Source organism: Athene cunicularia (genome assembly GCF_003259725.1).
Source record: "Athene cunicularia isolate RWA chromosome 4 unlocalized genomic scaffold, athCun1 chr4_part2, whole genome shotgun sequence".
In the NCBI taxonomy this organism is placed as follows: Eukaryota; Metazoa; Chordata; class Aves; order Strigiformes; family Strigidae; genus Athene; species Athene cunicularia.
In genome coordinates this window covers 17,770,271-17,842,359 of record NW_020799099.1, presented here as the reverse complement: position 1 = coordinate 17,842,359, position 72,089 = coordinate 17,770,271, and the positions used below count along the sequence as shown (strand labels likewise).

At 37.8% G+C, this 72,089-nt stretch overlaps 1 protein-coding gene across 3 annotated transcripts; it reads right to left on the bottom strand.

Moving 5' to 3' along the window:
- Positions 1 to 29,984: 29,984 nt before the first annotated feature.
- On the bottom strand, positions 29,985 to 68,308 carry TACR3 (tachykinin receptor 3). Of its 3 annotated transcripts, none has more exons than XM_026847856.1 (6): positions 68,249 to 68,308; positions 67,560 to 68,016; positions 51,169 to 51,357; positions 49,606 to 49,756; positions 33,280 to 33,476; positions 29,985 to 30,345 (listed from the first exon to the last, which is right to left on the bottom strand). In XM_026847856.1, the coding sequence occupies exons 2-6, from the start codon at positions 67,997 to 67,999 to the stop codon at positions 30,030 to 30,032; spliced, it is 1,293 nt and encodes a 430-aa protein (XP_026703657.1). In that variant the 5' UTR covers positions 68,000 to 68,016; positions 68,249 to 68,308; the 3' UTR covers positions 29,985 to 30,029. The 3 variants fall into 3 exon arrangements, with proteins under 3 accessions (XP_026703657.1, XP_026703658.1, XP_026703656.1); XM_026847857.1 differs by having other exon boundaries at positions 68,228 to 68,304; XM_026847855.1 differs by lacking the exon at positions 68,249 to 68,308 and having other exon boundaries at positions 67,560 to 68,095.
- Between the last annotated feature and the right edge of the window lie 3,781 nt (positions 68,309 to 72,089).

Here is a 72,089-nt window from a genome sequence, read left to right as displayed (position 1 = left end):
TCTAATGCAGGTTTTCATTGATTTTTCATGTGGAAAGAGACACCAAGTGCATTTGTTGCATATATAACTAAGCACAAAGGTGTATATTGGCATGGGAAAGCTTGAAGGCTGGATATGCGGAATGGTTTAATTCTGTGATACATAGCACTTCAGTGTCCTTATTGAGTAATATTAAGGTATGCATTAACACATGACTTGGCAGAAGTATCTGTGACTCAGCAAGGAGGAGTTTTCCTAGCTTCACTGCAGGAGCAAATCCAGACACATCCTTCTAAGATTCCTTACTTGTGCAATTTCTTTCCTTTTATAGCATGTCTGACTGAAGCTTTCCTGTAATCATTATTGTCACCTATGAAGTAAGATAGGTGTTTTGCAAGAGTGAATTGACTGAGTAGTTGAATAGTTGGAATTGGCTTCTGTATCTTCTGGAGATCTGACCTACTGTCTTCTTGCAGATAGATTAATTGTCTTTAATTGGTCTTTCTATTCAGACTTGATTCCTGCTCTCCTACACATACACACCTTGAGTTCAGTTGAAAGGAAGAAATTTCTCATTACACTTATCACTTTTCTTGAGTCCTTTGGTTCACATTAAACAAAAGTGCATACTGACAAAGTATCGAAGAGATAATACATTGCAGTAGTTTCATTCTTTGACAATCTTGGTGTAATTATCTAAAGAGGTTAAAATAGGTACAGCTTATAGCACTAATGGAAAACACCAGACTGATGGCCTTTAGAAAAGTGCCAGAGAAAAGCAGTTGCCTTCTGTACACAGCAACCCTTCCTGTCTCCCATAGACTGTTTGCTTCATCTAGTTGAACTAGTCCTGACCATCTTTCCTTCTCTCATATGTCTAGCTAGGTTTGATAAGTGACACACAAACCCTCTCAGAAAAGTGTATACTGCTCTTTCTCTCTTAGGTATTAAAGATAGGCAACAAACCTTAACTATGTTTTCCCCATTTAAGTTCCCACAGGAAGAAATGACATTGTTTTCAATGTGGATTTAATGCAAGTTGCTGGACATATGCCACTTTATGTAGCCCAGGTACAATGTAAGCTTTGTGTATGTCTTTTCATGATACTCAAGTGTTAGTGTGGCACGGTCTTCAGTAATGCAGGTAGTGGTAGCTGCTTTAAAGAAGTGAGCAAATGATCACCATCAGTGAGTACCAGGTGAGATAATTTCTGGGATCTTCTGAATAAGCCTTTGGGCACTACATTTCTTCATTTCACTATCTAGCTTATAATGAAGAGAAGTTCAGCCTCTTTTTATCAAGTATCTGAAGAGATGCATTCTACTGACTAGATGAAAAGAAAATATCGCTAGCAAAATTGTGAATACGTACTGATGAGAAGGCACTGTTTAGCTAGAGTTCTTACTCTGTGTATCTCTAATAGACATTGAGACAGTATAAAAGTTTCTTGGAAGACAGTCAATGATCTTCCATTAAAGTAATGCCACAAAGTCACTGGTCTTTGTTAGCACTCAAAAGAAAAAGTGGCTCAAGCAGTGTCTTCAGTTAAGCCAGTAAAACTGGAAGATGATTTTGGCTTGTTGTTTACCAAAGCCAGATCATAAGGCAAACCCCAGACCAAATATTTCATCCTGTGTATCCAGCCAAAAGTGTAGACCACTAGACTGATTCCTCTGGATAAGGAAAGACTTCTCTTTAATTTCAGAATGCAAATTACTTTGTCAGAGCTGTTTAACCTGAAAGTCAAAATGTTTGTGACATAAGTTCTTCCCCTGGCTACTAGAGTACTGTGTTATCATAGGAGCCTCATTATTACATGCAAGTGGAAATGTGACATGGACATTGTTCCCATTTTTTTTTTAAAAATCTTTATACTGTACTGTTTTACTTCACACTCTGCCTGATACAGTAGTACCTCTGTATTGCTCACTGTAGTCCAACAGTTGATTTATTTCAAGTTTATCACAACAGAATGATAGTCCTGGACACTGATATTTTAATTACTGCTTTTTACAATAGTGCATGTTTACTGTAGTCTGTCTATGAATTAATGAGATTAGGTCTCAAACAAATTTTCCAGTTGCTGCAAGTTATGTTAAACTGATGGTAAATTAAATATCTATAAAAATAAGTTTTCCAGAGGTGATGATCACTAAACAGCAGGACTCACTTTGAAGTTCAGTGCCTGATGTTGATTTCTGAATGATATTTTAGCAACTGTCAATGACAACTTGAAATCTATCACTTTTACAATTAAAGATATCTCAGTGAGTAAAACACTCAGATCTACTAATGTTTGGTTCACCTGTTGCAAAATAATGAACTGCTTGATGGCAAATCATCTGTGGCATGTTTGATTACGAAAAACCTCATCACTGAACAGTTTATTTCTCAATTTGCAGTGGCATCATTCTTGACTTTGTAGAAAATAACTAATTACATGGGTATGCATTTTTGTAGGAATAAAAATTAAAGATTTTTTTAGAAACAGAAATAAATAAATTGTATAATATGTTTGGAAGACATCCTGACTTATGTTATATTCCACAAGAGTTCTTAAACATTTAAGGACAACAGATACCTTCATTTCCCCCAACAGATAAAAGCCAGAATTCCATGTCATGAGACTTTACACTGACAATGTGGCAAAACTGAATGCACCACAAACTGTACAGGATGGGGAGGGGATGTCAGTGTTTGACTCACTATCGTAGGAACACTATGCAAGTTATTGCAATGGTTTTTGTCACCTATTCCCATCCATTTTAGAGACTGTGCTACGAGTATGCCCTAGCAGAGGGTCATGTCCCAGAAGAGCGCTGCATAGAATTCTTCATGCTCCATTACTCTTTTCCTTTCTTTAACTTGGTAGAGATAAGCAAACTTAAATACAGTGATTTACTGTTGGACAAAGAAACTAAAGAGAGTAAGGATCTTTACAAATATGAGGAGAAAAGTGAAATTAAGCATCAAGAAGAAAATGGAAAGCTAGTTGTTCATTAATGAAGGAGAAAATAACTCATTGTTTAAAAACAGAATTTCTGATTTTATGAAGGCCTATTGCTGTAAATGAATATCTACATAAATATGAGGTGTAATGGAAGAGAGAAACTGCAAGAGCCAAGAAAGATCTGTGCTTTCCTCAGAAGTGTCATATAACAGAACAAAGAAATAACTGTCTTTTTTTTCCTGTGCAAACTTCACCTTGACTTACAACTGCATGTTTAATTTTAGATATGTCATAACTGGAGCTAGAAAGTGATGCTAGAAGGAGGAAGGAAAAAAACCCAACAGTACTAAATTTAGAAAATCTAAAAACCTGCTAGAAAATATGAGGAGGAGGTAAATACTTATTGGTTTAGTCACTGAAGGGTCTTATGTAAATGCAACAGAATGGGTTGAAGAAAAGGCAGCTTTTTGACTAATAGAAATGATCTGATGAACAGATTCACTGGGCATGGAAAATTTTCAAGGCAAATGCAGGAAACTTGATTCTAATTTTTAAAAAGATGGTATGAAAAATATAAAACAAATTGTAAGAAATAACTGTTTTCTGGAAAAGCTATCAGATGGGAGATTCAGTGGCTCTATAATACATATTCATAAATCAATGGGTCTTCATCATAATATTAGTTCTGCTTTTTCTTTGATATAGTGTGTATGAAAAGTCCTTATTGCCTTTTGATTTTGTTTATAGCTTATGTGTCAAAAAAAGAAAATAGTGAACCAATCCAACAAGGTTGGATAGAACTGAATCTGAGATTATTAAGGACTTACTTATTTTTCCAACTGTTTATTACCCAATTCAGACAGATTTCTATGGTAGAAAACAACCAGTGGTCATCTGTAATGCATTGCAGAAAAACTACAGTACTTATCATTGCTAGGGAGCCTGCTAATGTGGTCTTTCCCATGGAGTATGACAATATTAATTTGGCAGGGTGACAAAGGTAGTGCAGAGGGTGAACAAGAAGCTAAGAGTGGTATATGGCACTCCACCTCACCTACAGGCTTTGTATTTCCTTTTGCTCTGTGAATCAGTTAGATATTTTGGTCTTTCATCTTGTATACTTAAACTTACAGATGTCTATGAAAGTAATGTATACTTCAGAAGAATTCTGAATCCTGATGTTCTCTGTACTACTTTAAATCAAATGCTATGGCAAAGTAATTTACTTGCTACAACAAAACTTTTAATGGGTGCCACTGAATTTTCTGGTTCAAAGCCTATGACACTCTTACATTTGCCTGAGGTAGGTCATTTTAATTAAAAAACATTAAAGATTTAATATGTTGCACCAGCTCCTAAGGGGAAAGGGATCAACTTTTATAAATTGTTCTTGACTTTTGTCCTCAACTTACTGAGGCCAGAATTTTTTGATTGCAAAAGATGTTCTAGTTAGGTATCTGGCTACTTGGATGTGTCTCAGAGTGCCTAGCTGTGTGCCCAAATGCCTACACAGGCACATGCATTTAGCTAGTAGATGAGTTGAAACTTTCTTTAAAAATGTGGAAAAGTCTAAGTCTGGTTCCTTGGGGATACTTTGTGCTTCTCTAAGCTGGTGTGTGATTTGATCCTTATGTTTCTTCATGTTATTTTAGTTGCGTTGTAAGGTGCTCTGGTACGTAATATTGTCTAATGATGATTTTGCCTTTTGCTTAGTTGTGAAATGGTGCTTGGCCTAATGGTGAACACTAGCAATCACAAGGGAATAGCTGAGACTGAGTGATTTCTCCAATGCTCATTAGATAGAGAAGTATGTCCCAGACATACAGGTGTTAACTAATAACTCTTTGTATGTAAGGGAAGTGAGAGATTGCTGTACTACTTGTTCTTTTCATGGTGGTGTGTGTGCATTTTGTAAGATACATGCCCAAGAATAATTTTCAGTTATACTTTTGTTAGAGAGCTTTTTTCTTTTGTGCATGTGATTCAACCATTTTGATACCCGGGTTTCTGAGAGAATGTGCATTTTACTGTTCAGCTTTCCTAAGTTTTGCATTTAGGTTAAGATAGCTTTCTGCCTTGTCTTATATGATATAGTAGTTTCCATTACATATACCTGTAAGTATAAAGTGGTGGTAATTTTTGGTGAGCTGTTCAAACATTTTTAGGTACAGACATGGATATGGGACATCTTATTTTACTCTTTTCTATCTGTGGTCTTGTGAGAGAAAGCTGGGATGATATCCTGATTAAAATAAAACTAAAATGTGGATTAAGAATTTATTCTTAGACCGTATTGGGTAAATTTGTTTGATGGAAATATCCATCTGTTAAGTTACTCATAAGCATTGTCTGTTCTAAGGGGTAGAACTGTTCAGACTTCCTGAAAACTATGTAAGTTATCAGCTATATAGTTTGCCTTATAAAAATACTGTGAAGTACAGAGGGATGTGGAAAATTAAATAAATGTATGACATGAACAGAAATGTGAGTGGGTAAGAGAGGAATGTTTTTTCCATCTGTGGTGGTTAACCTTGGCTGGATGCCAGGTGCCCACTAAGCTGCTCTAACTCCCCTCCTCAGCAGGATGGAGGGCAGAAAATGAGATGGAGTATCATGGGTCAAGATAAAGGCAGTTTAATAAAGCAAAAGCAATGGCTGTACATGGAAACAAAGTAAAACAAAACATTTGTTCTTTACTTCCCATCATTTGGTCATGTTCAGCCACTTCCTGGGAAATAGGGCTCCAGTATGCATAGTGACTGCTCTGGAAGACAAATGTAGTAATGAATGCCCCACTTCTTCCTCCTTTCTCTTTGCTTTTATTGCTGAGCAGACATATGGTATGGAATATCCCTTCAGTCAGTTTGGGTCAGCTGTCCTGTCTATGTCACCAGCCAAGATCTTGCCCACGACCATCTTGCTGATGAGGGGGCAAATGTTGGATGGACAGCCTTGATGCTGTGCCAGCACTGCTAGACAGTAGCCAAAACACTGATGTGTTATCAGCATCTTTCTAGGTACCAACACAAAGCATAGCACTATGAGGGCTACTATGGGGAAAATTAGCTCCATCTCAGCCAGACCCAATGCAATCTCCACCTCTTATTCTATAAGATTTGTCATACTCAAGTCTCACATAATTTAATACATATATAAATATCTTCTAACTATCCCATTGTGTTTAATTCTCATTACTGAAATCCCTTCTTAACATCACTTACAACTTAAACTACATACTTAAATCTGTATGTTGGATATAAAGATGGTTTATACATTCTCATTAACCACTGTCACCGTCCTTTAACAGATAGATATTACTCTCCCTTTCCATGGGCTTCCTCCACTCCTCCAGATGTTCATAAGAACAGGCTATGATTTGTCAAGATGGCTGCTCAGGACAGGAGAAGCAGTAAGTTTGATTGCTGGGCACCAACACCAGTTTGGTTTGGGTCCTCGTTGTACTCATCTGGTTCCTGGTGAAACTCATTCTTTGTTGGTTCAGGTCATTCCTTCTACATTACTTCCTACAACATACAACTCACATTACAGATTATTTTTCCCCCAAGGTTAAATCTTAAGGCACAGTGGGTCTCCCCATCCTTCCATGTTACCCACCAAGTACACCCAGGGCCTTGAGCAAAGACACTCCCAAGAATGTGTTTGCCTTTTCGCATTGGAGGAGCAATCCACACCACCTTCCCCAGCCATTTCCCTATGTGCACTACACGGACCTTATCTCTTCCCACAGTATGTAGGGGTTTTGTTTGGGCAAGACCAGGATGGTTAGCAGATCCTCTGGTGTTAACCAGCCAAGTGACTTCTGCTAAATTTGTATCCCAGTGTTTCTGTGCCCCATTGCCCAATGCTCCCAACATAGTCTTTAACAGTCCATCCTTCCCAGAGCCTTATGCATGGTAGGGGATGCGATTATACTCCTTCAATGCCGTGTTTCTTTACCCAGGAGTTTATGAGGTTATTTTGGAAATGACTCCCATGGTCTGATTCAATTCTTTCTGGGGTAACATGTCACCACAGCATTTGCCTTTCAAGGCCTAAGGTGGTGTTTCGGGCAGTGGCATGGTTTACAGGGTATATTTCTGGCCAACCAGTAATTGCTTCCACCGTGGTGAGTATATAGCGCTTGCCTTGGCATGTTTGTGGCAGTGGTCCAGTATAGAGAATTTGTCAGGTCTTGCCGTATTGAAAACTCAGCCACTGCTCTCTATTCCAGGGAGATGTTACTCTGTTTTGCTTGATTGCAGTATGTTTCACGTGTGTGAATGTGAGTCACCTGTGTGGTGGTCTCTGTGGTCAGGTCCACCCCTTGATCACAAGCCCATCTGTATGTTTTATCTCCCTGGATGTCCCATTATTCTGTGGGCCCACTGAGCTACAAATAGCTCATCCTTACTCTCCCAGTCCAGGTCCATCTGAGCTACTTATATTTTGACAGTCTTGTCTTCCTGTTCATTGTTTCAATGTTTTTCAGTGGCATGGCCTTGGACATGTGAGCATCTTACAGGACATACCTACCTGGGCAGTGATTTCCTACCACAATGCAGCAACCCAGATATGTTTACCCCGGTGATGGGGTTGGCCTTTTTCAACTGTTGTAGCCACCCCCATAGGACATTAGCCACCGTCTAGGAGTCAGTATAGAGATAGAGTACTGGCCACTTTTCTCATTGAGCAGTCTCTATGGCTAATTGGGTGGCTTTCACTTCTGCAAAGTGACTTGGCTCACCTTTTCTTTCAGTGGCTTCAACGACTTGTCATGTGGGACTCCACACAGCACCTTTCCGCTTCCAGTGGTTTCCTACCACATGATAGGATGCATCAGTAAACAAAGCATAATGCCTTTCATCTTCTGATAACTCACTAGTGGTGCTTCTTGGGCATGAGCCATCTCCTTAGGCAATGCTCCAAAATCTCTGCCTTCTAGTCAGTCTGTGATGTCTTCAGGATTCCTGGGCTGTTGGGTTTCCTCAGTTGGGCTTGTGTGATCAATGCTACCCACTTACTCCATGTTGCACTGGTTGCATTATGTGTAGAGGGGAAGTTTCCCTTAAATATCCAATATAACATGGGCAATCGTGGTTCCAAGAGGAGGTATGCTTCTGTACCAACAACTTCTGAAATGATTCAACTTCCCTCATAGGCTGCTAATATCTTTTTTTCAGTCAGAGTGTAACAGGCTTCTGATCCTCAGTACTCCTGGCTCCAAACCCCTAATGGTTGACCTTGGGTTTCTTTCTCCTGATGTTTTCTGCCAGAGTGAGGCCATGCTCTCCAGCTGCAGTGTAGAGTGCATTTTGCACAGCTGGTCCTGTCTGGACAGGCCCAAGAGCTGCTGCATGAGCTATTTCCTGTTTGATGTGCTCAAAGGCTTGTTGTTGCTCAAGGCCCTGCTCAGAATAGTTCTTTTGGGGTACTTGATAGAGAAGGCTCCCAAGCTCACTATAACCTGGAATATGAATTCTCCAGAATCCCACAAGGCCTAGGAAAGCTTGTGTTTTATCCTTGTTTGCTGGTGGAGACAGTTGCTACCTTGTTGACCGCATCCATAGGCTCACAATGGTGTCTATCTTGCCATTTTATTCCCAAGAACGGAATCTCTTGTGTAGGTCCCTTGACTTTGCTTTCTTTATGGAAAAACCAGCTTTCAGAATAATCTGAATTAGTATTTTTCCCTTCTCAAACACTACTTCTGCCTTGTTGCCCCACACAATGATGTCATTGATGTATTGTAGATGTTCAGGGGCATCACTCTTTTCCAGTGCAGTTTGGATTAGTCCATGACAAATGGTAGGGCTGTGCTTCCACCCCTGGGGCAGTTGATTCCAGGTGTATTGGACACCCCTCTATGTGAAAGCAAACTGTGTCCTGCACTATGCTGCCAAATGAATTGAAAAAAACACATTGGCAATGTCGGTTGTAGCATAACATTTGGCTGTCTTTGACTCCAGTTCATATTGGAGCTCTAACATGTCTGCTACAGCAGCACTCAGCAGTGACGTCACTTCTCTAGGCCATGGTAGTCTACTGTTAACCTCCACCCTTTGTCAGACTTTTTCACTGGCCACATGGGACTATTAAAAGGTGAGTGAGTCTTGCTGATCACTCCTGGGCTCTTCAGCTGACGAATCAGCTCATGGATAGGAGCCAGGGATTCTCGGTGTGATATTGCCGCTGGTACTCTGTCCTGGTAGCACTTGGTACCTGCTGTTCTTCAACTCTCAGCAGTCCTGCAAAGAAGGGATCTTCTGAGAGGCCAGGCAGGATAGATAGCTGTTTGATCTTCTCTGTGTTTCACCAAAAGCCCACCTGTACCCTTCTGAGTCCTTGAAGGACCCTCTCCTGAGGTAGTCTATGCCAGGGATACAAGGAGCCTCTGGGCTGGTGACAATTAAATGCTTTTTCCACTTGTCTCCTAATAAGCTTACCTCAGCCTCCAATACAGACAGTTCTTGGAATCTCGCTGTAACTTCAGAGATACAGCTGGGTTCTGTGTCCCTGTACCCTGATGGCACCAGTGTACACTGTGCACCAGTGTCTACCAAAGCTTTATAAGTCTGTGGGTCTGTTGTGCCAGACCATCTTATCCACACAGTGCAGTGTACCTGGTCATCCTTTTCTTCCTCCTGGCCAAAGGCAGGGACCCTCTATTCCTGTTCCTGAGTATTCACTGACCCTTTCAGTGCTAGTCCAGAAGTCACTTCACCAGGATGAAGGGAGGTGATCTCAGTTCTTCTGTATCTGGGAGATCACTGCCTTCTTGTGTCTCTACAGCAACTAAGCTGATAGCCTTCTTGGGTGCCCCCTTCTTAACAGATGTCTTCCCTCTCAGTTTGTGTACATGGGCTTCCAGTTTAAAGGTGGGCTCACCATCCCACTTGCTTATGTCCTTCCCCTGCTCATGCAGGAGGAACCAGAGTATGCTACGCAGCATATGCCTGGGGTTCCATTTCCCTCTGACTGTGGCAGGAGAGGAATGATTTATTGGAGTGCCCCTGTCAGCCAAGGTGGTGGTCCGTAGGGATGAGGAGGTACAGATTTTCTTCAAAATTTTGGATCCAAGAAGACACTCTCTCCACAGTTGTATCCATATCCAGGCAATACATCACTGCCAAACTGCTGAAATATGACACTGGGGCACTTTGAATCACCTTCCTACACATGGTCTGTGTGCACAGGACATCCTCTGCATCTTTGGAGACCTCATAATTGTCTAGATCACTGTAGATGACTTCCAGCACTGCTAATTGTCTCAGGTACTGGATGCCTTCATCTGTGGTAGTCCATTTTCCTGGGGAGTTCACAAGACCTTCCTTGAATGGATATCTTGCCCTTACACTTGAGATGAGCCATCTCCAGAGAGGGCAAATTGCTGCCTCTTTTCCAACACCTCTCTCAATTGCACTGCTTCTAGAAAGGGATACCAGCTGTTGGGCTTCCTTACCTTCCAGTCGCTGACTGTTGGCCCCATTATCACAGCATCAGAGCAGCCAGACAGCAATCTGCTTACCTGGCTGGTGACTGTAATCTTTCTGCATGCCTCAAAGTGCTGACAAGGTAGTTTCCGCTTCCTGTCTGAATTCTCTCACTCCTTCCTTCAGTTTCTTTGTTGAATGACTGTCTTCTTGATCAAACCTTTCCTCTTCTACCTCCTCCCTTACTAATCCATGATATGAACCCTTTGTTTTCCTTGTCCACTGTTTCTTTTTTCCCTACTGGGGCAATTACTGTTGTTTGGGTCACTGCCTCAACAACAGTCCTCTAAGAGTACTGAAGTGGGGCTTGATAGGCACAGGCCAGGCCCCAGCACAGTACTAGAAGCTGCTGGCTTTCACTGGGATAGGTAAGACATCCTTCTATCAGGTGATGCATTGGTTTACCAGGGTTGCTTGTCAGTTCAGGTGTAAAGTCCCATGTTATGGGAGGTGATAACCACTCTGGGAACCTGCACAAATCCTTCTACACACCCTGCCACCTGGGGACCGGCCACCTTAGGGCACATTTCAGTATTGGCTCACACAAAAGTTGTCTTCTCTTACACCAGTATAACACCAGATTCCACAAACCCCATAATATGCCGGCAGTGTTAATTATTAGTATTAAACAGCTCATGTAAGGGTGAACAAGGACCTTGGGAACCTGCATAGTAAGACCATCTACATCAGTCCTGGGTAGCAAGATAGGTCCCCGCACAGCAAGGACATCAATGCCAGGGCGGGCAAAGCACATTGCCATGTTTTGTACTAGCACGTTCCCAACTTCCCTCCTCCTGCCCACAAAATAGCTCAGATTTTAATATTTAGTACCATGTTATGCTAAAAATAATGTGATTTTTTTTTTTTTTTAGTTTAGTCAATCCCCTTCCAGTTCTTACTAGTGCAGGCTTTCCTGCACAGAGGCTTTCCAGATACTCATAGCTTTCATGTGTGAAAGAAAAGTTTTTTAAGCTATTCCAATTCTCTCTCAACTAATGAACTTCACAGGTCTATGCATCCATAATACATAAAGTGCCACTTGAGAAATAATTTTAATCAGGGGAAGCTTCAAGCAGTTAAAGAGGTTAAAAAGCTTAATTTATGTGATCAGTTGAAATCTAAGATGTCACAAGAATTTCAGATTAATTTTTTTCTTTCATTTTTTTTATTAGAGAAGGTCATGAGTTTTATGGCGAAAATATTTTTAGAAAACATTAATTTCTTTTAAACTTTCAAATTTAAAAATTTTGAAAAGAAGTTTTAAAATGTGTAAAACAGGTATTTATGTTAGAAAAATATAAGATTTTTTGGCTCAAAATTACTTTTGTTTTAGAAATATTGATATGTGATAAGAAATACTAAAAGTGTTCAAAGGTATCAAGAGAGGCTTTTCTTTTTGACTAAGCACCATTACAGTATTTTTGGGAAGGAAGGGATTTTCAACTTGCCATGATTTTTGATTGACAGTTTAGCTCAATGGGGGCTGGAATAAAAATCCCAAAGGTTTTTGAGTAGTGTAGTACTTCCCACCTACTTACACTTGTCTTCTCATCTTCTCATATTCTTTGTTCGAAATAAAAGGTTTCTCTACCATTGAAATTACTGATTTTCTTAATGGTCCCAAGTGTTGCTTTGAAAATAATAATCTTGTGTTTCAGAAGCTTATCCTTTCTTTCCCAGAAAAGCTAACAACATTAATCTTAGTGGATAATCTGAACACTGGGTTTCAATGAGTGTTTAATTGTTAAATTAATTTATCTTTCTGTCTCTAAACAGATATGCATTATTTTAATGAGGCTTTCATGGTTATCTGTTAAGACAAATGGAAAAGACTCTCACATCCTTCAGACAGCAGTACTGTTCCAGTTTGTAGCATTAGATGAGTTCTTTGTTTCTTACTGTGGTTCTAGTGGTTTTATCACATGTAGTAGTTTTTTTTCTTCCCCTGAAACTAAATGTTCCCATTATACAATGGTCATTCAAGCCATTTTTTAGACTTTAATACATTTTCAAAGAGAACCTCTCAATCAGCCCCCTTTCTATTTAGATACTTTTGCAGAGGAACAATTGTGTGGATGGGAATAAAGAACAAAGTGTTCTTTGAATACATTTTCTGACACGTGTCTGAAACCTCTTTTCACAGAGGCTAAAGCAACTATAACTTTCCAGTCTACAGCCAAGTCTTTGAGGTAATAGCTTGCTTTCTGTGTATTTGCTTCATAATTGCAAAATATCTCCATAGGCAAAAAGCTAATTGATCTGAAATATTTTCTTTCATTTGTATTTCATAATGTCACAACTTATACCACTTTAAGATCTAGCATATGCAGTGTCGAATGTCTTTCAAGATGCTGAACTGCTTTACAATCATCTCATTTGACTGTCAGGAATCAGAGCTTCTTGGTACTTCAGAGAATGAAGCTCTTCTGTAGTGTGAAAAGACCTTTCTTGGTGAGAACTAAATGACTCAAACACAGAAGAGGGAAGTGTGTGATGGTGCAGATCTTTTGCTTCAGCCCTTGGTTTCTCAGTTGAGGAGGGGCTAGTGAGTTCCAACGGTAATGGTGAAGATTTCTGTTTAAGTTCAGCTGTGGTAAGTCCACATCACTCAACCACTAAACTGCCCTCCCATGTCAGCTGTGGTATCAGGGTACTTTGAGAGATTTGGTATCTTCTTAATAATATCAATGATATCCTGAACTCTGTAGACCAATTGCAGAATAATGCTTATTAGAAGTTTTTTAAGTACATAGAAAAGCAGATCTCTTGCTTGTTAATACATTCACCTTTTAAAATTAGTCTAAGTGATTTTGCCTATTACAGGTTCTTGCTTTTATGCAACTAGGAAGCAGGTTTGTGCTTTTGAAAGACTGTGGCTGTATTACCTCACAAACAAGATTTCCATGCATGATGTAGCATTAGTATGTACTGAAGGATAAATGTCAGATAGTTATAGAACAAAAGTCACTTGAGAAAGATCATAAAACCTCTGTCAACAAGGTAAACAGGTGCATTAAAAGCTAGTAGTTCCAAGAGACTTAGGCAGAATGAAAAAAAAAAAAGACAAAATTGTTCTAGCAGTAGTCAAAGCTGTGTACAAAGTGCTGCCGCTGTTGGCTGTGCTCTGTGTCCACAGGGAAAGACTTGATTCCACCCTTAACGTGCATTGGGCTTTAAAAATGTCACAAGATTTTGAGAACAGACTGACTGTTACATTTCTGTTAATTCTAAGAGTTCTCTACAAATACTCACTGTTGCAAATCAGGAAAAATCTTTCCTCTTACATTCAGTAAATTAAATCATTTAAATAGCTTAGTGGAAATACCAAAACTCTCATTAATGATGGGATGATAACAGTGCTTTCTCCTTTCATCTCTTTCAAAAAGTCTTGTCATTTATAGCTCTGTAATTTTAACAAATTTACAGTTTGTGTAAATGGATGCCTTAGGAGCAAAACTAAGAAAAATAATGCTTTATGTTTTCTTCTTTCTACCTGAATGAATACAATTGAAACTCTGTAATGAAAATATCGGAGTGAACCCTGTTTAGTTAACTTTGTTGCATGCAATTGAAAGGAATACAGTATTTGGTCTCAGATGCTCTTTCATGCATCATCTTGTGAATTCAATGTTAACCTTGCAAGGGGAAGAGAAGCATTATACTTTTACACTGAGAGGACCAGGAGACATTTTGAAAGCCTTTTCTAATCAAGTTGACTAGTATTATTATCAAACCTATTTTCATCTGTCAGTCATTTCTTGTGTTACATTTAAATTGTAAGCTCATTGAAGCAGCAGGTTTTTGTTTGCTGTTGTGTGAGGGTCACACAGAGTGGGTCTCACTCCATGGCAAGAACTTTGGCAGTGTCATGTTATTAATGTAAGAGAAATAAGTACAGTGCTTATATATGTATGATATATATATGATTATTAAAAATTTATTTGTTTTATCATACTACCACCTATGAGATGAGACATCTCAATTCCCTATCACAGTTTTCAGTGTCATGTTTACCCATTGTCTTCTGCAGGTACAGTTTGATATATAAAAAGAAGTATCTCTGTGAAGCATTTTTGGGGTCCTTACTGATTTTCCATATTAGAAGGATATGGACATGTTTATACTTTTATAGTATAAGGCCATAGATGACCTGGAGGGAGGCTAAAAATAATTTTTAAAAAAAAAGCTTTATTGGCATTTGTGGGAAAGTTAGTTAAAAGAAATTACCTTTGGTCCTGATAATGACTTTTTTTCCCTCCCTTGTCTATTACCAGTAAAATTTTTTTCTGGTGTGTTCATTGAGGAAAATGCTGATCTTTAAAAATGTACATTTAATGATTTCTATAGCTTAGAGACTGCTTTGTCTCAGGATAAACAAGATTAATACCCTTTTTCCTGCCCTTTTCTATCCCTTTTTCCACTTTCTTCCTTTTTCTCAAAGGTCTTTGGAATAAAATGAATAATCAGATATTTCTTAGAGTCTGATTTAAAAACATTTGTATTAATACTTTAAGGGCACTTTGGGAGAAACATAATGACAAGAAAGGACATGAAGGTTGTTGAAAGGTACCCACCTAATCAGTGAGCAACCTAGTTTTAATTATCTTACATAGTTTATACAATGCAGTGATTTCAGCTGGACAGGTTATCAGTTCCTTGGAAGTTAGACAGCCTCCAATGAGGAGGAAAGGATCTGTGTGGGCAATGCATTGCACTGTAATGCGATGTAGTAATGCCCTAAACCCTGAGCTATCCAAAGACAGCATTGAGGAGCCCCCTGTGGTAGCTGCAGTTTGCCCTTAAAATGCCCCCCAAATTAAACTAACTTTTGAATGGATTAAGTCTGAAATTAATAGTTTCAGTCCACCAAATTTAAGAAGTAATTAGTTTTAAATTAATCTGAAGCAACATTGCCATAGCTTTCCAGTCTCAATTCCCATTTCACCGCAGAGTAACATAAACCTTGATTATTCACACTGGCCCACAAACCACCCATAAACAAAGAGAAGTGGCAGGCCAGTTTTGAATAAAGTATGATCAGTCCTCAGACCTATACTCAGAAAACATGCAGCTGCCTAGGACACCGCTTCCCCTTTGTTCCAGGCTCTATAAAATAGGGCCAGTATATAATAAGAGCTCTAATGAAATGCTATTGAACTTTCAGGCTTGCTCTCCTTTCATTCCCAGTGGAGTCTGTAGCCTCTACAAGAAAGCCTACCACTTTGATAGTGGCTCTTTTTGGTGGAGTCATGATGAGGGGGAAGAAGAAAATGCTGCAAGGACAAGGCCACCAGCTTGAAAAGAAAATTACTTTCATGCAGATGGTCATATATTCCCTATGGATCCTGGATACAGTCAGATCTTGATGGCTGCAATTCTCTCATGGGATTTTGTATTTAAAATACAAATTATTTCTCTAGCCTGAAGACTACTAGCTATATTGAAGGGGTTTATACACAAAGATGGTAACAAGTTGTCCTAATCTAAGAATTTGTCTAACACTTGAATAATGTAAACTTACTTTACAGCTGAGAAATTTGTTATCATTTCAGATAGCAATTTTGTCATCGAATGATGTTTCATTTTAATGAATGATTGCACAAATTATTCCATTTTATCTAAGGGTTTGGTTCCATTTTTTTTTTCTTTTAAAAGGTTTACTATGCATCAACTACAATTAAGTCCACTCTGCAAGGCAGGTAAAATGAAACAATTATTTTTTATCATCAAGCAAACCATTTTCTGCTGGGAATTTAAAAGCTTTGTGGCTGCTTAATTATGATTCTCAGAGTGGTAAGGAGAAAAAAAAAAAGCAATGGAGATGTTGCCTCACAGAAGGAAGAAACAAGTGTTAATACAAAAATGCAGTTTTAAGAATAATCCAGGGAATAAAGAAGCAATAGACAGTTGTATTCAGCCAGTAACAATATGCCTCTAATTCAGGCCTTGCATGTCATTACAGTAATACCAGCTCTTTACATGACTTGCATTAGCAGATCCCAAGATTTTCAGAAATTGCAGCACCTATACGAAGGGGAATGTAATAATTTCCTTCAGACCACAGTCAAATCCACAGAAAAATAACTGGGTCCTATCTATAGTTGGGGCAACAGTCAAGACATATTCGTAAAACTTTGCCCATGAATAAAAACATTCTAAGAGTCTCTGGGAAGCTGAAGAGCTGCTGAATTAATATGCCTTCTTCATTTTCACAGACTGAGAGTAATCGCTCATCAAAATATGTCTTCTCTCACACCTTATCTGCACAACAAGGGCATAAAACTTTTGAAAATGGAGAAAGAAGTGGGAAGTTAATGAGCAGAGATAGTCACACTGAAGATTTCCTCTTACAGCTCAATACACAATGAAATCAAATCTCTAGATAAACCTCAAGGGGAACCAGTTCATTTGTAGCTCCTGTAAACCAAATAATAGGAGTCAATGTATGACTCTTTCTGTACAATGATAACTTGTGAGACTTATGTAATGCTTGTAAAAGACTTTTTGATCCTCAGGTGAAAGGAGCATGTAAGGGCAAAACATTATTACCTCTAATTATAGAAGAGTTCATACTGTACTATTTTAAAAAATATAACCTAGAGCTCGATGGTTTTCTATAATTATACTAGTCTAAAGATGTCTTGTACAAAAGTATTTTCCTAACAAAAACATATATATATGCTGAAATTAATGCAGTTCCTAGTTGCTAAGCAATTCAGAGAACCACGTAATTATTTTTTTCTGTAAAGCAAAGAGTTAAAGTAACTCTATAGACATGGATAGCTACCTTACAATCTTCGCAAACTGATAGTTTTCCTGTTATTAAAAGCTGTCTCTCATTTTCAATTGCTCATAGCTTTACCAAATTGTACAAACTACCATTTTACATGCAGAAATCTCTTTTGTAGTGAATTTTTGTTCCATTTATTTTAAAATCTTCAGCCAGGACAAAAATTTTACAGGAAAACAATGGGATTTTTTCTGCCATTCAACATTTTATGGACCTTTACTTAGAGAAATTTGAAAACATTTGATGGTTTAAAACAGGAATTAGAAAACTGACAGTGGGCTTAATTTTCCCAGGCATGCACTTCTATACATCCCTAGGAAATTCTGTTAAATTACATCAAGTGGTAAAATTCAGGGAAAAAAAAATATAGTTTGCACATGCTTAGTGTACATTTGGTGGATCTTTACTGCAGAAGTCTCTGAAGAGCCCAGTCTGAGCAAAACTTTTTCTATGAGTGAGATTTGGGAGTAGTGAATAATTTTTCTCTCCTCCAGTTTCAGTGCCCAGTTGGCTGAATTCAGGTAGTGCAAATGTGAAAGCTATCTGAGAGAAACCAAAAGCCTAGGGAGAAAGAATGTGACCAGCATTCAAGTGTGGAGAGAGGTGCTGAGCAAGGATGCCACATCTGGAACCTGGAAGATTAGAGCATTGTGACACAAAATGGGAAATCTAACATTGCTCGTATTTTAATGCACTCCAGATCGCCTCGTGGAGTGAAAAACACAAACTTTATTTAATCAGCATATGAATACTGAAGAGCATTTCTGAACTTTCTAAGTAGTTTATCTGAATTTTCATACATCTTAATTGATCAAAACAAATACCTTTCTTCTAAAATCTCTGATCTAAAACCAGGTAAAACTGGTTTAATCTGGTTGAATCAGTTTAAAATCTTAATTCAGTTAAAACCAGTTAAATCTGCTTTAAACTGGTTGAAACCAGTACAATCCGGTTCACTCTGGTTCAAAGCAGTTTTGTGCAGTAAAACAAATGTTAAAGCTTCTTTCACTTTTTGAATTGTCTTTATGAAATGTATCACTAAAGAAATCCAATGCTATAGGGCAAATGGCAACTGCATGAAATGAATGCATTCATTGAAGTTGTTCATACTTGAGAGGTCCCTTCTTTCCATGGAAAAGGGTTAAAAGGATTTAATGGTCTGGGTGAATAATAGTCAAGTTACTGAGTCAATTGAGTGATGAATTGAGAAAAATCTTTAATCCTGGACAGAGTGCTTGACCTGCTCTTTCAAAGGCAAAAGCTAAAAATGCTTTCCCTTTAAAACACCAAGCAACCTTGAGTGACCTGTGCTTATGCAAATGTTTTATTGACTCCTATTGGGTGGGTCAGTATGATAAGTAAGACATTGACTATTCTCAAACCTGTAAAAAATTATGGAAAAGACACTTTCTAAGTTTACTGATAATTAAGTCAGAATTTTTAGGAAACATCTTTAATGTATTCTCATAGGAATTTAATATCCTGCCTTCCAGTAATTTTTAAAAAAAATCTCAGACCTATAAGGGTAACTTTTAAATCCATATTTATGCTTTAACACACATCTATAGCAGTGACATCCACATTACTAAAACTGAAATCACAAACAGAAGAATCAAGGGAATTTTTCACTTGCAAACAATTGTAGATGACAATATTTTCTCACTTAAACGGAGGCTCTGCTGTGAGTATGGAGGAAGGGATGAGCAGAGATGAGAAAATTTAAGTGTGTCTTATGGCATGTTATGCAGGAGGTGGGCTCTAGTATGCAGAGAGGTTCAGCTGGGAGCCATCTCTGGGAAGAGCAGCAGATGTAGAAAAATGCTACAGCTAGAAACTCAGCATCACTGCTCTTCTGGAAATCAAAGCAATGTTACCTCTCAGATTCACTTATAAAGTACACATAAATTTTACCCCTGAGTATTTCCATTAAAAAATCAAGAAGTATAAATGCATCACTCCAAAAATACAGTTTCTGCTTCTTGTATCTTTATCTAAAAATTTTCTACCTATGAAAGGAAAAAAAACCCAGCTCATTTTGGTGCTCAAAGCTTCCTCATACAGTGAAAAGCTGAGATGCCAACTACAATGCTGTATTAACAAAGACTGTCACTCCATGCTTAAATACAAAATACACTGAATTATGTCTTTCTAGCTTTAATCTAGGAAAGCACTTGAGCACAAGCCCAATTTAAAACCCAACATCATGAATAGTGCTAAAGTTGAAGACACTATTCATATAGTTAGACATATGCCTTCAAGAATTTGGACACTTGAACTAGTATTAAGTACAAGAATGTGAAGCTGGATTTCCACAGTTTTTAGTCTGGATCTGAAATTTTGTCACTTTTTGACTTTGGCCTACTCATTTGTATAGGCACTTTTGTTTCCACTTGATAAGGAAAAAATTCTTTGGCTGCATCACCAGAAGTGTATTACCTGAAATTGTTTACACGCTTTTAAGATGAAAGAAACAAATATTTACTTAAAGTCATATGTTATTATTAAATCGGATTTAATTATTATGCCTGAGCCAGAAAGCTTAATATTCTCACTTAATGAACTAAATTATAGCTAACCACAACTTGATCTAACTATAATCATCAGCTACTGTTTGCTGCTTTGAATCTGTATTACGTGTTGCAGAGTAGTGTGGGGTTTTTCTTGTTGAGTACCAAAGCATCCTCTGCAATTCTCATCTTTAAGATCAATAACAAATGGAGTTATCCGTTTCCTATCTGTAGAGTTTGAGACAAGCCTTCTCACAAAAGAGGAGGAAGAGCTGTAGATTAACGTTTGTCAGCTATAGTGACCTAACTGCTCTTCTTATGGAGGTTACAGTAATTCAGTAGTACCACTTTCAAGGTGTTTACAATTACATTCTACACATAATAGCCAAATAGAAGAGCAAGATAAAGGAGGTGGAATTCACATATATGGGTGGAAACATGAAAGTGATGTCTCTAACTCTATTTCATCTATCCGAGAAAGACAGGAAACTTGAGATATTTGCAAGGGATTGAATTTCATCAATTTCTGACACTGCAGTGGTGTGATTTTGTGAAGCACTGAGCCAAGCTGTGGAAGGAGAAGAGAGCAAAGTATGCTTTTGATTATTCACATCGGTAAAGTCCAACCCTGTGCATCAATAACTCGTGATAACAAGTTAATTACATATGCTAATTTAATTTGTGTGCACAGTCCTGCATTTTTAAAAGCATCCAGCTGATGCTCCGCTGGTACAGGTGTCAGCTGCTCTCAGGATAGTTATTCTGCTTGTTTGGGGATTGGCTCATAAGAGCTGATACCAGCATTGACAGAAAAATTCTGTGCCTTCCTCTTCAGTCTGATTAAATATTTCACATGAAATGATATCAGATGAAGTTTCCTGTTAGTTTGGGGAGAATCTATCTCACATCAAAAAAAAAAAGAGAAAAGGCATTGTACAAACTGGGAGAATGGCTTGAGAATCAGTAGCACTGCTAAAGCTGAGAGCACCAGCTAGAGTAGAGTGATTGCTGGGTCTCTGCCAGGGAGACACAAGTAGCTCCAGCTGAGATTCAGCCATGGTGCAGAATCTGTCTCCTCACCTCATGATTTAGCATTTTGCAGCATATCAGTGTGCAGGCTCCTTGTTCTGTGGCCTCAGCAGTATGTTAGAGTTGCTGCCTTTGGTGTTCCCCAACACAGCGTACATCTCTCCAGAGGCAATGCTTTCCAAAATTTCAAATTTACAGCTGGCAGGCAAAAGATAGTTTCTTATTCCAGTCTCTTCTGTTCCATTTTTCTCTACCCTCACCTTCAAGCAGGAGCTCTGGGCCTTGCAGAGTTAACAGCCTTGCTATGCACTCTGCCTCCTCAGCAAAGTTAATTTTGCGTTTGACTTTAATTCCTAATAGCTCTGGCAGTGATTGGAAAGACAGAAGTAATGGTAACGGTGCTTTGTGAATTAAAACATCAAGGCCCCTCCTAATAGATCCAGAAACACACAGTGACCTGTGTAAGAGGAATTTAATTTTGTTTCTGTTTTCAATTACTCCTACAGCCAAGGGCTCCTGGGTATTTTGGTACATGACCTACAAGCTCCTTTATCACTTCCTTAGAGGCCTTAAAAGATTTAAAGTTCTTCTGCAATTATTAGTCCCCAAGCCAAATTTATTCAGTAGAACAGGAACATGCATTTTGGGCTGAAGGTCATACTGCCTTGATTAGGAAAATGGTGACCTAGATCCCTTCAACCTCTGACACATCCCTATGGGTTTCTGTTGAAATACTCATTTGCCAGTGGTGGTTGTGGTAGATTATTAGTATCCAACTATTTGGTTGTCCCAGCATCTCATTTCTGAACTCCTGCTGGGTTTTTATTGTATCACTTGAAAATTCTTGCAAGGATCTGAGCTCTGTGAATGGACCCCAGAGTCACCACTGAGAGGTCAAGGTGCATTGGGAAATTGCATAGTTCTTTTCCATGGATGAAACTCATAGATTTCATTCAAGGTCTTTTTCCTTCCCTGGAACTTGTGGGTGGATACATACATTATTTGTTCTATTTAAAATAATTTCTGTGTAACACCCACCTTGGTATGTCACTGTGGCAGGCCAGGCAAATGAAATTGCTTGTTAGAAGGCGATTAGAATTAGAACCTATTGCTCCTGCCTCACTGAGGATTCAAGGTCTACATCAAGATGAGCTGTAGAGCGTTCTGTGTCAGAGCTTGCAGAGGCACAGCCATGCTGGGAAACCTGACAGTTTGCATCACAGCTCCCTCATGGCCTCAGAGTCCGGTTTCTTTTGAGTTGAAACGAGGGGAGGTTGCCCAAAGATCTTGTTATGGCAGGAAGATGGGAGGTGGGTAGGGTGTGTGAGGAGCTTTGCCATCTCCTTTGGAACAGGCAGAGCCAAAGGGTTCTAAAATATAAATGTTAAATATAAATGTAATAGTTTAATAACTTATGTTGTTGTGGACTATAACTGCCCTTTCGTTTGCTGGCTTTCATTATATTATGTATTACTCAACCTTTCCATTCATGCCTATGGGCATATCCCCAGAAAGTGAGTAATTGTAACTTATTTTCGTATTTCCACTAGTTCCTATATAACATTTAATAGTAGGGTAATTGATACTCATAATTTTCGGAATGTACTTGTATGAAGATTTTAGAAGGAAAACAATAAATAGTAACTAAGCATCTATAGCTAGGTTATGTAGCAAACTGGTTAAATCCTCCTGAGCTAACATCTGAGTTTTATGCCTTGTATAGAGCTGTAACAAGCAGACTTCCAGTTGATCCCACTGTCATATTGGATGAGACAGTGTCATCTGGGAGTGGGATCTGGCCAGGTGTAAAGTTAGCCACATCTCTTCCTTGCATGCTGCTGTCTACAGAAACAGGCATAATTTAATCATGTTAGTCTACTAGGGCAGACAGCCTTGCTACAGACAATTTAAGATAATTTCCTAATCAGCCAGCCTGATACTTGGGAATACAGGGCACTTAGGCTGTTTGCCTTTCTAATGTAGTTCTAAAGTTTTTTTGGCTGTTGGATTTCTTTGGTAATAATTTTCTGTTTTCTTCAGCTGTTCATGATATTTTATTTTTAAAAAGCATTTACAAATGTTTCCTCTATGGTAATATACTTACAGACTATTGGTTTTAAGCTGATTCAACAATTCAGTGTTTGATGTTCATCCTGTGTGGTTTGTTGCACACTATGGGCATGGAAACATGCTTCTGATATGATCTTTCAGACATAATAATTTGTGTCAAAATTCAGAGCATTCTGTGGTTTGTGAATTCAGCATTCAGAGAACAAATAATGCAACTCATAAGAGGTAGGACAATTATTTTTCCAGATTTCCAAAGCATTAGTGGAACTCTGACAAATTCTGTTTATCAGTCTAATTCACTTACAATTCTGCTATATTTGGACTCTGAAGGTGGACAACCTTGTTAGGTATTTGGCATGTTCCAATAAGATATATATTTTTTTTCCAGGAAATTAATTTATTTTCAGCTTCTTTCTTTTCCACAGAATTTTCCAAGGGGAAGATATAGTTCAACTAAAAAATATCTTGATAATCTGTGATTAGTTTTTTATGCTGTTTATTTAAATGCCATTGAAACAGTGTTACTACCAACCTTTTCTACTGAAGAGACATTGATCTCAGGTTATTGCATTTTAACTCATCTTTGGCTGCTCTGAGTGACAGAGACGTTGTTTTCCAAAGACAAAATGTATTATGGTGATTTTCCACTCAATCATTTTTTAGCCTTTCAGGGCCAAGGAATCAAACTTGACATACCTATACCTTAGTTGTTTGATAATATTTTAAAATTTTTGTACAAGGTACAGAAGGTGCTAGCATAACTAGTGTGAGATATTGCAGAATAAATCAGTAATCTGCAGAACTAAAATTGCAGATTATGTCTGTTAAGACCATTTACTTGAATAGTTGTTTTTGAACTTGTATTATAAATCCCAGTGGGGGATACTACTCTTTCTTCTTTAGGATGTAAAGCAGTTAGATCTCTTCCTTAGACAAAGTTATGCATCTGTAAATGCCACTCCAACCTACAACCAAACTGGTCATGGGTACTGCCACCAGTAATCAATTTTTAGATGCAGTCTGATAAGCTGCTATGATGACTGAGACGTCAAATGCCCAACATGCTCTGAGTGTGTGTAATTTCTTTGGTGAAAGCTTAATCCATCTTTCTGTGATTCCTGATCAGTGCTTGTGAGGAATAGTTAAGAGTATGTTTGACCAGTGGCACCAGAGTATTATGAATGCTGATCTCTTTTGTGATTAGGGAATATCTACAGTCTCCTGAAACCATCCAACGTTGCCAGAAGTCAGAGTTCTCCGATCACACTGTGTGAGACTGACATAGAGCAATCTGGGCTAAATTTTGTGCTAAAAAAAGCTACCTTAAAGAAGAGTCCCCTCAGTACCTCCTGTGTTTTGCCTCAGGATCAGACCAGAAAGAAAGGATTAGGAGCCAGGATCTTAGATGAATGTGGGAAAACTATTGGGGAACCACAGGATCTGGTGGGGATAAAAGGAGACTTATAAATGTCTGTTGTGAGGAGAAATACATCTGTTCTATGTGATGCAAGTTCACAACAATTAGTTATAACTATACCCAAGGGTTTCCCCAATTATTTAAGTTGTTCAGACAAGGAGAAGCTATATCACTGTGCTTGAAAAACAGGGGTTTGAGGGTTTCACTTGTTCATTTGGCTTGCCATGTTCACCTGGAGACCAGATTGCTGTGGTGCTCTTTGTATGAACCTTTTTGGGCTCAGGATAACCTGAGTGAAAGAGGAGGCATTTCACTTAAAAAGAAGTCTGGGAGATGTCTGCTAAGACAGTACTAGGGAGAAGTGTTGGAAGTTTTTCAGAGCATGGCAGATGGTTACAGTGTTTTTTTTCCTTAGTATACACTAGGACAGTAATGGCTCTGTAGTGTGCAAGTAGCTACATGTACTATGAGGGCTGTGTGTGATTATGGATAAATAGAAATGGTCCAGCCTTGGAAGCATGAGCAAGTTTGCCCATGATACTTAGGTAGTTTGGTAATTTCAAGGTAAATTTAGACTTTACAGAGCTCTATGTTGACATGTCTGTGCTGTTTTTTGTACCTAAGCTGATCTGCTGCTAGCTCCCAAGTGTATTTACACCTTATTAGTTTTAGGGAGATTACATGCCTAACAAGCTATGAAAAGTAGTTTTGGACCCAGGAACATACTGGCTTGCTGTCTCTTCCCTCCGACAGTACTGGTCCTGCTGTCCCATACATATTTACTAGTTGAGTGACAGCCATAGCATTGGTTAGTAGCCCTGAGGGTGCTGGGGTGAAGAACATAGGGAGACATGAAAATCATTTCCTTTCTGCCCTGCTAAAGTCACCAAGCCCCAGGAGAACTGCTCCAGGTGGGTAGCTTCACTGGGCTCATCACTTCTTGGTGATACTCTTGCCTAAATATTTTTAAGGTTCCAAACTTTAAAAAATGAATGAACACTGTGATGATATTAGAACACACTTCTGAATACAAAGCTTCCTTTCTGTACTGTAGGGAAGGTGCTTGCCTGAAGTCTCCGTGTGTATAGTATCTACAGTCTTGATCCGTTGTTAGTCTCATTTGCATATGCATCTGTGGGCAGTGTTATAGAAGAGCTGCTGAGTATTTAAAGTGTTAACAGATATGTAGCATTCAGTTGATGAATGCCTATTGATTAAATTATTAGTTTTGTTAATAATCTGAAGCATATAAATCCAAGCAGGCTGGGCGTCATGGATTTTCAAAGTGAGCATTGCCTTGGAAAGAAAATTCATGTGACTGATACTGGCGTCCCTTTCTGCGTGCATGACAAACATCGCAGCGGAAAACTTACTGCTGGGTAACTTGGAAATAGTGGTTCCAGAGGCTCATAACAGGCAGAGTGCTCATAACAGGCAAGTTTGGTTTTTGTAAATGTAACCAATTGCTTTGGGAAATCTGATTCCAGTTGTAATCCAATATGCATGTTTCAGTCTTATAGATAGAGGCAATCCAATTAGCCAATAACAGTATACCATGTGATATATGAACCCATCTGAAACAATTTGAATTTAAATACCCACAGCAACTGCTCATGGCCTGATAAAGAATTATCTCTGACTGCACTCAAGAAATCATTTTAAATTATGAACATAGAACCACTTGAATCTGCTCATGAACAGGAAGACTTAAATGGGTCTGAATGCATTATTTAATACAAGGAACTCACACAACATTTGTAAACAGTGGTGTATTCTAAGCAGCATCTCCTGCATCTTTTGTAGCAAGATGTAGAGGTATTCATTAACAAACAGCACATAGTAATTGGGACTCTAAATTTAAAGCTCATCTTGAACTAGAGGAAGCAGTACAGCAGATTTAAATTTCTACCTGAGCTAGGGAAACTTAAAAGTCTTGAAATAAATGCAACAGAAACAAGTGTTTCTATAAAGTCTGTAGTTCCTGGAGAGAACAGCCTGAATGGTTTTGAAATTTATATTGGTGAAATAGGAGGTTCTAGTTTACTGCTGCAAAAGAAATTCACCAGTATTACAGGAGAAACAGCCACATCCAAACCACCTGAATATTTTTATCTAGGTTTAAAAAAAAGCAAGGTCTAAAATTTGTGTTTTGTTCTCCTTTTCTATACTAGTCCCTTTTGTATATTATTTTTGAAAATGTATATTAGTATTGGTCAATGACCTTCCTCAATGGACACATTTAGTTTATCAGACGTAAACATTCTGCAAATAGTTCATGCTGTGCAATTCTGCCAATGCCTCTCAGACTTGACAATAAGACCTAAATGGACTTTCAGGGAGGCTGTCAAGGATTACTGCCAAATAGCTACTAAGTCTGTGATCTATTGAATGCATCTTGTATGAAAACCCTGAGCTTACTTTGAATTCATTTTTCCTCTCAATATCATGCTTTTATATGGGAGACTTGAGACAAACGTATAAGTCTCTATTCATGAAATGAGTTTTGAAGAGCTGTGTTTAAATGTAGCCACATTTAGCTTTTCTTCACTCTGGCTTTTTTTTTTTTTTTTACTTTTTTTTTGCAAGTTTAGCCAATGCTGAGGGAATGACAGAGAAAACTGATACTGAATATACTGTCTCTGAAGATGTGAAAGTTAAACCTGTCCTATATATACCAAGGGAACTTCACTCCAAAATAGCAGTTCAGGGACCAATGAAGTCTTTTAATCAGATAAACATTTTAGAGGCAGACTCCAGTAGGAGCCTGGTCTGAAGTAGTAGGAACTCTTATACATGAGAAGGGCTCATGTTTCAGAAGATCTTCAAGATCAGAAGATCTTTCCTAATGCTATTGAATTGTAGCTGGTTTAGAGTATTATTACGCCCCTCTCGGTATGAAGCTAGCTCTGTGTCTGTCTGTTTTCCTCACCTCGTCTCTCAGTAAAAGTAAAGAATGTGGGTTGAAGGCTGCAGTGCAGATATGAGTACAGTGCTGCACTATCAATCACACAGAAGCATGTGAACTGCATGCAGGCTACTACTTTCAGCAAGAGGATGACCTGATTTTCTTTACCTTCAGTGAGGGGTATCAGGAGGCCTATAGCGAATTTTATAGTGACCAGGACGCTTAGTGAAAATGTTTGTTCAGAAATAGTCATTCCAATGCAATCTGCTGTCAGATTGTCACAGCTTTTGCTGTGCTACTTGTTTAATTGTGTAACACTTTGTTTTTTGAGGCTCAGATGGAGAGATGGATTTGCACCATGTATCACTGTAAAGATTTGTTACAGCAATGATGTGATTAAGAGCACAGATTTCTTCATTAGTTGTAGAGGAATATCCTCTAACTTCAGAGGAGAACCACATGAATGGTGAGGGTGTTTTTGACATCCCTACCCCACCAAAATATAGTGAGATTATCGATGGATTACTTGTCCATGAGGTCATATCCTAAAACTCTTAGTAAAGCGAACTATTTCACTAACCAAAGACACAGGTGTGAGGAAGCCACCACTGCTTCCTCAATATTTGTCAACCAGAGATCATAAAAGTTATGAGGATGATGTTTTGTACATTTGTGATACTGTGTTTTTATAAACACCTTTTTAAGATTTATACTCTACATTTAAAAACAATAAATTAATCTCACTACAACCATATTGTTCAAACTTGCATTCATGTGTTGGTATTTATCAACACTAATTTTGTAATAGCCATAGTTAGAAAAGACAATTTATTTAACAACTACATTTTCTGTATGTATGTTCCTTAAAAGTTGTACATGAGCAGACAGAGAACTTCACAGCATGTGTTTGTAATATATCACCATCAGGTTAATATGCTTAGGTTCATTTTTGTGTGTGTGTGCAGCTATCCTGAATCTTCTCATCAGAGTTAAACACTTGTGAAGATTATAAATTCTTAAAACAGAGTATTTCAGGGGAAAAAACAGAAAAAAATGTTTATAGGCATGGCATGACACTTGCTGGATTACTATACACTTTTTTTTTTTTAAAAAAAGGAAAAGTGAGACTACATATATGGCATGGTAGAAAATAGAGCTGTTTGTTAGAAATGCAAACCACTGAAAAGCACAAACTGGTATTTAATAAGAAAGCCATTAATGAACAGAACTTTTTCTTCAGTGGATTTAAGAACAGGCCTTGGACAGGAAAAGTTTGAGTCGGGGGTTGTGATACATTTTTATCAGAGTATAATACTCTATGATCAGGTTCTTCAGTGAAGGGTTTAATGTTAAGTATCAGGTTTACTTATATGAGGATATTTCACCTTACACAGGATTTTGATTTAGCAGAGTGATACAGCAATGCACTGAAACCACAATACAAATACGAATTACACTTAGAATAGAACAATTGACTATACAGTTGCATCACAATACAAACACGATTCTTATTACTAGTCTTCTATGATATGCTCACTGTCACAGTGCTGGTCGTCCCCAGCCGCTGGGAAGGAATGTGGGCTAAAGCCAGCTCAAGCCTTTCTCTCTTCAAACTTCTCTTTGTTAATTGATAAACTTTGGTACTGTGTTGAGCTGAGCCAGGTATACACTCTCCTACACTGGTCTGGCTAACTCAGGAAGACTCACTCTTTTGCTTAAGTTTTTATTAACTGACTGAGAACAAACATTCACACAACCGGTTGATCCATGTAATTGATATAGCCATTTATCTAAAACAAAGGCTGCCCTCTGGTCCCTTTTGTATTAGGTTCAGCTTTCTTTGCAACAGTGATGGCCAGTGGATTTTGACTGAATTGGGTGGGAAAGTAATTATGGCCTGTGTAATAATGCCGTTTCAGATGCAGAGAGAGGAGTATTTTTACATTCACCTAGCTATGGAAAATTGGGGAAAACAGCCCAAATATTTTTTTTCCTGGTCAAAGTGTTTCATAGTGAAACATGTTACTGTATCTTCTGCAGAGAAGAGTTCATTACCACAGTGGTATTTTTCTTATATGTGAATCTCCAGTTTAAAATCTTTTGACCTTTCTAAAGTCAGTCACAAAGCTCCTCCTAGGGTGTCTGAAGGAAGGTCATACCCTTAGCACTAAGATACAAAGCTATAGGACATTCATCTAAGCAATACATCCTCCTGGAAGTACAAATCCCATTGGTGTTTAATGTTCACCAATATAGAAACTTGGTAGAATTTAACTTAGTCTCTTAGAGATTTTCTCCTTTTTAAAAAAATATTTTTCATATATATTTGAAAAATTATACTGTTGCAGACAGAGCTGAACTTCATTCACATGAACTTCATTTTGTCTATTTGCCTGGCAATGGGGCTAAATTGTAAAACAATTTAATAAACTGGGGTCTCATTAGGTCTTTATTATAAAGATATTTTTTTAAATCAGATCTTATGTAATTTTGTTACTGTAGAATTAATACACTCATAATAGAAAACATTGTACATTTCAGCTTCAATAAATAAATGAGCCTGTTATATTTCAGTAAGTGAAAGATAAATGCCACAGGTTAGATACAGCTGAAAGAATGTTTTTTATGCCATTAGTGTATTTTAGATGATCCCTACAAACATTGCTGTGTTTAAGGTGTGACTGTGCTTTCGGACTGATGCATACATATGTGTTCAAGTTCCTCTTTCTCTCCAAAGCAGAAAAGTAAGTGATGCCAAAAAGTCTGACAATATTTATAGCTAGGATTTGTCAGTTGAATCATGTTTGCTTTCCTGTGGAACGACTGTCTAGTCCCAAAATAGGAGAGCATTGTCCAATGCTGCCCTTCTAGCAACTGTCACCATGAAATGCTTAGGAATAATCATCTACTGATGTGTGCAGTGAACTGATGAGACTTGAGGCTGTGGAGACGGTCTTGGCATTCCTCTGCGAACAGCCACTGAAACTCATGTCCCTCGGAGCTGCTTTTTTCTTACGGTTGGCATGGGTGTTGTCTCCATCATTAGCGTCGAACACCACTGTCATGCTGGACTCCATTCTGGACACAGCATATAGGCTACTTTGCCGGGTGGGATGAAACCTGGCTGCCTTGAGCTCTAGTTCGTCATAGCTGGACACCTCAATGAAGGGGCACCAGCGGAAAGCTCGCTTGAAGCCAGCTCGGAACCTGGGAGGAAAGATGCTTAGTGAAAGCCTGGTTTGCAAGAGCCAGCCACAAGCCTTCATCTGAAAACATACACCATGCTGACAGGACACCGACTTGGCTAATTATTTTGCCCCTAATTCTGTCCGTGGTAAAGTCACTGAGATTTTAACTAAAATCTGAGCAGGGTAACAAAGTTCATGATAACAGTTCGTTTCTGTTTCTGATTTTCTACATACTTTCCCTGTATTTTAACACTGGTATTTTTCTGATACTCAGTTTCCCTTCCTTTGCCTGTGCCTAAATGAACAAACACCAGCTTTCATAGCACTGTCTTCACAGAAATTGTTTTGATTCGACCTATGATGAAATCTGCACCTATATTTTCATCTTCCTTCAGCAAGAAACTTTGTAGCATTATTTTATCTAAATTATCATTTCATTGTCTGGATTCCAATATCCCTTCTGTGTTTCCCTCTCTAACAGAGATGCTTAAATGGGAATGGTGTAATGAATAATAATTTTTCATATATTTGGAAAATAATTTCTAATAGTTAAAGAAGATCCTGGAACGTTGAAAACTGAATGTGAACAGTGTGCAAACAGGATTTTTTAAGCTTTAGTGCATTAGTGCTTGCAATATTCATACAGTGTTATTTTATTTCAATTCAGAGGCAGAGATTTATTTTAAAGACTATTGTTACTTTTCATGTGTATGCATTTCTGGAATAGAAGTCAAATATATTAGAAGAATAATCTGTTTTATGTGTAACCTGAAGAACAACACCTTTTCACCTAGACCTAAATCTTATCAGATGTCCTCACTTGTCTTGCTTCTCTTGTTTTTGTTTCAGCAATCAGCTGTGTTTATTGTGTCTGTAAGCTTTTTGGAGCAATGGTTCAGCTACCACAGTGATGACTACAGATACAAATTTAGATTAAGTTTTCAGTGAAAGTTGCCTGATCTCACAGAAATAACTTTTTTCCCTCCTCAATTTTTCAAGTTTGCCATACAGCTGTCACATGATGACGAACAAGCAGGTAGCTTGCTATTCAGCATTCCTCTGTTTAGATGCAGTCCACATTATGAAAAGATATTGAAAGAACCTCTGATGAAAATGGATTTAGTAAAGGAAGCTGCAAAACCTAAACATCTTTAGACTGTATTATATTTCATCTCACCTTCTATCCTCTTTCTTATTCAGGGTGTGATTTTTTCTTTGTCTTGAAATAATGCTCTCTTTATCTAGATGCGTAAGTAATATCTTAATTAGCCGGGAAGGTGAGGCTGCAACTAGGTGTTATAACTCTGTCTGATGATAGATCTAGCAGAGGTAACAACACTGCATGAATTGATCTGGCTCCCAGCAACAGGCTGTATTTTCCTACTGCATGAAAAAAAAAAGCAGAAGTTCAGGCTTCTTGATTTCAATATGGAACTTAATTATAAGAAATCTTTTATTACCAGTATTTCATTCTTGTATTAAATTCTGAACAAGGTGACCTTTAGTGTGTCTCAAAATTACAAAATTTTGTTGATTTATATTCTCTGATCCAGACGTTTAATTTTGCAGTGTATGAGTGTCAACATAAACCACGCCAGCGGTAGTTTTTCATTAATAACATCTTTTGTAACTCTGCCATTATAAAGTTTTTGAAGAAAATGACAATGTTTTAGAGGTGTTATGGTAGTAACTGAGAAAATATGAGGCCTGGTTCTTCCTCTCCTTTGATTTTGCATACACTGGACACTGAGTGAAATCTAGATTCTGTTGAAATTAATGGGAAATTTGCTGTTTGAGTTAGGATTTCGTCCTGGCATACTAAAACTTTACCTCTTCTTCAAACAGCTGTAAATGATGAAAAGGAGCAGAAGGCTGGGTGAAATCAGGCATACCTTGACATTTAAAAGACTATGAGTGTTAAACATCATAAGCTGTCCTCATCAAGGATGCAGAATCCAGTGGTTTTACACCAATAAAAACTTGGCAGGATTTGGTCAGTTCATTTTCAATTAGACTCATTTTGACAGGTATTGCACGATCTTTAGTAGGGTTTTATAAATACTTAACAAAATTGGTATAAAGCTTGTCAGCAATTAAACTTGACACTGGCTGCTCACTCAAAAGAAGATTTCAAATAATATTTAAGATTACTTATTCAATACTGATTCATATTGACTGAGTTTGTGAAGTAATTCATTGTTCTTGGTGGTTTTTATCCAGTAATACTAGAAGAAATAGTGAAAAAGAGGATGACCAGGATCATGTTTGTTTAGATCCTTGTCCTACAAGCTGAAATGAAAACCAGGAGTTCCTTCTGCAATCCAGTAGTCTGAAACTGCCATATATACATAAAATCTCACCAAACTCTGCAAGTGCGGTGTCTTTGAAATTCAGAGCATAATGCATTGCTATCAAACAGTACTGTAATTTAGTATTCGGTAATGAGAATATAAATATTTGTTTTATTAGCCTGTTACAGACCTCAGAGCTCAGTAGAAATTTAATGGTGAGGTATAAAATACACAGTAAATCATATTTTATATTATAACCTTCCAGCACTGCAAAACAAATTTGTGGCTACAATTAGTTGGTGAACATACAGATTGCACTGTATATCACTAATGACTGTCCTCTTTATTTTAATGTTTTGCAAGCCAAAAGATATTAATCTATAGATTTTAAATTTTGTATATGGAAATGGGAAGGGTTGGTTTCTGAATGCTAAATTTGGTGTGAAATTTTAAGTAGACTAAAGTATTTACAGGAAATGCACATTTGTTTTTTGGGGATTAATTTCAAGTACACACCTAAAGGAAGGGTTTTATTTGGTTTTGTTTTCTTTCCCACTAACTGAAAACTATTCAAGTGAGAATTCTTTGTCTTTTATCCCATTTTAATAATTTATATTCTCATTGAAGTTAGGCATACCAACTCTTTCATAACGAACTCTTACCTCTTATTAAGACAGCAGTAGATAATGGGATTGTACATTGTAGAGCTCATCGCAAGCCAAAAACTGGCCAGATAGATTTGCTGAATGTATTTCCACCGATTTAATTGTTGATAGATCCCAGTAACTATGAAGTAAATGTGATAGGGCAGCCAGCAGATGGCAAATGTCAGTACAACCACAACCATCATTTTTACCACCTGAAAGAAGGAAGTAATAATGGTATTTTATAATATACATCAGTCTTTTTTATTTGGACTAGCTTTTCAACACGCATTAATAATTTTCTTGCATTTAATACTAAAGTTAGTCAAAGCAGAGACGAATATGCTTTTAGATAATTTTCCTTTTAATCTGACTTTCCTAAATTTCTGGTTTTGTTTTGTTTTGTTTTTCTTGGCTGGAGATCCTCCTTTCCCTAAGGAAAATAACATTATAATCATCTCTAACTTTATTTGCATTGATTCTTCCAAGTAATATATTTGCTTACTAATATTTGGCTATCTGAAATATTACTTTTTTTTTTTCTGTGCACCTGATAATGGAATAAGGTTACAGGGTGTTTTATTTGGACATCTCATTTCGACTTTTATTGACCCTGGTGTCTTCTTCTGTTGCCCCCAATTATTAGCTGTGATTTGAGTAAACACTAGGTTTTAGGAAATGAGCAACTGCCGTATCCTGTTTAATTTCAGAGGCTAACAATTTCCTTGCCTCGTGATCATTATTTGCTGTTTTCTGCAGGCATCATAACATCTGTTATCTACCATAGTTTCCATTAAGCACAAATGAAGAGTAGCTCTGTTTTGTGCTTGAAATTCAAGAAGAAAAGTTGTAAGTCAAGTAAAATTTTCACTCCCGTCTTTCCTCCTTCAGCTATGCCAAATACTAGCCCAGCTACCATTTTCAACACAGTATGTCACATGTTTACACAACATATTTTCTTTTTGTAGGTAAAATGGAACCAGACATGATTGATCTGTGCTGGGAGGTCTCTTGTTCTTTTGTACTGTCAATACTAAGGAATTGCTATCAACAGTTCCTTTCATTTCTCTGTACAAGGTTCCATTTCCTACTGTCTATAGTTTTGCCAGGGGAAAAAAAAAAAAAGAGTGCTGAAATTTCCCATGCCTACATGTCTTTGATATTTTTATATAGTTTCAGCTAAGGTAATTAAATCATTTTACATATAAATGTCATGGTGCCATTCTTAACTCGTGTTACATCTTTCTGTGGGAAACATAAACCAATTTTTTATTTAATATCTGTAACCAGTTTACAAGCTTTCCTGCTGGCTGGGACTGTACTGTACAAGATATACTGTTACAAGGTTTTAAGTGATCGTCACTTAAAGGGGCATCTATCCATACATACAATGTTGTTAATATTTGGTTCTTCTAAAGCACTTTTCATCAGTTAACTGTAAATCATTGCAGAAGGAAGATCAGTATTACTATAAGGGATGGCAACACACCAGAATATAGTATCACTTTCACCTCTGGTGAGTGTACATCTGTATGTCTATATCTAGGCATGTATAGATGTATATGGGACTGTATGTGTGATGTTTTGGGGGGAGGGAAGAGGTTGTGACTGTGTGTGACTAGATATTTCTGACCTAACTTATGTATCTGAAATGATGCCATAAAAATATGTTGTCAAATCTCAGACGATCATTAAATGTCATGTCTTTGCTACTCCTTTGGATGTCACTTCCATTGTTCTTCTGCTGGGGATTTACGCCTGTGCCTTGCACACATTGTACAGGTAGAAGACTTAACTCCGTAGCATTATCACAATACCTAAGCTCTCTGTCCATTGATTTACAGGTGCACTTTTCTTGTTGCTGTGTTTTTATACTTGCAATGATAAGTGTTGCTTCAATGCTGTTCAGGATTTCCGTAATTTCAGAACACTTGAGAGTCTAACTACTTGCCTTGGTATTTAATTAGCAAGTCTTGCAGTACCAGCTGTGCATGTGAAATTATTCCTAGAATTATTTATTATTGGAATATCATAGGTACTAAATGGAAGGATTTTTGTCTCTCAAGTTTTCAAAGCATATTTAGGCAGATCCATATTTATACTGAACTTTTCATCTGTGCAGTGCTTGAGAACTGAAAGAGTAGAGTTTTCCAGCAGTAAATGTATTTTGATCTGGTTGAACACTGTCACTCATGTCCCAGAGCTGCTAGCAAACACAGTAAGAGTGCAGGTTGCCAGTTTGGCCTACTAAATTATGTTGACATTTTGAAAAAGAAGTTGTTTCTCTTTTTTTTAATATTCAAATTCTTATTGGCCAGTTTTCTGTGTTGTATTGAAGGGCAAGACAAGCAGTCCTTCAAGAGTCTACTTAAAGGTCTCCTAAAGTTAATAAACCTTCACAGACTATACAGATAACGTTTTTATTTCAACTGCTGCACTCAAAAAGTAACACAAAATGAATTAAGTTTTGGTTTAACCTGAATTTAGTACTTCGGGTTTTCTTCAGAGAAACAGAAATCCAAAATAGCTATTTACACTATGACCCAAATAAAATCCCCAACTAAAATGTTCTTGTCACAATTTCAGGCAATTCGATTCTTATTTTAAATGTTTTGACTATTTTGGGGGGAGTGAGGTGGTGGGGGTGGGTAAGTTTTGAAATTAAAAATGCCAAACCACGCCCAGAAAATATTATTTTTTCCTGAAAGGTTATTGTTTTGTTTAAAACAAAACACTCATCATTAAAAACAGTGAAATCAGCATAAAATTTTCTTGTTGCTCTTTCTGTCTGGAAATCCATGATTCAATATTAAGTCATCATCATCCTGACAGCAGAAATTTCTGAAGCAAATAGTCAAACTAGACAACAAGCAAAAGATTATTTTAGATGGAAATTAGTGTCTGATTTAATTTCTAAATAAATCACTGGAATGACAGGTAGTGAAGCACACAAAATTCTTAATCATTCAGGTTTGCAGATGTTTGTCATGAATAAAAATTACCTAAAAATTTAAAGTATCATTTTTCTCTCAGATCAGGCTGTATCAGTCTGAATTTCACTGAAGTGAATGGTAATATACTGATATATGTATGTTTAGGGGTAGACATGCAATGGGGTTTCCTTATTAATGTGTAAAGTGTTTTTATCTAGAACAAAAAAGTGCTAATTTTTTCCAGCAAAAAAGGGATGTTTAAGAAAAGTCAAGGTTAAGTTGTCATTCTTTTGAGCACTTATATAGTACAGTGCATTTATCGACATATTACCCGAGAAGAACATAGGTGAGATGTTGCAAGTCTGCGTGGCGTAGAATTGTTTGAGACACGGGGCAATTATTGAATTTGATGTCAACCACAGAAGTTATGAGAGGAATCAAAAAGCACTATTCTGTCCTCGTTTCATCAGCTGAGTATGTCTTGTCAGAAATGGAGGAAGAGAACAATAAGGGAAGCTGAAAAGGAGGGAGATTATTCTCAATTTCCTTTCCTCTTTCCCAGGCACACACACTGTGCAAGGCCGTACCTTACAGTTTATGGCTGTGGTTTTTGTCATCCCCTTGGTCTTTGCAGTGTTAAGTTTCATTTCTTGATAATATCAATAACTGTGAACAGAAACTGCCTTCAAGGTCTATAAGCCCAGGGCACCTTGATTTTACTTGGTATAAATCCTCGTGAATGAGTGCCAGTAAATTGTTAAGACAAATTAGGGTACAGGTAAAATAATTGAAACAGGCCAAGTATGCATTTACCACAGAAGCCTGATTGTCTTTTCCCAGTATGCTGTGATGTTTCACTAAAAAATCTCCAACAACACTTTGCAAGTTCAACTGCAGAGTATAAAAGAGACCCTCAATGATTTGGGTTTGGGGTTGGTTTTTTTTTCAGTACTTAGACCTGTGGCTCTGACAGTACAGTTATTTTATTTTGTTTCTTTTTAATGTGCCTATTCTGCTTTATTTTTTGAGATATTACCATTTATCAATTGCTTTCTCCTCTGTTCTGCATTGCTTAGAATTCAATAACAAGGGTTTGTTCTTGTGCATTTGGAAACATTTCTAAAACAAGAAAATGAGAAAATTACTTAATTTAGTTGTGCTTAATCTCTAGCTCTGTTCCTGCCACCATTTCACTGCGGAGCTTTCCAAAATGTGTGATGGCGGTGAACATCACCAACCTGTGTGCCAGGAGCACTGTTTTTCCCCAGTGTTCTGTTCATTCTCCCTTTGTGTGTTGTGGGCAGCATGGCTGGAGGAAAGGGGTGTTTTTCTGTTGCAGGACTTTTGTTAAAATGAGTTGTATGGAGTCTCCTAATTGTGCAACCTTTAGGCAAGTTTTGAGGCTAGATTTGGAATATGATGGAAAATCAATGTATCTTATATTTTGATTTTCATCAACATGTTCTGCTGATATTGTTGTACTTCTGCTTATGTCTAAGAAATACTATGTCTATAAAAAAAGTTAATTTGTGTGCTTTGTAGTCTTGCCTGTTCCTTTAGATCCTTCCTCTCTGAGTATGAAACATTCTTTCATTAATGAATGATATGTAATGAGAAAAAAATGTATTTAAAAGAATAAAACAGACATAAAGTTTGCAGGTTTGCCTTCCTTATGAAACATTTAAAGCAGTAAAAGTGAAAAGGAGTTAACAGAGCCTGCTAGACTTGGAAAGAGCAGCAAATATTTTTTTTTTCCTCCTGTATTTATTTGCATTAAAAATAGCTAGGAAAATGAGTCTGCTTTAGATGTAGCATTGAGAAAAGCTCTTGAAAGATTAGGAATAAAATATACCTTTCTGAGAGACTCAGTTGCTGCTGGGGGGCTATAGCAATTCACATTGTGAGACGTTGATTTGCCATCATTACCTAAGACTTAGGCTAAGGAATCATTTCCTTTCAATCTGCTCTGCAGCTCTTTATTGCCTTCCTGAGTCATCTCTGATATTGCTGCTTTTACAAGGTCAGGAATTTGTCTTCTGATTTCATTTGTATCAATATCGCACACTAAACTGTCTTTAGTTTTGGAACATATACTCCTAGGTGTTATGCAGATATAAGTAGGAAACAGTAAGAATACTTTAAGAACATATACAGTGTCATACAATGTCTTTGTTTACCCACTCATGGATATTACTTGTCCATGAATACAACATAAACACAGTTCACAGGTAATCCCTGGGAGTCATAATGTGTTTCTCTTTCTGCTCTGAGCTCATTTGGAAGAAGTAAAATACCAAACCAACATTGCACAAAGTATCCCAACATGTTAGAATGCAATCAGTAAATCCACTTCCCAATCCCATGTTCCCCATGTATGGGGACATAGATGGCACTTGTGTACCAAGCACCAGAGAGAAGGGAACACCATTATGTCTTTTGCTTCTCCACAATGCTTAGTTGGAGTAAACCATCCATCTTTTGCAAGAAAATTAGGATTCAAGGGTAACTCTACTGGTATTAGTACAGAGATAGGACTGCTTTTTGATATACCAAGTGCTGTGAGTTTTCATGTTTGACAAGCTCAGGGTTTTTCTGTTCTCTTTTACCCCACAGAAATGATAGATTCTTAACAGCTGAAGGAAATTCACATTTTGAAGGAGAAAGGATTGGAGAACTTGGAAGTCTTTCAGTCAGGTATGGTATGTTTCAATTCCAATGCTCAGCAAATAATTTTATTCTTCTGATTTATACTTTTCATCCATTTTTTCTCAGTTGCTTGAAATAAAGAAACTACTTTTCATTTCAGTTTGCATAATCACTTGCGGCAGACAGAATTCACAATCACCTTGTTATTTAAGCTGTAAAGTTGAAAAAGATATTCTGTTCTAGTATGAAGTATCTTTGAATCAGATTGGTGTCTTACAAATGCTAAAATGTGGGGTTCCCCCCCACCCCCGATAAATCAAAGCAATTCTGAAATTTTTCATGAATGGTTTGAGCTAATGCCATTTTTAAATGATGCTTTTCTAATGTTGTATGGAACACAGATTTGACAGTGCCTTTTTCTCTCAACATGTCAAGAAATATCTGAAGAATAGGGGTAAATGCTTTGCTCAGTCTTTTTTCCTTGAGAAAACATGATTTCTGATTGGAGGCAGGGAGGAAAAGCTGCCACAAGTCTTATGTTACTTTATCTGAAAGAAAGGTCTCAATTTCTCACAAGAGATTGGTAGATATCAGACAATATGTTAATGTCTGCTGCTCAAACTAGGAGTTTTTTCATGTAAAGGTACGTGGCCTTGTATCATTCCCTTGGTCTTCAGCACGAAGTAGCATAAGAAGTTTATGTTCCTTAGAAAATTACTCCAAGTGGCTGTTGTGGGATCAGCATTGCTGGATGTGGTTATTCACCTGAGATCTAGCTCTGAATAAAGTGAAAAAGCTTATCTAGTTATTTTGTACCTAAAATTCACACCGTGACTTATTTTACAATAGTTTCCTTCCTGACCTGGAATGAGTGATGGGGCACACTTCAATTCCATGCTTCCAAGCAGAGATGCAATTTGATGTGGGGGGAACAAAATAATCATATCTTCTTTTGTTTTCCCAATAGGAGTAGTTCTTTCTGTCTATTTTCTGTCACAATTCTGAAAATGTTCTGGGACCTTTATTTCTCATTGAAGGCTCTCCCAGAACCTCGATAATGTTGTAAGATTCACTTGCATTTTCCATGTAAGACTTCAGAGGGATTGGCACATCTGAATTTTTTCCTTGGAAACCAGACCTTATATTGAACGTGCAATAAACTAATAAGGCTATGCTGAATTATGCCAATGAATTGTGCCAAAGAATCCCTACACGTGATTTGTTTTATATGGACTCCTATCAATGGAAACTGCCTTCTTGAACCTAAAATGGGATGGGTACCTTTGGTTATCTTCAAAATAGGAACACAGACTCTTATTTCATATGGAAAGCCTACAGTCCTTTGGATTAGGGTTTTTTTTTTTTTCATTTTATTAATTATGGGGAATTAAGTAGGTGATTTATATAATTAGAAACCATTTTAATATTTACCATATTTCTCTATAATTTTGGCACAAGAACATCATGGGAAAGGATACAGATTATTTAATTCATAGTTTGACAATCATCTTTCTTCTATGTTCTGTTGATAGAAATAAAATTATGTTGCTTGAAGGTGAAATTAATTATTCCTGGACTGTACTTGTTTAAAGTGCATGGCAAAATTCTGTTCAGAAAAAAACCACAGTTAAAGCTATTTTTTTATTGCCATCATAATCATGCATTTCCAATGGTAGTAATATCTTCCCTTTCAAAGTTTGAAGCAAAAGTGTTTATTACCATCTAAGAAAAAACAAAAACATTTCGTAGTGTGCCCCAGTCTCTTTTTAATTTAAATTGAGTTGAAAAGAAACTGTTAATGTCAGTGATGCTTGAGATTTATATTTTGCATTTGATGACCTTAGTTTATTTTTGTTATTCTACAAATGACTGTACCAGGTTATGAACTTATTAGGAGAAGCAGACTTGTAATTCACATATGGAATATTTTGGAAATATTTGGTCAGTAAAATGGCGGTATATGCTCTGGTCATTTATTTCTGCTAAAAAGTGTCAGGAGTGTCATTATCCCGACAGCATTTGCTATTTCTGCTTTTGTACAGACAGTTTTGCATTGCTTCAGGTATTAAGGTATCCATGCTACTTGGCCATAATGGTCAACAGAGTGATCATTACTGTACTGATTTGGTAGTCCTATTGAATAAGGTATAAACTGACCCATGCCAGGGTGGCTGAAACTGTTTCCTAGGAAACCTGCTCCAGAGCCTGTAGAAATCAAAGAAGATCTTTCTATCCACTCCAGAAAATGAGTAATGACATAAAGGTCCTTTGAATAAGGTTGTTTACAATGTTGCAGTACAGAAACTTCTAAAGCAGGTAGTACTTGAATTAAAGGATTAAATTTGTTAGGTGAAGGTATCAATAGACATAACACAGACACCCCTCTGTGTGTAGGTAATAATTTTCACCTGATTTTAAAAAGCACATTTGGAATATTTTAGGTTCTCTGCAGTTCAGCTCCTTGCACCATTTGTGATGTCTCTGCGCTGTTTCATCTGGTTTCCTCATTGCAAGTTAATGGTGTAACAGTTTAGTGAGGTTTCTCACACCAAGTCTTAAGGAAGGAGCCACATAGCCTTCTGCTTTAACTCAGAAAAAGGTGTGCTGAAATTATGTTTTGTTTTTACATGACTAGCAACATGCAATGAATGTAAAAGTGTGTGAGTGCAATACTGGAACTGCAGTTCTGCTCTGCTGAATATACAGCTCTCGGCACTGCAGTCCTCCAAAATGACTGATCTGTGTCAGGTTTCCTCGACTTTTCACCACACAGGTGCTGGGCACTATTCCAGAAAGCTCAACAGACTCAAAACAGACTCAAAACAATTCTAAAATTAATTTGTTCACTACTTTATTACAGGGAGTCAATGAAGAAGGAAGGGTCTTATGAGCTCTCTCTTATCTGTGTGTGTATATAAATATCTAAACACAGGACTACACATGTGGTTGCAATTTAGTATATGTAATGGGATAATTTTGACTGCAGATTAAATGAAACACATTCAGAAACAACAAAAGACCTCGTGAGGTTTTCAAGGTTTGTCTGTATGCTGGTGAAAGAATTTGCTTAGACCTTAAGGAATATACTTTGTCCTTAATGTGGGATATTAAAGTTATCTGTCTGGAGGGTCAGGTCCCAGACTTGAACTTGGGGAAAACTACACAGAGGAAATGAGGAAAAATTCTAAGTGCACTACCCTGAGCCCACTCACTGACCATGCAGAACCAGTCTGTTAACTCTGTCCCTGACCTGGAGTTACTGCAAGCTGTTCTATAATAAAGTTTTAACCAGAAAACTTGCATCAGTAAATACTTACACTGTCCAAGGTTTACACACAGCATAAAGCCATTTTCAGAATTTACTGTTCTTTTACTCCCCTGTGGTTGCTGCTTGAAGCACAGGTGATGAGTGTGGAGTGATGTGTTCACAGTTCATAGCTGTTTTAGGAAAACTTGAGACAATGAATGCAAGCTGATACTGTTGCTGAGTGTGCTGTAGCTATTTAGTAAATAGAGAGCAGAATAGGGCAGCTTCCAGTAATTTTGTTGTATTTCACTGTTTTAATGCAGTTCAGAAAATGAGCAGGAGGTCTGACTTTATTTTTGCCTCAATAGGAAAAGCTGTTCAAAATGTGGGCAAATTATTAAAAAGACAACAAATTCCTGGAAAATAAAATTCTGAAAAGGAAAAACGTTGAACCCTGTTTTTCCAAAGTTCAAAGCCCATAATATAGCTCTATAAAAATATTTTGGTTTTAACATGCAGTGGAAATAATTCTGCAGTACCTCATGTTCCAGTCTTTCCCTAGGCAATTGTGAAGCATGTGAAGAGAGACTATAAAATGAAAATTATAATACACAACATTAAGAATTACACACAGAATCACACACAGAATCATCTAGATTGGAAAGGACCCTGGAGATCTAGTCGTCCAACCGTTCACCTAGCACAGTTACCAACTATAGCATATCCCTCAGTGCTATGTCGACCCGACTCTTGAACACCTCCAGGGATGGGGACTCCACCACCTCCCTGGGCAGCTCATTCCAACACCTAACAATCCCTTCTGGAAAGTATTTCCTGATATCTAAACCTTCCCTCGTGCAACTTGAGGCCATTACCTTTTGTCCTATTGCTAATTACTTGGTTAAAGAAGCTCATCCCCAGCTCTCTGCACCCTCCTTTCAGGGAGCTGTAGAGGGCGATGAGGTCTCCCCTCAGCCTCCTCTTCTCCAGACTAAACACCCCCAGTTCCCTCAGCCGCTCCCCGTACGACCTGTGCTCCAGACCCTGCACCAGCTCCGTTGCCCTTCTCTGGACACGCTCGAGTCATTCAATGTCCTTTTTGTAGTGAGGGGCCCAAAACTGAACACAGGAATCGAGGGGCGGCCTCACCAGTGCCAGTACAGGGGTCAGATCCCTTCCCTGTCCCTGCTGGCCACGCTATTGCTGACACAAGCCAGGATGCCATTGGCCTTCTTGGCCACCTGGGCACACTGCTGGCTCCTGTCCATCAGGCTGTCAATCAACCCCCCCAGGTCCCTCTCTGACTGGCAGCTCTCCAGCCACTCCTCCCCAGGCCTGTAGTGCTGCTGGGGGTTGTTGTGGCTCAGAGTTACTTTGCTCATTCCCTACATTTTCAGTAGGTATTCAGTCCATATACTCAATAATGGAAAGGATTTAACAGAACTTTCTAACACTTAAAAAAATGTTTTCTCAGAGTATTGGTTATGCTGCCTCATGCTGCTGGAAGAAAAGCCTCTGTGCATATGTGTTTAGGCAGGAGGGTCATACATTGTCATTAAAGTGTTGATTGTGCAAGAATTTAATTAAAGGTAAATAAAAAAGCCCAAATCAAGTTTTCTTGTCAATACTCTGTATTCTTGCTGAGATTTTTAATAGCTATGGGAATGTATTACTGATCAAAATAGGAAAAGATATCTTCTTCTGCTAGTGTTTTCACCAGACATATTAATATGTTATTCTGGCCCTTATTATACTTTAGAGGCTTTTCTTAAGCTTATGAGAAAATATAGTTAAAAAAAATCACTATTCTGCAAGTTTTTAACTGTAATAGCAATTACTTGCAAGTAGTGACTTTTACTATTGTGTTAACAGTGGTCCGGTAAGTCTAGCAGGGTATCTGTCTTTATGGGTATGGGACAACTGCTCAAAACATTAGTGGAACACTAACATCTGCAGTCTGGTCAAATAGTCTACTTCATGACCAGTGCTGACTCACCCATGCAGAGTTAACTATTAATTGTTGCAAGTAACTTTTACCTGTTGCATTTCACTACTGAGCACGATTTGGGATACACTTTCCACTGGAAAGATAGTGGAGAGACACGTTTTTTACTAGAAAGTATTTAATACTAACCTTCCTCCAAACCAAATAAGTGGAGAAAGCTCTGGACAGAGTCCAACATCTTCCAATGTCTGGGAGACAAGGGACGAGTTTGCTCTTGGGGGACCCTTTAAATATCCTGAGAATTCATTCTTCCTGTGTTGTTTTTTTTCTTTACTTTCAGCAAGAAATGTGACAATGTCAAACCTAACCACAGATAAAACCGTTTAAAACTTACCATGTCTTGCTGATATGAAAATCTTCAAATGTATTTAGCTTATAGGGGCGTTTCACAAAGTCTAAGATATATGACTAGATGAGTCTAACCTGAGAAGACACTGACTTAAAAGTAAGAAACCATAAAGTTTGATTAGTTTTATGATAGGGAAAACAAATAGAGATTCAGAAATAATCACTTCAGAAACTTTTAGTCCAATTCTTTGTATTTCATATAGAGGAAAGACATTGTACAATTGTAATAAGCTGCCTCTTTGGGTGGTAATTTTGTCACACCTTCAACTACCTAAGGAATAAATCAGTGGACATTTCCACATAACGATTGGAATCACTAAAAGCATCTGTTTTTTTTTTGATTGTTGACTGACAGCAAAGCAGTGGAATGTTCAGAAATGATGGTAGTTGGTGTAAATTGTCCTTCAACCTGATATTAGCCTTTTTGCATGTGCTGAACAATGCTTGCTAGATTTATGAATGGCTGCACTGAAGTACAGCTGTGGTTTTCCACCACGATACAGCTTTGGTCTACAAGGCACTCATAATGTGTCAACATTTTGGATAAATGGTAGTTTAACTGTAGCTGTATGAAATTTCACATAGTCAAGCAATATAGCCATCCACATAATATAAGCTATAGTGGTGTGTCTGCTAGATCAGTGAGACCACTTGTTCTTAAAATAGGGTTTAATTCTCCATCTTCCTCTTCTCTTTTGTTTCTGTTCTAGCATACCCCTATCTTTTTTCTTTCATTTTATTTTCATTGTCAATCTCTGCAAAATCAAAGAGTAGACCCATTTACAGAAGAGGATTACTGATGGACCAAAAAAAAAACCAACTCTCTCTTCTACCTGCTTTGAACTGCTCTTCTATTAGCTTTTGTATTTCAGGATTTGGTGACCAACAGGTCTTCCTTCAACCACTTTATCTGCCACCTTCATGATTCTGTGAACCTTGATCATCTCATTCCTTGGCCTCCTCTCTCCAAACTGAGGAGTCCATTATTAATCTCTTCATAAGACCTTTGATCATTTTAGTGCCCTTCTTTGAACTTTCCCTAAATCCATGAGAGGAAAAAAAAAAAAAAAAAAAGAGAGAGAAATATGCATGAAGTGTTCATGCAGTAGTTCTTACAGAGCCTGTTTGTTCAGATACTGTCCTATTGCTTACTTCCATAGTCTATGAAAGAGGGGAATTATTTCATGTAAGTATTTTGAAAATTATTTTAAATTGTTGGGATGCCTTTTTGTAATATTTACTTGTAGTCCTTTAAGACTTCACCTGGATATTTCCGTTTACCTAGTAAAAGCTTTTCACACAGTAATTTTGAGTTATTTTTGAGTTTACATGTACCTGTTCTGACCCTGACTTGGAAAATTGTGCCCTGCCATCTTACTTGATTTGACTTCTCACATTATGTAGTATTTCAAATTCATATTCAAAAGTGGTTCTCACGACATCATTATTCCTACAGTTCTACATTGTTTTGAATATTATTTCCAAATGGAAGATTTCCAGATGGAAGTCGTGAGTTTTCTACTTTTTCATTTTCTCCTCCACTGTGCTGCTGCACTGTATTAAATAATTTAATAGATGCATTTAACAGTAGGTGGATATGGGATGTCTACTTTTACTGTATATATATATATATATATATATATATATATATATAACACTTTGAAAATCTCCTTAGGTAGATAGGCTGGTAAACCTGACCATCTCTTTAGTGATTCCTGTAATACTATGAGTCACTAGCAAACATATGAGATTTTTTTTTTTCTGGTTTTATATGCAAATTTGCAAAACAATTTTGATATTGAAAAAATGTGGCTTTTAATCAATCTTCATTGCAGTAAGAATTTGAGATGACACCTCAAACTGTTAGGAGAAGGAAAGAATACAGAGACATACGCATGGAGCAGTCATGAAAATTGCTGAAAAAGATGCACATTGATGTACTATCATAAAATTAATAGTTAGAGGTAAGGGGAACTGTAAAGAAAAGATACAAAGTTAAGGAGAGTATTTTCTGTTCTTCTGTATTCTTCCTACTGGGACGAGGCAATGGCATCTTCTTTTCAGAGAAACACTATTTTTTCAGAAGACAGTTGGGTCAGAACTGCGTGTCTTGACAGAGACAGCAGTAGGGGGTTGGGGGATTGGAACAGAAAGTTAGAAAAAACAGAGTGTGGAGACAACATGTGAGAGCAAGTCTCTAAGTATTTGCATTGAACATAAACAACATTTTGGCCTAGTAAAACTGATAGTAACATTATGAACCACCTATATGAACTTCCATTATGTGTGACAGTACTGAAGCTATAATTCTGTCTTGTGCCAGTGGGAATTGCAGAAGAATAAATGATGTTCATCTGACCATCAGTCAATCTCATACCAGGAGCTTTAAGAAGCAGTAACAGTTGCAAAGTCCCCATATGTAGTGAATGTTCAGAAGTTCAAAACACTGATGTCAGACAAATTTAAATGGGTCAGTCCCTGACATATTTGATCTGTCAAAAAAAAAAAAAAAAAAAAAAAAAAAAATCCTGGCTTTCTAAAACTTCCAAAACTTCTTTGACCCTGAAATATACTGAGTATGACTTTTTGTTGCCTAACCTGTAGTGCATACTGTGAAATTCTTTGAATCTTTTGATTTTTTGACATTGCTTTCAGAAGGATTCAGGGTGCACAGCCACAATATGAAGAGATGAGACTATTTATCAAAGTACTAACAACTTTCTCAAGCTTCAAATCTTTTCTTGGAAAACATTTATTTAAATTTCCGAAATGAACTGTTCACTACCTTCTTAACATTAAATACCATTTCAAACAAACCTAATCAAACATCCTTTGCACTATATCATTGCATAATATGAAACATGCAGTCAGATATTTTATATTTCTCCTTCATTACAGCTGCACAGACTTGCCATTTGTCTAGATATCTGTATGCTAAATAGCAAGAAAACCAGATGATTTCTTTGAATAAAGGAAAAGCAAAAGCTCTATTATCAGAGCAGACTGAGTGATAGCTTTATTTGGATTCCAGTCTATTAGTTCATCTACATGAATGACCAATTGTGATTCATCTTTCCAAATACCAGTTATTTCATAAATCCTGCTGGAGAGCACAGCAGTGGAACTGAAGAGCTGTCATGGAGCTCTGCCAATAAAAGTCACTGATGCAGTTACAATATATCTGCACATAATTTAATTCCCTTGTTGCATGTGTTGAAGGCATGCATTCCAGTACTCTCACATTTAAAATCCCTTAATTAAGGATGCGGCTCCTTGTCTCTTGCATATATTTATCATATAGTAAAAGCCAGCTTTACTCTTCAGAGACCTTTAGTTTTTATGACATAAGACGATTATTTCACTTAGTCAATACAGTAACAGGTGCTAAAGTTCTGGGATCTCCTGGTTCTCCAGGTTACCTTCTAGTAATTTTCTTTCCACACTTGCGTTTGCAAACTGTCTATTACAGAAAGCAATTCCTCGGTTTGTATTTGAATCAGACCCCAGACACCCTCCACTGAGTATTTGCTTCCTTTTTTATCACTGACTGAAAGGGCAGTATTGGTAATAGCACAGTTAACTGACCAGTGAAATATTTTTCTGCTTATGCACTGTAGGAAAGGTAATTTTGCAACTTTGAAAATAGACTTTTGGGAAAGTGGCAACATCATAGCAAAGACTATGGTAATGTTGGACTTTTATGAGTAATGTTAAAGAGTGAAATGCTGATCTTTTGAAATGCTTTCAGCATCTCTGGAAGTCAGTCCAATAATTTCACTTCGGGGCAAATATGCAAAGCATACTGGGATTTTTCCATTATGATTTTTCATTTTTTTCTGTGTTCATATTCCAAATGATCTTTGAACTGTTACAAGGTGATGGTATTAATACTAGTCTAACTACATTTTGCTTCCTTAAGAGAGGCTAGCATTTGTCCTCTTAAAACAGCTATGTATAAGCAAAAATAAATAACACCTTTGGTTTCATAGGAGGCATTGCACATCATACCGTAAAGATGTCTGGGCATGTCTACCATTCTGACAACTGAAACTTAACGTAGAAAGTTTTGCACTTGTGTCTTATGAGTCTGAAAAGGTATGAATGAGAAAATGATCCTAATCTTTCCCTTCATATATCCTCTGCCCTGACACTTTCTTTTTTTTTTTTTTTTGTGTAGTGCATAGTGAGAAAACACTTTCCTATTCCTGGCAGTGTCCTGAAAGAAATAGAAACTCCAGTGTTCTCCGGTATTTGCAGAAGATCTCCTGTCCCCTCAGAACCCAATATGCTGCACTCTGCTATTGCTACAGCGTGGTAGCATATGCCACTGCTGAAACACATTCACAGTATCAGGAAGCAAACTGAGCAATTGCAAATGTCCTCATCATTGTGAGTTAGAAGTCCATGTCTGGGTATCATTTTTTCAAATCTGAAAGGTTAAATGCATTTTAGTATGAAAAAAAATGTCAGGAATAAAAAAGCAGAAAGGCTGCTTCATTAAAGAAAAGTTCAGTTATAATAAGAAAAAGAATGTTGTAAGAAAGTAACCATGGCACTGCAACATCATGAAAACTGAACTGGAAATAGTCAAATAATCAGTTCTTAAGCAATCCACAGTCTTATTACTTATAGTGAAAAAGATGGAAAGAAAATAATGGAAAAATATTTTGTATTTCTCACCCAAAGTTATTTTAAAATGTAAATTATTCAATATGAACAGGCTGATCAGCACTCATCTCAAAGATGCATGGGCCTTTGTCTACTGAAAATTACATTAAGATTTACTTTTCTTTCAGTAGGAAGAGAATCTGGCCTAAGAGGTGCTAATGGTTCGCTAGCCCATTGTTCAAACCTCAAGTGTTTTAGCTCTGTAAAGGCTAAACATTTGGGCTTAGTTTCCACATATCAGACGTTACTACATGTGGACTAAGGAGTTAAAATCCAAATGTTAACCTTTATTTAATGACGAACAGTAAAGTTACAAATAGCTAGTGAACATAGAAGTCAACTTGTCAAACTTAATCGAATTTTTTATTGAAGTAGATCTCTCTTTACTGTTATTTCAAGTGACTAGGTGTTTCTGAAGGAATATACTGTGATACTTTGCAACACAATTGCAGATGATGTTATTAGGATTCACTTAGTGAGATTTAATGGAACAGTACCTTTCTCTTAGCTTTGAGGTGCTCGTGATATTTGTTGGATGTATCGCCTGGTATTTCTCCTCCCCAGAGGGTAATTCCCACTATGGAGTAAGTGATACCCATGACAAGCAGTGGAAAGCAGTAGACCAGCACAATCACAATGACATGATACCTGCAATGAAAAAGCATTAAGCTGATAAGTGCTTTCAGAGGAGCTATACCAATGGAATGGGCTGCTAGAAGTCAAGAGAGCTACTATAGCACAAAGCATGTTTTATATTGACTGACTAGTCCTTGGTGTTTTCACTGTCTTTATGAAAGCCTTGAACTGCACTGCAAATTTTAATGCAAGTGCTTTATGGTGTTTCTAGTTCTGATTCTGAAATTACACTAGCATAAATTAAGAATGACTTTATAGCTATCATGATTAGTGGCTGCAGAATAAGGTATGTTTGTCCATAACTAGCTGAATTGATTTAATTATTGCACAGCCAAATATCCTAAGGGTAAGCTAGTTGTTTTGAGCTCTAGTCAGGACCATAAATGAAAGAGGAAAATAAGTATTTAAATGGCATATTTATACAAAGGCATTGGTAAGCGTCCTGTGTTACCCAACATACTTCATGTGGCAGATCTGTTGCATATAGGCAACACAGATCTGTCGCCTATATGCAACATAATCATCACTGCTGATATAAACACTAGGAAAAAAAAGATAACTTATTTTGTCTCCTGTTAGCTCCTGGTTAAATGCCTTCTTCAGATAAAATCCCAGTGAATGATCAGTAAAGAATCCCCAGCTGTCACTGAGAGTGACCTTACTGCCCTAAAGAGAAATATCTGTGCGTGGCTCCTAAAATGATAAAAATTATATATGACCAGGGCTTCTTTAATTTGCCTGAAAGAGAGCAAAAGGTCGAATTTGATGCTGGATGAATACACAGGCTTTCAGCCTTGAACACAGTGTTCATCTTAAATGCCAGTGAAGACATGAAAGGGCAGATAATGTTTCTATGACTAGGTAAACACTTATTTCTAATTCTGTCAGAGGGACAAATAGGATATATTCAATTTAATTGACTGTTATTCTACACTTTCAGAAATGGGAAGCAGTTATAGGACTGATATCTGAGATAAATAATTGTGATGCTGTAACAGAATGGAGTGGGAAAATCCAACCTCTCATCAAGAGGAGATCCAAGAATTATTAGGACAAGGAAAGGCTGGAAATACTTGTTTTCCTAGTTAAGATTAAAATGAATCTTGCTTTGAGTTACATGTTCTGTCCCCATTTCTGACCATCTCTGTCTGTACAGAAGCAGCCATCTTAAGTGAAGCAATGATGGTAAACATGCAGCATGGGATGGAGAACACTCATAGAAGTGGAAGAGAGAATAAATGTTTTCAACTTATCGCTTAAAATGCTCTGTCTTCCTAGCTTAGGAAACTTGCTTTACATTTCTCAACGGTCAATGTTATTAGTTATTCTGCATGTAGAGTATCTGCGTGATACTCTACAGCTTTTGTCAAGTCCCTTGCAAGTGTAGACACCATCATGCACAAGTTTAAAAAACAAAAGCTTACGTAAAATGCTGTTTTGGACCACCTGGCCATGCTACATAGCAAAGAGTTCTCCCAGGCATCACCTTGGTTATGGAGTATAGGCACTGGGGAAAGGCCAACAGGAAAGCCAGAATCCATATGCTCCCAATGACCACTTTGGTAGCAGTTGCAGAGAGCCTAGGTTTCAAGGGATCAATAATGGCCATGTATCTGTAAAAGAAAGCAAACACCTGTGCATAAGAAACCTTCAGAAGTTAGGATGTGTCTAGAATCAACCAATGCTTAGGGTTAGGAGAAGGATAAAAGCAGACATATTTGTCTTTCTGGAGTTCTGACGGCATTGTGCTCTTTGGGTGGTTCAGCCCCTGTGAAGGCAGTGCCGGAAGAAAAAGAAAGTTCTTTGAATATTATTTTAAAGCTGTGGGACACCCAGTTAACCATATGTATACCAGTAGAGCAACTATTTCTCAAAGAGTTAGTTAATCCTGTTACTGCACAGTCTGATTGAAAAGCAACAATACAGATGGATCCTCTATTACTCTGCTACAAAATACAGGGTTTATCTCTCATTAAAAAATTAACAGCCAAGCTGTCAGGGTCATTAGTCATCTGTCCAAAAGCTACAGGAACCTGATAAGTCTGCATACATTTATTTCAGTAGACATAGACTGATTCTGGATCATCTGCCAAAGAGCCCCACACTGCAACTGGTTCATACAGAGACTGAGAGAGCAGCCATATAAGCATTTTCTCAGGCAATGTAGAAACGATAAAAGCACCAAGAGAAATAGATGCATAAAGCATGAAAATGTGTCATTTGCTTTCTCAGTTCCTGTGTTCTCAGGTAGGATAGTATTCTTCTTGCTGCCCTATAATTGTATCGGCAATCCATGTATGCTGGTAACTTTAGAAGTACATGCAAAAAATCATTAAAATGTTTACTTGGAGTAATTAAAATCTAAAAGCTTAGGAAAAAAAGAGCAACAGGAGGACTTCAAGATAGTAATAGAAAAACAAGTCTTGTTTTCTGTCTTTTGATCTCTATTATAGATGCAAGGAACAAGGGAGAGAGAAATATATACATATCACATATTTCATGTGGTTTTCACATTTTTCTTAGCATGACTACCACTTTTATTTTTGGGCTAAACCTTGAATTAAGGTATTTTCCACCAACTTCCCTGATCACACTGTTTTGTTTCATTTAACAATGACCAAATATTGACTAAAAAAATCATTAATCATATTAATTAATTAGAAACACTGTTCAAAATTTCTTCCACTATTATGAGGAATGCTGATAAGTTTCAGCCAGAGTCACATGTAAAGAAATTTTTGTACTTCTGTAAAACCAGGTAGGTACTGGCTAATATGTATGTCCATATTGTGTTACTGATATAGCATACTGAATAACTAATTGCATGTTCTTTAATCTGACATCCTAATGTTTCCAAAACAGCACAAGGAAATGGCTGTTACATTAATATTTTGCTTCAGATCCAGAGGCTTCCCAAAGTACATTAAAAAATCCTTTTATTCATGGTTGAAACACAATGCTGTTTCCAAGTTAATGTAGGAGTTAACAGATCATCAATTTAAATAATTTCCTTGGAAATATTCAGTGTATCTGTGCTTCTTCAGGAAACTGATCTGCCCTTCTGCAGTCATTGGTAGCACTGACATTCTACACTGTGTTTCCCAAATCCATTGCTTTTCTAAAATCAGGATTAGAATAGTATAATAATTTAGAAGCTCCTCAGGAATAACCAGGGCAAGTCAAAAGGAAACTAACAAAATTAAAATATTATTTTCTGTGTTTTCTTGTGTTTTCTAATTTACTTTCATATTCTACAAAAATACCTGAAACCGATAAGAAATTGGGATGGATACGAAAACCAGCTTGAATGTTTTACTAGTGAGAGTTTTCCAAATTTCTAGGAGAATGTCTGGATCAGTTTCAACAGTTTGTCATCAGTCACAGGCAATATTGGTAATTCTGGAAAAGCAAACTCATTGCCAAAGAATAATTATGGCCCATATACTTTCACTCTCCTTCACAGTACACACATCCAGTTATGTGATCATCTTTGACAAGGTTATTGGAGTATATCAGTGGTTTCCTAAAGGTCCTCTTTATTTCCATTGTAGGTCTCCCATCTTCATGCCTGTAACTGCCCTTGTCCCTGTCTGTTTCAGGTTTTAAAATACAGTTAGAAAGTCAAACTACACCTATTCCAGCCTACATGTGTAGAAAAAATATTTTCAAAACTTTCCAGTATTGCTTCCCTCCTTGCGTCATTTATACCTTTTAAAGGAATTGCAATAGGTAAAAGATGTACTATGGCTTTTCATCTACTCTTTCTCTACATTTCTACCTCATATAAAGATGGATTGGGATGGATTCAGAGACTATTTTCTGTATGGAAAATAACATAGGTGGTAATAGGCCTTGTATGGGAGGACTGGGAAAAAAAATCACTTTGTCTCATCAACATTTGTAGATTTTGTGCTGTTGAGACTTTAGGTGATGCTGTGGAGCTTAGAAGTTATAAAATCAGTTTACACTCACAGAGAATCAACTATTTGGTAGGTAAGCAAGCATAAATGAGTAAATCCTATTCCAAAGTGACACTAATATGCAATTATTGTTACTTTTCTCTACATTTGTCCTTTTGATGTTCATACATAAAAAAAAAAATAAATCAAAGCCATTCATCTTCTGTAGTTCTCATCTTCTGCCTTGGCTTTAGATCATAAGAACACTTCTTATACTGTTAGGTGACTGCTCGGGTCTGTGCATCCAAATCCAGGCAGGATTTCAGTTGAAATCCATTTAAATCAATAGATAAGCTGCCATTGAATCGATCCTTTCTTTTGATGAATAAGTTCTGTTCTACTGCAGTTAGAAGAGTAGCACTCATTTAAAATGAACGAAGGTGTGACCTGTCCTAAATGTTACAGTACATACCTTGGTTCTAGGCAGACTTGCCCAAGATTTTTAGGTACAGACATTAGCTGTAAGACAATAATAATAATATTCATAAGAATGCTCCTGATAAGAATTTGTGCAAGTAATCTTCTACATCCGTATTTACCTGCTATGGCAAACAAATTTCATTCAAGATACCCCTACTATTTTGAAATTTCATACTTGAGAGATGGATAATTATGGAACAGATATTTGTTTTAGCAAAAATAATGCCATTTATAGCATTAAATCCAGCATCTGCCATCATAGTGGTACTCAGCCTCTAGTAGACATGATAACTGTGCTAATATCTTAAAACATCTAAAAGCTGTCAGAAACAGAGAGTGATCTAAACCAGATTTGATTCTGAATCATCAATTTCCATACCTAGAATTGCAAGTCTATTCATTTTGCATTGTTTTTACTGCACTTACATATTTTTTTTTCCATAGGGCAATTAATTCCTCTCTTCTTTACCTGTTTTTTTATTGTTTTGTTTTTTTTCAGCTAAACTGGTGCTTTTGGCATTACATACTAACTATGAAATAGCTTTATTGAGTGCTGGGTGTCTCGTCCTGAGAGAGCAGCAGATCTCATAAAAATATACATCTCATGAAAATATACATCAGTTGGATTGTTGCCTTCTACCCCCTGGTTCCCTTCCCTTCCAAAGGGAAAGGCCAACAGGAAGGTATCTTCATTACCAAGTTCATAGTCATGAGTCCTGTCTTTCAAATTAAGATAGCTTGAGCATGGGCTGCTAGATACAGTCCAACATGCTTGGTGATCTTTACCTGTAGTAGGTGATAACCCATAAAGAAATTACCATTTTCACAGGCTTGTGGGATTCTCAAGGCATCTTCTCCCACCTTGGAATAATTTCTTTCAATTGTTAGTTTTCTTCACGTTGTATATTGTCATGATTTTATGTGATATTACAGAATCACAGAATCATCTAGGTTGGAAAAGACCTTGAAGATCATCCAGTCCAACCATTAACCTAACACTGACTGTTCCCAACTACACCAGATCCCTCAGTGCTATGTTGACCCGACTCAAACACCTCCAGGGATGGGGACTCCACCATCTCCCTGGGCAGCCCATTCCAACAGCCAACAACCCCTTCTGGAAAGAAATGCTTCCTAATATCCAGTCTAAACCTTCCCTGGTGCAACTTGAGGCCATTACCTCTTGTCCTATCACTTATACTTGGTTAAAGAGACATTGCCAAATTTCTATTATATTCACATTATTCTTATTCCCAGTTACGTTATTCTTATTCCCAATAGGTACCAGCAGTAATTCTCTTCAACTGAGATAAAATTCTGTTGGTTTGTCTCCCTGTCTGGTGACTGCCCTTTGAAGATTTAGATTGTTTGCATGAAATGACTCATACAGCCTGAACTGATAAAAATTTTAACCATTGACAGTCTGAGTGACGTAAGTCAAAGGACAAGGATCAGACGAAAAGAAGGCTACTTGTCTTTCTTGTTGAAAGTTGAGTAATAAGCCAACAGTCTAGCTTTTGCACAATCTGGATTACAAAAACAAAACAGGCAGTCATTCTAACAAACAAGATGGGGAAGAGGTGGAGGACCCTTGGCCATTCCCTCAGTAATGCCCTTGTGCAGGAAGGACTTAGCTGACCAGAGAGTATTGACAGCTCTCTACTACTGAGCCTTTGATAACAAATCTAATTTATTCTAATTTCCCAATACACTAGCAATTACAAAGAAGTATCTAATTCGTTCCCTAAGTGACTTTTCTTAGAAACAAAATCGCTTAATTAACATAGTGAGATATTGCTTTATATCTGCAATTGTTACACTCACTCAAACTTGTCATATAAGTTTGGTAGCATTTTCCTAGAGAAGCCATCTTTGCCATAGTTAAGGATAGTGGATGTGGAATGACTCTCAGTTGTAGATTAAAAAACACCTCTGTAGCTGAGCTGTCTCTGAATGTTCATCTCTGTAGCCAAAGGAAGCCTAGAAGAGCATTGAGTTCCTTCCTGCACTGTTAGCTGTCATTTGCAAAGGAGGCTTAGCCACTCCTGCCTATAATTTTGTTTGCTGGAAATGTTATCTTGACATTACTGGTACCTAAGGGTGGTAAGTTTTTTGTCTATCTCTTTAGCCTCAATCTGAAGGAGCAGTAGCTAATTTTTCAGTTGACCCTTGCCTTTGATCTCTCTCCATTTTGGCCAGGATGTTTCCATCAGGAATGAAAGCTCCTGCTAGCACAGGCTAGAGGTTCTATGCTTAGTGAGGTGAGGAGGCTAAGTGTGGGATAATGTGTATGTATGATGCAGGATATTGTCCCTATATATTCCAGTTACCCATGGCTGACAACTGTGTTGTCTTTCATGGTGTAACTCTGTCATTAGGGCTTGTTTGCTTGATATCCTTACATATATTTTGTATGGGAAAGTGCCAGTTACCAGGGGAAGCAGCAGATATGCTGTCTGAATTGTGCACTGAATGCTGAACGTGGTGTAGAAAAAGGAGGATTGTGTGAGTAGGCCAGGAATGAAAGGGAGAATGATGAGCTACAGGATCTGGAGCCAAATCAAAAGAACTGAGACTGGGGAACGGTTTGCTGAATGCAAAAATAGGAATAGAAGTGAAACAAGAATAATGAGAAACTAACAGGAGGAGAAGCAAAGAAAAGAGAATTGTAGAATAATAGCAGATAGAAATTGGGTTGAGAGAGAAGAGAATAAGAACGGAAACTGGGGTGATATAAAGGCAAAAGACTTACGAGAAAAATTAGCCCTAGTTGTCTAGAAATTCCAAGGTACGTAGAAATGGTAGAAGAGCACAATGTTTTGACAGTAGGGATCTGTGGTGGCAAGCCCTTTTGACTCTGCAGGTGTATGGGAGAGAACTCCCAAAGAATTGTTCTAACTGTGATCAGCCAACCATAAACAGCGTGCAAGGGGAACAGATGGACTTCTCTGATGCCCTGATGTCATCTGTCTTAACTCTTCTTCATCTCCACCATTCTTTCAAGTAGCCTGAACTTCCCTGGTCCTTCTGAAGTCAGTGAAAGTGGTGAGTGCTGAGGCCCTTGTAGGTCCACCATGTTATTGTGATATTTGTACACACATCTTGGACCTCCTCACACCTCTGTCTCTGAGGACACGAAAAGATGGTAGGCATTTGAGCTGAAAAAGAATTTATAGTAGTTACAAGTCACTGAAGACTCATTACACCACTGAAAAGCGTTCTGTAGCCACACAAACATTATTCAGTGGGGTGCTGTGCCAATATGCTTTTCAGTCTTTGAACATTTGCTGTTCAGTCAGTCACCAGGCTAGAGCAATGGGACTGCCCACCAAAGGGCTCTGAACTCTCACTGAGTTTGATTTCAGGATCAGACTTCTAATACTTTCTCACTCCAGTGGGAGTTGCTGGTAATGCCACAGATAGCTTGTTCCACACAATAAAGTGGGTATGCTGAATCTAAAGTACATATCAACTGAAAATAATTAACTCATTATCCTCATTTATCACAAGAAGCAGAAACCGTTATTACCCCATCCAACGTAAAAACTAACACTTGGAAGGTAATTATAAAATGGAATATGCACATTTAAAAATTTAGGGATGTAAATATATGCAGGTAGAGACTCAAGACAACACTTTCAAGAATGTGGATTGTTCAACATCCACACCATGTTCTAGGTAGGCATTTTTAGGCAGAGCTTTAATTTAATTACTAGAATCATTAACACATGGTTTTGTTTGCTGTGATCATGCATCTCACTGTCATCACTTTTCTTCCGGCTTTGGCTTGTGTTAATCTTTGTCCCTGGTAATTACTACTGAAGTCACCAAGGGTGTTTCCACTGAACTTAATGAGAAATAAGTCAGGCTGCAAGTTATAATGGCTGGTGCATCACAGTGTGCTTGCTGCAGCCCTCTTTTCCTTCAAGACTTTTTATCTGCTGGGGTTGGAATAGATCTAGTTTCCTTCAGACCTGCTCAGTTTGGCTGGAGTCTACAATATACTGTTTGGTACTTGTTTCTTGAGTTCGTCAAATCAAGAAAATCTGTTTTCTCTGAAACAAGACAGTCCTCATTTGAATAACATTTATAAACTCTTTAAGCTAGTGGTTATAATGACAGCATAATTATGTACCTCTCTTACAGTTTGCAAATAACATAAGAGACAAATAACTGGTAAGTACTGTAAAAGCTCCTGAAGTTTGTGTATTATGGTCCTGACAGTAGAAAAAATAAAAAATAAAAAAAATTCCTCGTTTTTTTTTTTTATTTAAAACAACATACACGGACTAATACATGCAGGAAAATCTTCCCTCTTAACACATTATTTAGAAAATTGTAGGAAAAAACACAAGACTTTTAAAAACAAAACGATGTTCAAAATTGGATCCTACAAATGCCCATCTAGAAACACTGTTGGAACCCTTTAATTATCTAAAGTGGTTTGCTTTGCCTGTTTACAGTGTGTTTATAAACTCAAATGGGAAAAAAGTAATCAATTCAGTCCCAGATTGTAACAGGAAACTGGGACTTGACAAAAGGAAGAGACTGAGAGGAAATCATAATTCTTGCATATAAATAGCTCATCAGCAGCTGACAGCAGAGTGCACTTCCTTCATGAATGCACAGATGCTGTTATTCCCTCAAAACAGACGCTGGTTTTGAAACTTTGTATTTGGAATCAACTAGTAATTAAGAAACTGAGGTAGGGAAATTGCTATGATTCCTGCCCTTAATTAAAGCATTGTTGTGGAAAATCCTACAAAAGTTTTTGTAAGGTAAGTACAGTAGACTAAAAAAGATGGAATGAACTGTGAATATTTTTAGAGGCATTTTTTGTATGATGGACACCAAATCTTTAACTTTCACATTCTTTGATTTTTATCTTCTACTTACTAGTGCAAGGCTCCATCTTTTCTTGTCTGAGTGGTCTGTATTCATTCATTTAGACTGACTTTCTCTGCAGGAAGAGTGGCTATGGGCATTTTTATAGGACTGTCTCTGAGTGTTGAATAAGACTGGTTCTGGTGGCCAGAAGAATTGACAGTGAGCAATGTTACTGTTCTACAGTGATCACCTTAAAGCTAATAGCATAAAGAAAGAGTTTATGATAGCATGATAGATAAACAAACACACTTGTGAGAGATCAGTGGGTAATCTCCCAGAGGGATAACTTGACCTTGGTTTACCCAGAGGCATATGTGCTGCTCTTGGTGAATGGCTGTCATGCTTTGAGTAGGGCATAACACTGCCGTTTGTCTGAAATCGGGACTAGTGTTCAATGCCTTGCTCTTGGGTACCTCTTAACAAAAACCTTAAAACAGGAATACTGAAATTCTTCAGTATTGCTGAGTTCTCAGTGCAATGCTTTCTACTTGAGGAACATTTTGTTAACTGACAATGGGCTAGATTTTTATAAGTGTGGAAATGATTTCACACAATGTATTCCATATCTATGCATATTGGTAGAAAAGGGGTAACATTTTTCTTTGGTCTGTCTCCAAAATGATGGACTAAGTCACTTCCCCTAACAGAAGGGCTTCTCTTTCTCCTGTTCTTGGAGTACAAACTAATCAGGCTATCAAGGACCAACATCAATGCAAAGTCTACGAAAAGAGCTCCATCTGCACAGACCTACTCTCTTATTGCCTAAGTTTTGGACACTGTCATATGAATTATTCTTTTTTTCTGCAGTTATTTGGAAATATTTTTTTTTTTAGTAAACACAAATATGTGAATGAAACAAATTTCTGGTTGGTAAATCAGTCAGAAATACATGCATATAGGCAATAATATTCAAGAAGAAGAAGGAAAACAAAAAACCCCAACCCTTCACTATCTTTGAAAAGTACTGCAGGCTATATTACATCATGAACTGCAGATGTATCTTTTAATAGTTTTCACTAAGCTATAAATAAGGGCACTGAGAAAATGTATTTAAGGCTAATACTGTCAAAAATGAACTTCTCATTTGAACATATGGTTTGAACCTGTCAGATGTTTCCTACCTGGAACAAGAAGACCTGGGGCTAGCCACTGCTGTAAATGTTGCTTATACTCCTAAAGATATTGGAGTATCAACCTCATTTTTTCCATGGCATCTTTTGAAAGCAGCTTGTTACATAGAATATTTACACAATGCAAAACAAAGAGGGAAGAAATAGCTGTTATGCCTATATTTACTCCCAAACTATCTCAGTATGCTATCAATAACAAAACTCTGACACGAATTTTGACCAAAACCCAAAAAGTTGCTGTCTTTTTGCCTGATCATTATGAGTTTGTACCATAGCAAGAAATGGATTGTTTTTTCTACATCTCTGACAGTCTGAATCTTGTAGCCATTGCATCAGGATGTTCCGCAGAAACTGTTCCACCTCTTAGAAAGAAAGAAAGAGAATTGTCATACCCAGAAAATCATTTTAGGCCCCCAAGTCATAAAGAGTCTTTTATATTTCACCTCTTGATTTTTGAACCCTTAGTGTTCTCCTGTTCAACTTTTCCTCTCCAGTTCTGAGGACGAGCATTTTTCAGAGGGCAGCCTAGATACTGGAATCCAGAAATATGATGTGCTTCACCTTAAAATACAAACTGGGAAACACAGAGGAGTGGGGAAGGAATTTCCTATTTGGATTCTATAGTTTGACTGGCAAAGTAATAATAGTAATAATAGTGATAATTTTAAAAGCATGTCTTGCATTTTTCCCTTCATGATATGCAGTGTCCGAGACTGATTCATGAAGTCATGATTGTGATATCATCTATTAGTTTGGGAAAAAAGATGTATTGAACTTTAGTTTGAGGGTAGGGCAGGTGGTGTTTTGTGTAATTATGTGACACTAGAGGCAGGTAAAGCTAACTAACGATAAATGGCATCTTGTGGAAAAAAAAACCCAGCACAGTGAGTTTACAGAAACATCCCTCCATCCATTTCTTTGAATGAAAATATTCTCAGATATGAGAGGGAGATCTCTTGGGGGGAAACAGCCTGTAAAGCACAAGAAACTTGAAAAGAAATCCATCCACCTTTTTGTTGTTCCTATGTTCATCTCTCTCTTCCCCCATCTTCAGTGCAAATTCTCTCTTCTTTTACATGGAAACCATTTACTTTGAGACAACATAGTTTGAGGGAAAGGAGTGAGAGAGGGGCCAAAGGCTGCAGTTCTGTTTGGGTTGAGCTCTGTGCAGGGGACAGCAGCTGGCTGGGTGATGCATGCTTCAACCCCCTATATTTACCAGTGAGCGAAGCACAAAGCACTTGGTACCAAGCATATGTACAAGAATGCAAGTACCAGTATACATCTCCTTTGCTGATGCCACTGCCATATGACCACAACATATGGTCATGCCCTGTGCACTACACATCCTAACCTGTTAGACATATTTGAGATCATTTTTTTCACATACATATTTCCTTATACTTCAGTGTTTCTGAGCACACAGGACAGGTAACAGATATTCTCAATTCAGATAATGTTATTTTACATCAATAGTTGTGTATGGTTTGACAGGTGTATCAGTTTAAAATGTTTATGGCACATGAAGGCCTTGAGCAATTTGTCCCAGGAATAGGAACTCAGAGACAGATACCAAAATGTATTCTACTAGAAAGATAATACATTTTTCAATGTGCCAACTGCCTACTTCAGAATTTCAGTAACATTCATTTACAGGGCTTGTGGTACTACTTTGTAACAATAACTGCTCTTGCAGCATACACTTGAAAAGAATGAATAGGCTAAGTGGTATTTTGAGGATCTCAGTGTGTACACATGATGAATTTAGGTTTCATTTGATAAGTTGCATCATGTGCTTATGCCTCATAACTGTCTTCTGTTACAAGCTTATATCATATTACTTATGGTGGTCTAGTAAGTGTGTTGAGGGATTATTATCAGCCATCAGTAACTGAACAATGTCACATAAAAATAGAAAACTGACCCAGTATATGTGTGCTTCTGTAGACATATTAGAAGTCTAAAAAATCAGGTGGGAAACTAGAATGACAAGTTTTGAATAAGGATATTGGTGTAATAGGCATACTAGAAACTAGGTAGGAGGAATGTAAACCTAGGAGGAGAAGATTGTGCAAGAGGCAGAATAAAACTGAATGCTAAATATAGTTTAAAATCAAGTCAAGTAAAACAAATGTATTAATGAATAATATTGAGTTTTATGGTTTTAAATTCCAAACATGACTCAGAAAAAATAAACTTCAGGATTATATGCTCGGCTAATTCACAGTAATAATGGTGACATGCCAAAAGAAATAAGAAAGACTGTGATAGCACTTAATGCAATAATAATAGAAGGTATCACTGACTTCTATGAAGACATAAAATGTACTCTTGGTCAACATTAAAGACTGCCCTATGGAGCATCTATGAAGAGAAGCCTAAAGTAAACAAGAAGCTCTTGAATTGGTCCTGAACAGTGTCTATGGTCAGGCTTAAATGTTATTATTCTTTGAATAGTGTCTAGAGTATGGCTGGTTTTACCACCTCTGCAGAAACAATAAAAGCCCCCAAAAGCTGCTATGGTGGGATTTAATTTAAAAAGGGGAAACTATAAAAACTTGAGGAAACTTATCAAAAAGAAATGAAGAGGTCAACTGAAAGGAAACAGAGACTGCTAATAACAAGAATCAATCATATGCTGAAACATGGAGATTCTCTAATTATCTAATCTTTTATTAGTGAAGGTTAATTTGATTTTGAGTCTGGTGTTCAACAAAGTGAGTGTAGGGGTGTTGGGAAAGAGGAAGCTGGGCCTATGGCTCTTGGATTCTGACTTTCATTCTGCTGCTAATTGTTTACTTGATTTTTCAATCAGATTTTTAAAAACATCCCTCCTGATGTCAGCATGTTATCCATGTCAACACATGATGCTGTGTAGTCATATTTAAGTGAGCTGTCTGGGGTACCAGAGGTAAGAGTGTTGCTATACCTGTCTTTTAGCTCTAATTTTAATAGCCTTATTCCTTCCAAAAATAGAGTCACCAACACAGTTCTGTGGCATAAATACAAATAGGAAATTTTAGAACAACTCCGTGGGACTAGACAAATGTAGAATAAAGTTCTGTATCTGCCTGTAAGTCAAAAAAAAGGGCATTTCATTCTATCAGAAGGATCAAAAAAGCAGGGAAAGATGAAGTTATTGAAATAATAATGGGACTTTGGGACATGATCACGTTTTAAGTTTTTAAAATGGTGGATTACTTTGATAACCTCTTGATTTGAAGTTCATTACTGAACTTTTATTATTAATCGCTCACTGAGCCAGCAAATTGTAACAGCTCCAGAGTTTACAGCAAGACAACATGTGAGGAAAGTTTTGTGATAAAAAAATATGGAATTCTCTTTAACATTGTACTTTATTTTTTCATTCTTCTATTGCAATACCTTTGACTCTGCAAGCAGTTGAACTGAAAAATGGGCTGAGATTTCTGCAGAGTATAGGGCTAGGATAGATAGGTAGCATTTGGCAGAATCTGATCTTTAGAAAGGATTGTCAAATCCATAATTTTTCTCTTTCCTGATAATTTATTTTAAAAAAAAGTTATGTAGGTCTTTTTGATGCTACTATGTTGACCCATGTTGAACAGCAATAAGCCTTGCAGGCTGTTTTGCAGTAAGGCACAACACCGGGGTATCGTAGATGTAATTTTATTTACCTTTGCATGAAATCCTGACATATATATGTCATTCTTTTCAATTACTTTTGCATATAAAGAAATCTGATATATATGTAATAGCTCTTCAAAGACCAAAAGTTTGCTTGCATACTAGGAAGAAAACAAATGGTAAGATGTGAATAGGCTCAGCAACTACCCACTGTCACTGTTAGAATATCTTGTTTAATTCAAGAGCAGTTGATTTTACAGAGTTAAACTTGTTGAAATGAGGAATGAGTATGGAATTGCTGCGAGAATAATAACTGAGAAAATCATGTTGTAGATGTGCTACATGAAAAATATGCTACAGGAAAAAATGCATGTATACTAAGTGCTGTACTGAAGGCATGCTATTTCATGCTATATTGCTACATCTCCAAACTTCCACTTTAACCATCAGATATCTGCAGAGGATTTCTGGGCTACATACAGAACTGGTTGTATAATGAGGCAACCTTGGGATTGGAAATTAATTGCCAGTGTACATGAACCACCTTTTTTGCATGCTAAGAACTAGTGGGAAGGGACAGTGGGTCTTTAATGGCCAGGGCCAGATGGCTTAAATTCTGGCTAAGTTACTGTCTTTAATATGTCCAAGAACTGTACCACAGCCACTAGTCATAGATGGAGTTAAGACACAAGACCCTTCAGGATCATGCACTGGCCAGTGGCAAGGGCCTATTGGCTTCAGAACTACCCCCTATTCAGTTTATCTTAGGCTATTTTGAAAGCTTATTCCCATAAGGTAGCTAAAGGAACTGTTGCACTGGAAGCAGTGTAACTGTGGTACTGTGCAGCATAAGCTACAGAAGAACGAACGAATGAATGAATGAATGAATGAATGAATGCCTGTGAATCAGCACAATGTAAAATCTGTGCTGCTTCTGATACTTGAGCTGGCTTGGTTAAAGCTACCTGGGGCACCTCTGCAGTAGACTGCAAACAGCTTGTTGGAAAAAAAAGCAGAAGATGGGGGAAAAAGACCGCCAGGACAGGGTGGTTGGATGCTTTCATCCTCAGCTCCCAGTGCACCACACCCCACTGCAGGAACTACCTACTCCATAGAAGTCTGTGTCACTCCAGTAATTTCACAGTGCACCCAACTTAGACAACATGGCCTACAGAATCAGATGTGAAAGGAAACATGTACTGCCCATGACCTCTGCTCAGTGATGTCTAGAATCACAGTGACTCTTTCATACTCTGTGAAAATTTGGATGTTCTAAAACTATCAGTGGAATGTGTCACAACATACTTTTTAATGACTTGCAACTTGTGACATGTCAGTATTTTGGGATGTTAACAATTTCTACTTTAAAATCATCTGATACAATCCCACCATTTCAGTTCCCTCAGTAGCTTTCCTCAGTAGCTTTATCCTAATTTGTAGCTTTTTTAAAAAATATTTTTTTTTAAATTAACATGAATGTGTAAGGATAAGTTTACTGGATCAAAACTAAAGCAGTGTCCTGTCTAAAGCACTGGCTGAACTTTTACAGAAAACAAATGGGAACCAAAGTTTTAAAAAATGTCCACCCAGCAGATCTGTGCCCTGAAATAGGGCAGTCTGCATGTCCAAGGACATTCCTTGGGATTCACTTTGACCCTCAGTTTTCTATTTGACTCTGCAGAAGTGTTCTGCAGAGGTAGCCAGGAAAGAGTTAAAGGTGCTGACCGCATCAGGTGTGATTTAGTATAAAAGAAAAAAGCATAGCAGTGTGAATAGGGAAGGAGGGATAGACTGCTCTTCTGTTTGTTTTACAAGATGTTCCTCAGTACTACAGAAGGCTCACCTAAACACAGCTGTGGCATTGCTCCCCCCAAGGGAAGATTTTGATTTGTCTTTGGGGGCAATTGAGCTTGGAAGATGTAGTGAGGTGAAAATAGTGATTTCTTCAGGGGATTTTTGGACAAGAAATAGATCAGAGTGAATAACAGTAGTGAGGAAAGCATTTCCAATATATTTGTATCTGACCCTTGCACTTCAGACAGTGTGGAGCAGGGCTGTTCTTTACTCACTCTGGAAGTGCTCCCTTTGGGTTCCCAAGGAACTATACTCACCTTTGTTTCCAGTTTCTAGCATAAATTTAGGAGCTTTCAAGGTAGAAAGTACTACATCTCTGTGAATGTTTTTGTCAGAAAAATGAAAAAACCTTACTCAGAGCATCCTAGTAAGTGCTTGGCTAATGACATTATCAGCTGCAGCAATAACAGTTAAATTTGCAGCATCAACTAAAACACTTTTCTCTTTCTGAAAAGCTCAAAATAGATGAGAATCTTAAACTAAGCTCAAATTGTCAATGGAAGAAATCTTTGCCTGGCTAAAGATAATATCACCAGCTTTACACTACCGCCTCCATTATTAATGGGAACTAACAGTTGGGAACGAGATACATGACTGGCAGGAGGAAGGTGCACTGATTTTCTCCTGTCTTCACCCATCCCTGGAGCAGAGGGGTAGAACAGTTGTAGAGAATCTCATTTTGTCTTTCACTTTTAGCTTTATGGAACAGAACCACGTCTGGCTGAGAATGCCACCTAAAATTTACAATTACTAAGGGCCAACAGAAAAAAGCATAATTATGAACTTGTCTACAGCACAGACAAAAGTCACAACATGTTTCCAATCTTTGCACCTGGAAATGAGAAATAACATTTCAGGAGATGGATTGAACCTTATAAAATCTTAACTATCATCACCAGAAAGTACTGCAGTTCTCCCAAGTCGATTCAGGCAAGATGCGTAACGTGATTTGAACATGTGAAAAGGAATTTTGTGAGTAATTTCAATGCATTGCTAAAAGGAATAAAAGATCTGAAGTAAAAGTGATCTGGTTTCCTGAATGAAATTTCAGGAATTTATTGGATTTCTAAAGCATGGGGTAAGTTATCTCTCCAGTGTAGCAAATGGAAAATGATCATAAAGAAAGGAACATTTCCTAGGGGAGACTCACAGCACCTGAGAAAGATGGTCCATCAAAACACCTCCGTTGAAAATCTGACAACTACATCTTCCCTTTACTCTATGGAGACTACAGCTGTCCTGTTCCATTGTTGTCAAGAGTACAAAGGTAAAGTTTTTCCCTGTCCTGTTTTCGTTCAGTCACAAAGGCTTCTTTTGCTGTAAGTAATCAGAAAAAAATCAAGCACTTTGAAACCAGGTTCTTACCAGACCTCTGGATATGCACAGACAGCAATGTAAATAGTCTCATTAGTTACAGTCAGGAGGAACCAAGCAGCTCAGAGCTGTCTGTGAGAAGAGATATTAAAAACAGGGTCTGAAGTGATTTCTGAGGAGGCGGCATATGCCTCTGCCAACTGCAGAAATACCAAGAGGAGGGAAATTTGAAATCCTCTCCCTTCACACACAATCTCTACAACTCCTTATCAGTATGAATTAGAGACATTGACTGAGGGACAGGTACTGTTTTCACAGGTGGGGAAACAAAACCCTGAGCAATATCTGCTTTATAGAATTAGTATTAGAGGATGGAGCACAGAGAGCAGCTGAAGTCAAACAGAGGAAGTGTTTATTGTAAAAGAAAACAAGAGAGTAAAACCTATGAAAGGCTGAAGGAGAAAGACCAAAGACAGGGAGAAAAACAGTGTGTTAGGGAGAGATCTTAAGTACAGAGGAGCACAACTGATGAACTATTGAGGGCTTTGCCTCTCATCACTTGATTACTGCTATCTCTGTATTTTTATTTCATCAGAGAATCTGATCTCAATCTCTCACCCCTGAGCTTTTCCTCTCTTTTCTCACCTGTCCACAGCAATTGCTGTCATGGAGTAGATGCTGGCGAAGACTGCTGTAATTGGGAAGAAATTGTGGAAGCGGCAGTAAGCCTCTCCAAAGTACCACTCACTGTGCAGTGCATAGATGAAGTTGATGAGAGTATTGAAAGCAGCCATGGAGGCATCAGAGAAGGCCAGGTTCACCAGGAAGTAATTGGTCACCGTCCTCATGCGCTTGTGAGCCAGGATAATCCAGATGACAATAACATTTCCAAAAACGGCCACTGCCACCACACCACCATAAGCCAGAGACCATAGGGCAATGCGCCAAGAAGGTTGCACAAACTGATTGGAGAAGTTGGCTGCTGAGGATGCTACAGGGGGAGAAGTGTTTCCAGCTGGCACTCCCAGTGACTGTCCCCAGGGATCTCCTGCTGCAGCAAGGCTCGTGTTCCACCTGCTGCTCATGCTCACGTTCCAGTTGGCTGTGGGGACAGAAGTCATCTTGGATGCTCCTCTCCTCTCTTCCAGGAATGATGTGCCTCTCCCACCTCCCTCTGCCAACCCTCCAAAATCCCCACTAACAGACAAGAAAAGGAAAAAAAGAAAAAAGGAAATAAGGCAGCATGGCAGGTAATAGGAAGATCTGTCAGAAAAAGCTTTGCTACGGTGTTCAAACTGTTAGAAATGCTGTACCAGCTGAGTCAGGAGAGCTACCTCTGGGTAGAACAGCATCCTATTCCTCTTCTGTACAATCACCTCTTGCTTTTGATTTTGCTGAAGGAGAAGGGGACTGGGAGCCAAGGCACATTTTATAGGCTTGTGAGTTCCCAGCGTCATGAAGGGAGTGGAGCGATAAGCTCTGTCGGCTGGTAAGATAACACCTCTTTCTCTCTGTTCTCCCTCCTCCCCCTTTATTTCATTCATTGGCAGCAGCAGGCACTTTCAGGAGCTGTGGAGAGTGCCATGGGGAAAATGAATTCTTGTCTCGTTTATGCTGAGAGATTGTTTTATAATGCTTTTCTTTAAGTTTCATTATTGCGCTTTCTTTTTAAATAGTCTTTTTGCCCTGTCTTTGCAGGGCTAATTAGCTGGCTTAGTTGAACATCCCAGGAGTGAGACTGCTTTTTATTAAAGCTGTTTCTGGATTATTTTATTCCAGATGAATTTAGATATGCTTTTTTACTGCGGTCTTTTCATTTAGTATATGCTTTCCTTTTAACCATTTGTTAACTACTGATTTGGAATAGTGACCTCTTTCAGATAAATAAACACATCCTGCTGCTCTCTTAATTTCACTTCTCAATCTGTAATACGCAATAGACATCAAGAAGCATTTATAAAATTAACATGACTATATTTTTCTTACAGCCCTGACTTGTAAAGCATTTGCATGTTCAGCAGACACTGATTTTTGTTGAAACACTATGCAGCCCTAAACATAGATGTCCTTAAATATGGGTAAATTGGTAGGGGGTTTTGTTTCCTTTGTGTCTTTGAAGAAACATATTTTTTAGGTTTTTTTTTTTACCTATTTCCATTTATTCCACACTCAGTACTATTATTATTATTTTGAGCAAACAATATTTTTATGTGCAATGGTTTCTATAGTGGTAGAAGAGGGTAAATGAGGAAATTTAACACCTGATGTTTTCACTTCCAAGAAATCAGTTTTCTTGTTAATACATTGGGAATATGCACGCTTTATGCAAGGGTTGATCGCAAGGGACTTTAACAAACCTTTGTTTTTCAATAGGCTGAAGTCTTTAGGAAGAAAATGTGTTTTATTGCTGAACTGCTCCATGCTTCAACAATTTAGAGTTACTACTTGTCATCAGCAGAGGTTTCAACTGTATCACAGCAGTCAGAGCTGTTCAATACCCCTATCAGACAATGACACATTCTACATTTTTTTTAAAACAAAAGCTTAATACAAAAATCAAATATTCCTGTGTGCCACTTCATCCCTGCTGCATTTACCCAGTGGAAGTAGTGTCTGCACTTTAATTGTCAGGTCTTCACTGCAGTTTTAATTTGAATGGCAGCAATTGTGGCCATTTCTATATGCTTCTCAGTTCTTATCAGCTGACATGATTCCATGCACCAGTCCACCTCAGGCTAGAAGCTCTGCTGACAACCACTCTTTGCTACAGCATGTCTAGAACCTACCCATACGCTGTAGGTCCTCATCACAGGAATACCACTGGAGTTAATCCCACAGTTCCATTTTGAGTCCCACATCTTCTATCTGCATTGTCTTTCATCCTCTCCCTGGAGGTGAGTCTGAAGAAAGGAATAGTAGTTCATATGCTGTTTCCCCACAAGGCTTTGTGCCTTGCTCTTGAGAGATCCCATAGTAAGAAGCATAGAGACTGTAATAGTGCTGAGCAGGTTGAACCACTCTTTAAGTTAGCTTGAACTACAGCAAACTGTAGGATATATTTCTCTGCCTTTTGGGCATGTATAGAGGGGACTTTGGGAAGGCAGTGAAGAATAAGCAGTTGAATAGTTCAGTTGCACTCTTCTGGTAACATCAGTGGGGTGCTGGCCAGAGGGTTAGTAGCTAGGGCTGCTTGTTGTATCATACTGTCCAAGATAGGCCAGTGGGATAGACTGAGAGAATCCCATACCTGGGCAAAGAAATCTGACTTTTAATTAAGGCAAAATCCAAGTAAGAAATTGAATTAACCATAATAAAGATCTCTGTGCGTCAGTGATGAAAGAATTCAAATGATAGTTCCAATGAGCAAGGAATACTGGACTGACTAGTTAGAGCAGAGACACGGACACTCAACTCTTGACTCTGGATGCTTCACTCAGGATTTTCATATGGCTATGAGCCAGAAAGCACAAACCCAGCCCTATACCTTTCCACCTGTATGCCCAAACTAGGGACTCCAGATCGTATTCTTTTACTAAGTTGAACTTAGTGCACGTGTCACATGTGCTTCTGTTGCTTCCACTCAGCTCTCCCAGCCTCTGCTCTATTAGTCCTTTTCCTTAGTTTCAGCAGAGACACAGGGACCTTACTTCTTGCACACAGTACTGGTAGGTGTGCAGCAGAGCACAAACCTATAGGAACAGCATCAGTATAGCACCTGCGGTAACTTCCCCTCTATAGAAACGTAAAGGGTCTGTGTTTGAACGATTTCCTCTGCATAGTTCATGGAGTCACATTACGATCTTGTGTGCAAATTCTGTCTTGGGGGTGAATTTCCCTAAAAAATGTGCAATATGCAATAGTTCTGTGCCAGTGCTGCAAACTAAGGGCTGTATTTTCTTTGAGAGCAGGAGTCTAATTTTTTGTTCCTCTTTTGTCACAGGAATGAACCTTGTTCCAGCTCTCTGATCTTGGAAAATTGCTTGCCACTGCATACAGCCAGTTCTGGAGAGACCATTCCCATATGTCTTTCCCTAATCCTCCACAGTGCCCCCAAGGGAAATTGTTGTCCTCAACACATTCCTAGTCACAGTGTGAGAAGTTAGCACAAGTAAACATCCCATTATGCAAGCAAAGCTATTAGTAAATTGAGTCCTTGAGACTTACTTGAAACAAAAATCAGGAAGATTTTTGTATTCTGTTTGTGAAATATCAGCCAGACCACCAACACAGTATGTGCACAAAAGCATCAGCTTTTCAGTGTAGAAGTGAAAGTGTGATTGATTCTGGTCTTCCTCTTCAGGGGTATCCTGAGGAAACTGAGAAAATATTCTGATCCTGTAGGGAACGTTTTCTTATGTACTGTGCTCTTGCCATCCCCTCTCCTCCACACGAGCAGAAGAGAAACTGTGGAGTACCATTAGCATAGTTCCATTTAGTTTCATTAGCTGGTTGCTCAGTCAGCTGGATGTTACCTGTTGTGTTGCAGCAGGTATCCAAATCTGGCGGAAGAGGTGGCTGAGTATCTGGAGCTGGGTTTTTTTTAGAAATTGAACACCGAACAGCACAGGACAAAGGCTGGCCAACTGGAAACATTTACAGTTCTTTTTGAAGATGACTGTAAGAGTTTGCTAGAATAAATTCCTCCATGCCCTAGCTTTCATTCTTATTGAAACCCTAGAGGAGCAATGTAGTACAATTGATGTAAAATCAGGTCCTCCTACATCCAAAAGACTACAGAAAAGAAATAAGTGGACCTGCCCTTTGCTAGCTTACTTTCTATTATTATTTAACTCATTAAGGAAAGAGGTTAGGCAGCCAATAACTGGCTCTTGCCTAGAAAGGAAATTCGCTTAGATAGTGAAGTCAGCTGTGTTTCTCCATCAAAATATGTGTTGATGATACATGTACTGATTGAAGTTTGGTCATCTGAAGGTCATCAGCATTCAGTTTCTCAAATAAGTTCCACAGCAACTTTTATGAAAACATTTGGATTAATAACTTCTGCACAGCAAAACTTGCCTGACTGTGATGAAACTTATGCAAAGATGCTGCACAAAAGACAAAGATCTGTGGTTTTGTTCAGCCTCATAGAAAAATAAGGTAGTTGTAGAGGGTAACAATTCTCACATTTTCTGATAAAACTGTTACAGGTACATGGTCTCGTACGTTAACTTT

What these genes read in the sequence shown, in the direction of transcription:
- TACR3 (XM_026847855.1), bottom strand. Translation starts at nt 68,035, where the DNA reads ATGACTTCTGTCCCCACAGCCAACTGGAACGTGAGCATGAGCAGCAGG. An exon ending in GGTCCAAAACAGCATTTTAC is followed by an intron (nt 49,757 to 51,168) that starts GTAAGCTTTTGT and finishes TTTTCATTGCAG; the next exon opens with GTATCATGTCATTGTGATTG. An exon ending in TACTGCTGTCTTAATAAGAG is followed by an intron (nt 30,346 to 33,279) that starts GTAAGAGTTCGT and finishes CTTTCCTCCCAG; the next exon opens with GTTCCGAGCTGGCTTCAAGC.